The sequence below is a fragment of the Lithobates pipiens genome, unplaced genomic scaffold (assembly GCF_037356315.1).
Source record: "Lithobates pipiens isolate NorthernLeopardFrog02 unplaced genomic scaffold, aLitPip1_a1.2 Scaffold_28, whole genome shotgun sequence".
In the NCBI taxonomy this organism is placed as follows: Eukaryota; Metazoa; Chordata; class Amphibia; order Anura; family Ranidae; genus Lithobates; species Lithobates pipiens.
In genome coordinates, this window is record NW_027507789.1 from 10,541,159 (window position 1) to 10,613,247 (window position 72,089).

The following is a 72,089-nucleotide window of genomic DNA, read 5'->3' on the forward strand; positions in this document are numbered from 1 at the left end:
TGTATCATAAATCCCCGGATTCAATGCTAAACATTCAAGATTTGGCCTGATTTAGAAAACTGGAACAAAGAAAACCTAAACGGATCAGATACCTTGGAAAAATCGAAACTGAGCCTACGACAAACGAAAAAAAAAAAATGCTATTGTTACCTGCCGTGAAGACCTCACAACAAATCCATAGATTTGGGCAGCTGAAGTTACAGGCAAATCTTGACTTTCTTTGTAAAAGTCAAACTCGGCTCCGCCCCCTCGAGCCTCCAGGGTGTATCTACTGATCCTTGAAATTGACTCCTTTTTTTACATAAAATGATAAATACTGTTTTTCTTCTAATTAGCCTATTGACATCATAGCAGGGGAGGACTGACCATTCGGGCACTCGGGCACTGCCCATCAGGGTTTACTTCCTCTTTGTTTCTCTGCAAAGGTAAAGCATAATGGGCTACTATGCATCGCATAGTAGCCCATTATGTGTCACTTACCTGACACATGAGCCAGCGATGTCACCGCTGTCCCCTCTTCCACGGAGCGTCCATCTTCTTTCTGGGTATCGTGGCTCCGGCGCTGTGATTGGCCGGAGCCGCGGTGGCGTCATGCCCGCGCATGCGCGCGGGAGCCACCACTAACGGCATATCGCCATTAGCAGCGGAATGCTCAGTGCGCCTGCGCCGTAGACAGCGGTGCCTGTCTTTTTGCAAATATCTCCTAAACCGTGAAGGTTTAGGAGATATTTCTTGGACCTACAGGTAAGCCTTAATCTAGGCTTACCTGTAGGTGTAAGTGGTCTGTAAGGGTTTACAACCACTTTAAATAACAAACATATTATACTTACCTCCACTGCGCAGCTCGTTTTGCACAGAGTGGCCCCCGAGCCTCGTTTTCTGGGGTCCTCCGACGGCTTTCGCGGCTCCTCCCCACATCAGATAACCCCCCTAGGAGAAGCGTGCTCCCGAGGGGTTTACTTTGCGGGTAGGCTTGTGCAATTCATTTCGTAACGAATCGAAATTCGGCCGAATTTTGCATCATTTTTTTATTCGGACATTCGGATGCATCCGAATGTCCGAATAAAAAAATAACAAATTACAACGAATACGAAAGAAATATAACGAATGAATTCGAATTAATTCGACATGATTCGAAATTATTTCAACAGCATTCGAAATTATTTCAACTGCATTCAAAATGATTTCAACATGATTCAACATTATTTCAACCACATTCGAAAATATTTTGTGACCCGACTTTAGGGCCATGTATCTCGGGGTCACTTGGTGCTAGACACTTCAAATTTAGACATGTTGTAGTGGTAGTATTATTGTGTTTGCATACCAAATTTGGGGTTTCTAGCTATAATTAACCCCGAGATATGTGGCCCCAAAATTGGGTCGCAAAATGTTATTAGTTATTAAAGCAGAGAATGACATTTTGCGACCCGATTTTGGGGCCACATATCTCGGGGTCACTTATAGCTAGAAACCCCAAATTTGGTATGCAAACACAATAGTACTAGCACTACAACATATCCAAATTTGGAGTTTCTAGCACCAAGTGACTCCGAGATACATGGCCCTAAATTCGGGTCACAAAATATTTTCGAATGTGGTTGAAATAATGTCGAATCATGTTGAAATCATTTCGAATCCGGTAGAAATATTTTCGAATTTGGTTGAAATATTTTCGAATGTGGCCGATTTTTCGAATTCGGTAGAAAACTAAACGAAATCCGAAAACGAATTTAAGGAAGTTAACGAATATAACTAAACGAAATTAATGAATTAACGAATTAAAACGAAACAAAACAAAACTAATTTTTTCCTTTTGCACATGTCTACTTGCGGGCGCACTCCCAAGTCCGGCATTTGCGTCCGTAGACACGAATGCCGGACTCGCCCCTGGCACCTGCGTCATTGGATTTAATTGACAGCAGTGGGAGCCAATGACGGCGCTGCTATAAATCTATCCAATCAGGACATGAGACACTGGTCGGAGCTGGTGTGCTCGTTCCGGGGCTCAGGTAAGTATAAAGGGGGCTTAGAGGTGCTGCTGCATTAAAAAATGCATTAAGGTGAAAAACGGCGAGGGTTTACGACCCCATTAAGATGGTCACAGCTAGAAATCCTGGGGGGAGGGGTTGGTCTTTTTTCAAATGATTTCTCAACAAAATAAAGCATGGGGGAAATGAATGAATGGGTGAGTTTATTTTGCATAAAACAAATGAATTAATGTTTTTGGATTGCGGTGCTCAGTTTAGTTCCACTTTAATCTATTATATGGCAGTTGACGTGCATTGGAAGTAGAGAAGGGGCTTTAAAGGTAGGCCTACTGTACCTTCAAATATAGAGGGAAGTTGGATGATGGATCACTCCATCAGGATGAGCTGATAGGGTAAGGCTTTCCGGGGAGTTAACCAAACAAGGAATGCCAGTTTCCAAAAAGCACAATGCTCCTCGAGTTGGTTTGATAAATTATGCTTTAGCCAACATGTTGTGTCCTCTGAATCAAACATGAGGAAGCTTGTGCCATCGTCTGAACATAAGGGTCTGTGGTTTTAAAGTAGGTCCAGGGTCCTCATGTCATTCTGAATTTCTCATTTCTGTTGTGTATTGTAGAGGTATGGTCTTGCATTTGGGTGAGGTCTTCCATTTCTGAGTCCCCTTTGGGTCACGCAAGCCAGAACGTTCACCTAAGGTGTTCCCGTATTTGACTTATTTTGACAAATTCATCTACATGGAATGGGGTCGCCCGCAACTGTACTTTTCGGTCCCCAACTGGCGGTGCATTACCACTTTGAGGCAAGCCTTCTCAAAAAGACTCCTCCGATCGTGGACCCCCCAGTGTGTCATTCTGAATTTCTCATTTCTGTTGTGTATTGTAGAGGTATGGTCTTGCATTTGGGTGAGGTCTTCCATTTCTGAGTACCACAGTTCTATGGGAACTAAAGTTACTAAAGGGGAATGCAATCTCTTTCGTCACTTGAAAGGTGGACTGTCGGGGATGCCTTATATTTAGAAAGGTGTCTTGTAGGCAGGCTGCTGGGTTTTGATTGAAGTCTACAATGGTCAACCTGATTAATTGTATCTGTTACCTTATTCCAGAATGGTTGCAGCTTAGGGTAGTGCCAAAAGTTGTGGGACATCGTAACCTAGGATGAGGGAATTTGTTGAATATCAAGGGTACATTATGAAGTCAAATTCTGTCAAAATGGAGACCTCGTGTTGTGCATTATTGTTGGGTGTTCCCAAGGCTCGGTCCCATGGGAACTGCATAAGTGACCATGCGAGGAGTGTTCTCCAGTTGGCATGGTGGGGCCCTTTGTGGTTTCAGTTATCTTGCGTCTCATCTGATTTACCTCTGTTAACTGTAAATCAGTTGATTTTTTAGGAATATGGTTTTTGTTTTTTACATAAATATTATTTTAAGGTAACATGTAGGTAGGTTGTAGAGCAGGTCCCCTTTAAGATGTCTCCTCCACCTGGGAGAAGGTTGGGAGTTTGGGCAGGAAGGGAGGTGGGTCAGTCTAGAGAGCAAGAGAAAGAAGTAACATTTAGAGCTCCTGCTCTTTCCCCTCTGAGGAAGGGAGGGCAGGGTGCTTCAGAGTTCCCCATTATAGCCCCACAAGAGAAGGAGAGCTCCAGTCTAGATTTAGAGGAAGATCTCGAGAGTTGGTTTACTCCCTCAGTTCCTTCCCTCCCTATCCCAGGCCAGCAAGAGAAGAGTACTAGCACTACAGAGTGTGAGCATCCTTTGGCAGAAGACATGAGCAGCCTCTGGCATGGCCTGATATCAAATGTTCCTTACATACTGCCTACAGAACTGTGTTGGGGGCTGCATCCCGAAAGAACCATATGATTTTTCGAGGTTCTACAGTAAAAGAACTTAAACTAAATCCACCCTTGGTGTTTCTTATTTGATCACAATGCCGATCTGAAGGGAGTGAGACAGTTCTACTGATGTTACCTGGCTGTGGAGTTGGGAGGTGGGTGGGGGGCAAAACCGTACAATCAGGAGGGTGGAGAGAGGGTTCAGTCACTGACCACCACCCACACATTGAGGTAAGTCATCGAGCAAAAGTGTTTTATTGCCCCTAAGATCAGTTTACGTTGGGGTTCGGCTCAACTGCTCACTATGGCATGGCCAAGCACAAGGCAGCCTGCCACCTGCCAACCAACATGATATGTAAACCATGTCAAATGGTCTTCTTGTTGTTTCAAAGTGGACTATTTTGCCTAATAGTGGGAAGTCGAAACAAGAGGCTTGCAGGGAAATCTCAGTTATTTACTTACCCTCAGAAATTTAGCTGAGTAGACGTTTCTTGTCACCAAATCTGACTCCATTCTGGCAGGAGGGACTGAGTGTCAGGTCACCTTGAGGGCAGGTGACAGATGCACCCCGTAGGGATTAGGAGTGCACCGCAAGGTTGTGGACCCTACGGCTGACTGCTGCGGACGGGGGTGAAGGTGATAGGAAGGCAGGGCCACCAGAACACCAAGATGGATCCCACCAGGGTTAGAGCGTAAGATTCCCTGGGGCACGGAGTCTAAGAGCCAGCAGGTGTTCACCAGAGCCTTGAGTGGTGAGGATGGACTTGGCTGCAACTGGCTCCAGGTCGTGACCCCCAGGGTCCCCCAGCTCACACCCACAGTAGGCAACAGGAGGATAGGGATGGTGAGGCACAAAGCCAAGGTCAGGGCCACAAGCAGACAGGAATAGTCAGGGACACGCCAAAAGGTCAGGATCACAGGCAAACAGGGATCGTCAAGGACACGCCAAAGTCGGTAACGGAATAACAGCAGAGCACACGGCAGGTAACAGGAAGCTAAACACACAAAGGTTGATCAGTAGGATTGGCTTGCAGTGCACGGGTTAATATAGAGTTCTCTGATAGGAGCTAGGGTGGAGCCATGCCAGAGGATGGATTATAAAAGCAGTCAGGTGAGGGTCGGCTGGTCTCTAGAAATGAACACATGGAGACAGGTAAGCAGACCAACTCTATTGCATAACCATGACACTGAGATGATCCTATCTGCCCTATAGTGATACTTTGGTTTACTTGCTACAGTAGCATAATGACTAAGCTGACTGAATCACCAGTGCCTCCAAAACATTCTGGCACTTAGCTGGTGGCCTACTGGAGGGGACTGTTTAGGTTTATTCTGCAGTGACATAACTTCTTCTCCATGTGGGCCAGTGACTCAATCTCCCCCTGTAGACCACACATGAGGCTTCTGCCTCTTAAATCTTGAGCAAGAGAAAGGTTTATCCTGAAAAATGCACCAGACCATGACACGGGACCATCCAAATAATAATTAAGTCTCACCATATGTCTAAACTAGGCATCTCCCAATGGCAGCTGTCTTGGGGCTGCAGTGAGTGACTGCCTAGGTGTCTGCTCCATGCTTGGACCATAATTTATTAACTGGGAATCCACCAAAAAAAGAAAGAAAAAAAGATGGATGGAATTTTAAAGACTCCGCCGCCTTGGAGTTTTGTATCTCGTTACTGTAGTTCCTCCTTGTCATCAGTGTTTAGGGGCCAGGCTTTGTTTTTGTTTACACGACTCGCCGGCGGTATGTATCAGTTGGTCGCGATGATATCATAAACATATGGAAGTCATTGGAGGTGATATGGTAGAGAAAACACACAATCATTCTGAAATCTGATACATTGTCCCTGGGTTTTAAAAGGGATTTAAAGAGCAATTCCAGTTAGCAAAGCGATATAATTCAGTGAGCTGCTAAGGTGATCCAGGAAACTTCGCAGCTGTGCTAAAAACAGTACATTAGGTCCAGCTGCCCCCCGATTTTGAAATGTTCCTTACGTGTTGGGCGGTGTCTGATTTCTGAACCCTGGACTATTTTTTATTTTTTTTTTCTATTGAAGGTCTTTGTTGAAGGTTTAGGTTCGCATCCAAGTATATGTATAGATATAATATATTTTTTTAAATCTACTTTTATGCCCCGTACACACGAGCGGACTTTTCAACATCCAAAGTCCGACGGACTGATTCCGGCAGACTACTCGATCGTGTGTGGGCTGCAACGGACTTTTGATTCACCAAAGTCTGACGGACTTTAGAATATGGAACATGCTTCAAATTTTTCAGACGGAACTCCGCCGGACCCGGTCCCTTCGAAAAATTCGCTCGTGTGTATGCTACTCCGACGGACTAAAACCGACACTAGGGCAGCTATTGGCTACTGGCTATGAACTTCCTTATTCGAGTCCAGTCGTACGTCATCACGTTCGAATCCTTCGAAGTTTAGTGTGATTGTGTGTGGCCAAGTCCGCTCAGCCGAAAAGTCCGTCAGAACTCTGTCGGAACTCCGGCAGAACTCCTTCGGAAGTCTGTCGGACATAAGTCCTCTCGTGTGTACGGGGCTTTAGAAAGATTAGGTTGGACCCTCTATGTTTTTTGCCTTGGTTGGCTTGGGGAGATTTCCCCCCACTTCCTCTGCTTCCGAAGTCAGAACTAGGAAATGTAAAAAAAAAATCTCTTTAAACGTTTCATAGTTTCATAGTTAGTAAGGTTGAATAAAGACACCAGTCCATCCAGTTCAACCTGAGTGAGTGTCTACAATTGTCCCTATCCCTGTACATTGCACACGCACATTGGTCCCTACCCTCAAGAAGCCCACAATCCAAGGTCCCCATTCATATACTGGGGCTAATTTTGGACAGAAGCCAATTTACCTACCTGCATGTCTTTGGAGTGTGGGAGGAAACCGGAGTACCCGGAGGAAACCCACGCAGGCACAGGGAGAACATGCAAACTCCAGGCAGGTAGTGTCGTGGTTGGGATTCGAACCAGCGACATGGAGTGGAATCTTCTCTTAGCCAGCTGTCACTGGAATTGGTATTCTTATTGGACATTCCCCCCCCCCCCCCCCCCATTTCCTGTTCCGGTTATAAGAGGGACCAGATTAAAGTCTCACTCCTTTACATTGTAGCAAAGTGTCATTTCTTCAGTGTTGTCACATGAAGAGATATAACAAAATATTTACAAAAATGTGAGGGGTGTACGGGTGTGCCGGGACAAAGGGTGGGCAGGAGGGGGCGGCTGCCCCTGGCGCAATGGTTTATTGCAGGGGTAGGGGGCACCCTGACCCTAACCCTAAGGGAAAAGGGGGCGCAGTTTGGCATCTTTGCCCTGGGCGCTGGATGACCTTGTCCTGGCACTGACTACGCCACTACTACTATGTATATACCATACCTGGCCAAGGCCCCCAGAAGCTGTAAATCACTGAAGTAGACACCGCTAGTAGACTGCTACTACACCTGGCCGATGCCCCTGGAAATCACTGAAGTGGATGCCATTATTACACCACTACTACATTGATCTCCACTAGCGTCCCATGCTAAGCAGCTGCCCAGCTGCATTGTGAACACAGGGGGTTGGTTGCTTGGCCCCATTCAGAGAATGCTTTGCATTTTCTGTTTGGACAAGCTGGAGAGTATGATGTCACTGCCCCCTGCAGTATGATGTCACCGCCCCCTGCCTCTCCACCTCATCCAATCAAAAAAATGCTTTGCATTCATTCAGGAAATGCAAAGCAATCTCTGAATGGTGTCTGTGTAGAGCAGCCAACTTCTTGGAGATGACTGGAGTAGCTGCGTAGTAACGGTGTAGTAGCTGTGTAGTAACTGTGTAGTAGCGGTGTAGTAGTTGTGTAGTAAAGGTGTAGTAGTAGTCTCTACTTCAGTAATTTCTAGCTTCCAGGGGGATCACAGGTATAGTGGATACATAGTTATGTTGGCCCAATGTACTTATGTATCAAATATCCATACCTGGAGTTCTTCCTTAAAAAAAAAAATAATAAAGGCCAGCAGCTGAAGAGTACCTTTTTTTTTTTTTTCAAACAAGCTGTTGAATCACTAATTCCCCCAGTAAAGACCCTGAAATAAAACAGTCCGGATCATCCTTTAATACCTTTAATATTACAAAATTCTCCTCTGAAGCGGGTGGTTTTCCTAAAAGACATTATGCGGTAGGCACATTCCTCCGACACCTGCGCACCACATGTGTTGACTTGTCTACCATCAACACAGTTCCGAGGACTAAAACATGACAAAGTTCAGCCGCAGGTTATAGACTCGTATCCAGGCTGCGAACAGCGAAAACAGCTGAAGTGTAGAGAGAGACAATACAAAAAATAAATCTCAATTTCGGGGGGGGGGGGGGGTTAATGCCAGGAGTGTAGACCATACAGGTGCCCATCTCAGCATCTTCTTTGGTCACAAAGATCTTCTGGAGGACTCCCTGAAAAAGAGGAGCGTTTTTAAAGCCCAAGTGCACTTTTAGTTTAAGTCAAATACATTTTAGGGGCATCAGAACAAAAGGTGTGCAAAGTATTACATCTTTTGTTATAGAAAAAGCAGCCACAGCCTGAGTAGAAGCACCTGTCCCCTTCCAGCAAGCTGCTAATTGGGACCCTTGCTCTCTGTGTAGGAGCAGTGGTCTCTTGGCAGAGGTTTCGACTCCACCTGCTGGGTCAACAAAAGAGCACGTTGGCAGGGAATGGGCTTTTCTACTGTTGCTGTGGCTGTTTTCTAAAGTAGACAAATGCCCCGTACACACGATCAGAATTTCGGCAAGCAAAAGACCGATGAGAGCATTTGGTCGGAAAATGCGATCGTGTGTACGTTCCATCGGACTTTTGCTGGCGGAATTTCGGCCAGCAAAAGAGGGTGTTCTAAATTTTTCGGGTTGGAAAAAGTTCCTATCTGAAAAAATGCGTTTGTGTGTAAGCAATTCCGACACGCTCAGATTCAACTACGAGAAGCTATTGGCTACTGGGTATTGAACTTTCTTTCTCTAGTCCCGTCGTACGTGTTGTATGTCACTGCATTCATGACGGTCAGAATTTGGTGTAACCGTGCGTATGCAAGACAGCTTGAGCGAAAAACCCCATCAGAATTCCATTGGGAAAACCATCAGAGCTTTTTCTGACCAAAATTACGTAAACTGTAATGCCACGTACAAGCGGTCGGATTTTCAGACAGAAAATGTTCAATGTGAGGTTTTTGTCGGAAATTCCGACCATGTGTAGGCTCCATCGGACATTTTCCATCGGAATTTCTAACACACAAAAATTTAGATCTGGATCTCAAATTTTGCGTGTGTACACAATTCCGACGCACAAAGTTCCACGCATGCTCAGAATCAAAAAGAAGAGCCGCACTGGCTATTGAACTTCAATCTTCTCGGCTTGTCGCACGTCACCGTGTTCTTGACGTTTGGAATTTCCGACAACATTGTTTGACCGTGTGTATGCAAGTTTGAGCCAACATCCGTCGGAAAAAATCCCATGGATTTTGTTGTCAGAATATCCGATCGTGTGTACGACTTTGCACACTCTGATTTAAGTGGGCAATCAGAAAAGGTGACACATTTGATAAATCACAGTCCAGCTAAATGCACATTTACCAGAACCCAGGCTGGCCAAGAAAAGATGCAGCAGGGTCATACACCTCTCATAGCAAAAGACTCCTAATTAGGTCCTGCTGTAAATGGCCTGCCGTAAACAGTTGTCAGGAACCGTAAGCCAGGCGGAGACAGAAAATGCAGTTAAAATCACACCTTTCATGAAACAGCAAAAATAACACAGTTCGGGAAACGTAGGCAAATACAGAGGGTTGGATGCCAGAGAGGGTAATCAGACGAGGAAGCCCGAAGTCAGCAACGTGAGGAGCAAAATCAGGAACAGGCTGGCTGTAGGCTGGACTAATGAGGCAGGTAATGGTATCCAGGAGAGTCACTGTGGAAATAAAGAGTGACTGGTAATTAACCAACAGCTAGGCAGCTCTGTGCACTGAAAGAAAAAAGCTGCTAGTAAATAGCTGGAGCCCAGCCCTGACAACAGTCTAGAAGCAACACACACCTGCAAGTATGTTACCTGCAATTTAATGACCAGAGCCGAACTTTATACATAATACATAATTCCTTCTGTGATGAAGTTACCTTCATGAAAAGCAGTTAGACACCAAACACACCTATTTTACAGGTCAAAGCTAATAAGACACATTAGATTTAATGGGGTAAAGATACATCAGGGATATACCATGTTTGGTATCTAGTAAATTGTAATTTCGCTCTCCTGAATAATATGCTGTTTGTTGGATTGTGAAACCTTGTTGGACGGAAATATAGATGCTGTACATAGCTTCCTGAAACCATCACAGCACCCTGTCTCAGTGCTCCTCCCAAGAGCCCTCAGTCCTGACGCAAGCAGTGGGCTGGCTTGTGTGAGGGGTTATGGAAAAATCAAAATGTCTTGAGGGGCGGGTGTCAGTCTGGAGGAGTGGGCATTCCTAAGCAGGGTGCAATTGTACAGTGGCATCAGTAGGGTTGGTGCCGACTGGTGCGGTAAAACATGGCGTCACCTAACCCCCCATCTGATCTCTCCTGTTTAGCCTGTCAACCCCCCCATCAGGCTCCCTCCTGTCTAGCCTGTCAACCCCCACCAGGCTCTCTTCTGTCTAGTCTATCAACCCCCCCTTCATCTGTCTCTCTCCTGACTAGCCTGTTTTGGGCACCCCCATAGCCCATAGCGACGTTACTGTATTTTCATAGGTGACCCCCACATGGGAGTCTCCCTGATTTAAAAAAAATTTAATCCAATGAATGAAAGGGGCAGGCTAAGGACATAATGGTTTTGGAGGGAGGCTCCCATGAATGCAAATACTGACTTTTCTCAAAAGTCAACAGCTAAGACCTAGTCTCCAGACATTCTCTCTGGCCACTGATATATATAGTTAACATATGCAGATGATGCTGAGCATCTTCCAGCCAAGAACTGAGGCGGGGCTCTACCTGACTTGCTGCAGCTTCTAATGCACATGGTGAGAAGCTCACAGTGTGCGGTGAAATCAGGGTAAGCCATTTCAGTCCAGGAGGGGAGCCGGTACAACTGTGCAAGACTGAAGGAAAGGCTGGAGTTCCTCTTTAATCCTGACATGTAGATGTGAGGGATACAGACACATTCCTTGACTTTATGAGATTCTTACATCACCTCGTGGAGAGCTTTGATCGGGGAGAGGCTTCGGCAGAGGAAGTGCAGTTGATAAGTACACAGACTTGCTGGGACAGGTTGGGAAACGCTCTTTGATGGCACTTGGCACTTAATAAGTTAACCTGTTACTCATATTACTACTCCCTCTATAAATAGATTAAATCCAGACACCGTCCACCCCCGGTCTAACGTATCTTTGTGGTTTCCAAATTAATTTGTGATTTTTATTTCTCCTCTGGGTCCCAATAATATCACATGCATTTCAGCCTGCAGATATTTTATCCCAGACTGACTTCTGCAATTTCCCGTCTGTAAGATTGCGATTTTATCTTTTTTTTTTTTTCCAGAAATATTCATAAATATGAACACAATATTAAAGAAACACGACAAATACCTTTTAAAGCAGAAATGTCTCAATTGGAATAGCGTGTAAAATATAACCGGCCATGTGCCCGGGGAGTCTCCCTATCCAGAGTACTGATTATTCTCCCCGTACTGATTATTCATTTATGATAAAATGTTATGATATATCATAATATACGGCATTGGTACGAGTTTATTTCTTCTACTATTATGTCTTTATGTCTGTTCTGCAGCCCTGATGAAGGGACTGTTGTTGCCCCCGAAATGTGTAGGAGGTTCCTATGTTATCAAATAAAAGCATCTCAGACTCTTTGACCTGTTGGATTAATAACTGGGTTCTGGAGTCCAGAGACTTCAAAAAGTCTTGGAAGGGACAAAGCCTCTAATCCTGTGCTCAGATTGTCAGTGCTGGACCAGACCACTGTATAAAAAGAGGTAAATCGCACTCGGGGGTTCCCTAAGAGGCAGATTGGGGAGCTCTGGAATGGCTATTATGAGTTGGGAAAATTGTTTTTCCGATTTTCTCCAGGATTGGTATCTCCCGGATTAGGTTCTGGAGTCCAGAGACTTTGAAGAGTACTGGGAAGGACAAAGCCTCTAACCTTGTGTCCAGATTGACAGTGCTGTGTCTTGCCACTATTTAAAATGAGGTAAATGGCACAATAATAATAATAAATGACTATTATGAGTGGATAAAATTGTGTTTTCAGTTTTCTCCAGGACTGGTAACTCCCGAATTGGGTTCTGGAGTCCAGAGGGTTCGAAGAATCCTGGGAGGGCCAAAGCCTCTAACCATTTCCGGGTCTAATTCCTATGTCTAATCATTTTTGCTTTGCTTTGTGCCTGTGGTATATGAATACCCCACAGGCAGGGGGTATTCATATACCACAGGCACAAAGCAAAGCAAAAATAATTAGACATAGGAATTAGACCCAGAAATGGTTAGAGGCTTTGGCCCTCCCAGGATTCTTCGAACCCTCTGGACTCCAGAACCCAATCTAATCATTTTTGCTTTGCTTTGTGCCTGTGGTATATGAACACCCCCAACTGTTGCCATCATTGAAGAAACACAACAAATACCATTAAAGCAGGAATTTCCTAACTGGGAGAGAGTGTTAAAGAGAACTGGTCATATTCACGGGGCGTCTACCAACCCAGATGTACTGATTATTCATTTATGACAAAATGTTATAATATGTCTGACAATCATACGGCATTGATATAAGTTTATGTTCATTTATTATTATGTCTATCTGTTTATTCCGCAGAGCTCTGATGAAGAAAATGTTGCTGCCCCCGAAATCTGTTGGAGAATCCTATGTCTTCAATTAAAAGCATCTCATACTCTTTGACCTTTTATATTGATAACTGGGTTCTGGAGTTCTGAGACTTCAAAGAGTCTTGGGAGGGACAAACACTTTATCCATGTGTTCAGATTGTCAGTGCTGGATCATGCCACTGTGTAAAAAGAGGTAAATGGCACACAGGGTTCCCAAAGAGGCTGATTAAGGGGCTCCAGAATCACTATTATCAGTGGAGAAAATTGTTTTTTTTTTTGTTTTCTCCAGGATTGGTAACTCCCGGATTGGGTTCTGGAGTTCAGAGAGTTCGAAGAATCCTGGGAGGGTCAAAGCCTCTAACCATTTCCGGGTCTAATTCCTATGTTGAATAATTTTTGCTTTGCTTTGTGCCTGTGGTATATGAACACCCCCAACTGTTGCCATCATTGAAGAAACACAACAAATACCATTAAAGCAGGAATGTCCTAACTAGGATAGAGTGTTAAAGAGAACTGGTCATGTTCCCGGGGCATCTACCAACCCAGATGTACTGATTATTCATTTATGACAAAATGTTATAATACGTCTGACAATCATACGGCATTCATATAAGTTTATGTTCATTTATTATTATTTCTACATGTTTGTTCCGCAGAGCTCTGATGAAGAAAATGTTGCTGCCCCCGAAATGTGTTGGAGAGTCCTATGTCTTCAATTAAATGGATTGGTAACTCCTGGATTGAGTTCTGGAGACCAGAGGCTTTGAAGAGTCCTAGGAGGGACAAAGCCTCTAACCCTGTTTCCAGATTGGCAGTGCTTGACCATGCCCCTGTGTAAAAAGAGGTAAATGGCACACAGGGTTCCCAAAGAGGCTGATTGAGGGGCTCCAAAATTGCTATTATGAGTGGAGAAAATAGTTTTTTCGGTTTTCTCCAGGATTGGTAACTCCTGGATTGGGTTCTGGAGACCAGAGGCTTCGAAGAGTCCTAAGAGGGACAAAGCCTCTAACCCTGTTTCCAGATTGGCAGTGCTTGACCATGCCCCTTTGTAAAAAGAAGTAAATGGCACACAGGATTCTCAAGGAGGCTAGGAACTCCAGAATGGCTATTATGAGCAGAAGAAAAATGTTCTTCGGTTTTCGCCACGATTGGCAACTCCCAGATTGGGTCTGGGCATCTTGGGAGGAACAAAGCCACTAAACCCGTGTCCATGACTTACAGGAGAGCACAGTATCAAATAACTGTTTTGTTAGATAATTTTTGCTTTGCTTTGTTCCCCTTGGCATGTGAACACCACTGCCTGCTGCCATTGCAACCTAAGGGGCAGCGGCTGGGGGCTTGCTAAAAAGCAGCTCGACCATGTGTTTTTTAATACCCCCAAACTGTGACTGAATAAATATGATATTTTTTATAATTTCCTGGGTTCTGTTGCTGTGAAAGTCCAAATCTGGGCCAAGCTGACCCAGGAGGAGGTTGGCAAAAGTGGCCAGCCAGGATTTTGAGGGAGTTGGCAAGATCTTTGAAAAAGTCCCAAGGAAGAATCCAAATCCAGGCTAAGCTGACCAGGGAGGAATGAAGTGAGGTTGGCAAAAGTGGCACACTGGGGCTCCGAGGGGGTCGACCTGGACTTTGGAAAAGTCCCGGGGAACTCTAAGTCCGGGCCAAGCTGACTGGGGAGATATAGGGTGAGATTGGCCAAAGTGGCCAACCAGGGCTCTGAGGGGGTTGACTTGGACTTTGGTAAAATCCCAGGGAATCGTCCAAGTCTGGGCCAATCTGACTTGATGGGAAAACAAATTCAGGGGTAGCAGTTGGGTCTGGAAGCAAGTGAGCAGAAGAGGTTGCCTCTGAGGAGGGTCACCCTGGACTTCAGAAAAATGTCTCAGGGCACCGTCCGGGTCTCCAGGCAAAGCTGCCACATTGATGCTCCAGGAGACTGGGTAGGCTTGGCGAGGCATCCCGGTCCAAGGCCCCAAAGTTACCAGAGGGTACAACTTTGCTTTGAAACCCTGCTGTGTATCTATGAAAGGGTGGCTTTGGAACTCGGCATCCCACTTGATGACCCCACAGCCTACTGGGTGATGGACAATGAAGGCCCCCCCATAGGGAGGGGAAAGTCAGCCCAGGCTGGCTTCCCCTCATAGCCGCCTGGGGATGACACCCCACATCCCACCCTGGTAGCAGGAACCCTTTTCTTCGGGGATGGGCCCCTGCCCTACTTCCAAACAGGATCAGTAGGTGACGCAGGTCAGACAGGAGACCCTGCCAGCATTCTGTTTTTTTAGTCATAAATTCTATTGAATTATGGATGTGTCACTGTGACCTACAATGTATCCTTGTTGTTAATCATTAACTCTGCAGCAAGTCACAAGGTGAGAAGCTGCAACAGGGGCTGATCTGACATTTGTGAACACATCGGCATCTCAGTCCAGGAAGTAGATGGTGATCATCCAGGAAGTAGATGGTGACCCTGGATGATGCCTAAACAAAGATGGCGCCATCCTTTGGAGAGGAGATCATAGGAAGGCATTGACAGGGGGAGTCCTGTGGTCACGGTGAGAAGGAATATATACCTAGAAGGGCTGCACTGACACATTACTGAACATGTTGCCTTTAATATAACATCTGATGCTAGGTCCACTTTAAGAAGTATGTCAAGAATTAGGAGATTCCTGGCTGCACTCAAGGATTTGCTGAGCACTCCAGGTACTTTCAGGTACCTTTTAAGAAAAATGTACACATGACAGGTTCACTTTAGCAGTCATTACTGCAAAGTACCTGTGTGAGAAACCTCCGATGGAAGCTGTTCATCTCTAACTGAACTTGTCGCCTCCCTGCCACTGAAGTCAGATCTGTGGAAATTAAAGGGCGTGTTGCTGGTGTACAGAGGTTCTTGTACAGGTAGTTTGCTCTGTGACAGGTTCCCTTTTGGGATGAAGAAATAAAATTGACCCCGAATGCCGCCCTCTCCCCTCCCCCACCTTCCCAGGGAGATAACTCGCAATGTGGAACTCATCGACTCCTGTAAATGTTTACACCGGCGGTATCTCCCCAGATGGGCTGAGCTCCCTCTACATGTGCAGTTTATTATGTCTGGAATTAGAACAGCAGGACGAGCTGAGTTCCTGGCGGAATGCGATAAAAGCCACGTTTATGGAGAGTTTGGGTTTTAACAAACATGGACACAGGTGAGATGTGCGGACCGCGTTGTCCTCATTGTACTTGCGGGGGAAACGACCGATCTTTGACCTTAAAAAGAGATGTCTAGATATAAAGGCACGCTAACAATGCGAAGACCAACTAAAAAATAAGAGTCTATATGCCTGCCAAAGAATTTGACTTGTTTTTCCAGCACATCCAATATTCGATTGGATTAAGATCTGGAGAATTTGGAGGCCAAGTCAACACCTCCAACTTGTTGTGTTCCTCAAACCATTCTTATATTCATCAGACCAGGGCACCTTCTTCCATTGCCCTGTGGTCCAGTTATGATGCTCACGTGTTCTTTGTAGGTGCTTTTGGATGTGGACACGGGTCAGTATGGACACCTTGACCGGTCTGTGGCTACACAGCCCCATACACAACAAACTGCATTGCTCTGTATGTTCTGTCACCGTTCACTCAGAACAAGCATTCACTACTAGAGCAATTTGAGTTCCAGTAGCACTCCTATTGGATCAGACTACACAGGCCAGCCTTCCCTCCCCACATCCATCACTGAGCCTTTGATCCACACCTCCATCAATGAGCCTTCATCCACATGCCCCCACCTCCATCAATGAGCCTTCATCCACATGCCCCCACCTCCATCAATGAGCCTTCCCTCCCCACCTCCATCAATGAGCCTTCCCTCCCCACCTCCATTAATAAGCCTTTCCTTCTCACCTCCATAAATAATCCTTCACTTCCCACCTCCATCAATGAGACTTCCCTCCCTACCGCCATCAATGTGCCTTCCCACCAAACTCCATCAATGAGCCCCCCCCCCCACCTCGTTCAATGCGCTTTCCCTCCCCACCTCCATCACTGAGCCCCCCCCCACCTCGTTCAATGCGCCTTCCCTCCCCACCTTCATCAATGAGCCTTTCCTCCCCACCTCCATCAACGAGCAATCCCTCCCCTCCTACATCAATGAGCTCCCCCACCTCCATCAATGAGCCTCCCTACTCCACCTCCATCAACGAGCAATCCCTTCCCACCTACATCAATGAGCTCCCCCACCTCCATCAATGAGCCTTCCTACCCCACCTCCATCAATGAGCCTTCTCTCCCAGCCTCCATCAATGAGCCTTCCCTCTACACCTCCGTAAATGAGCCCCCCCACATCCCTCAATGAGCCTTCCCTCCCTGCCTCCATTAATGAGCCTTCTCTCCCTACCTCCATCAATGAGCAATCCCTCCCCACCTCCATCAATGAGCCTTCCCACCCCACCTCCATCAATGAGCCTTCCCTCCCCACCTCCATCAATGAGCCTTCCCACCCCACCTCCATCAATGAGCATTCCCTCCCCAATTCCATAAATGAACCTTCCCCCTCCCACCTCCATCAATGAGCCTTCCCACCCCGCCTTTAGCAATGAACCTTCCCCCCTCCTACCTCAATCAATGAGCCTTCCCTCCCCACCTTCATCAATGAACCTCCCCCCCCCCACCTCCATCAATGAGCCTTCCCTTCCCACCTCCATCAATGAGCCTCGGTTGCCCATGACCCTGTTGGTGGGTGGAATAGTGCCTCATCATATTTGTCAGTTTGAGGAATAGTGCCTTATCGTTGGTGTCAGTGGGAGGGAAAATATCCTAACGTTGGTGTCAGTGGGAGGAATAGAGCCCCATCATTGCTGTCAGTGGGAGGAATAGTGCCCCATCATTGGTGTCAGTGGGAGGAATAGTGCCCCATCATTGCTGTCAGTGGGAGGAATAGTGCCCCATCATTGGTGTCAGTGGGAGAAATAGTACACCATCATTGCTGTCAGTGGGAGGAATAGTGCCCCATCAATGGTGTCAGTGGGAGGAATAGAGAGAAAGGAACCATGTCCCGCTGTTGCTGACAGTGGGGGGAATAATGCCCCAAGAGCCAGATAAAAGCAAGCAAAGGACTACATTAGACATGTGCGCCGTCAATAAATTTGTTTAGTTTCATTCCGTTTCATATTAGCCATTAATTCGTATTTCGCAATTCGTGTCTGAAATCCTATTTGGATTTGTACGACATATGAATTTTTGTTAGGTTTGTTAACTTTTCGTAACAATTGCGAACCTTCGTTATGATGAATTTATCATTATGAGGGGATCCCAACATCCCTGTGCTGTGATGACTTCCTGGGTTTTTAACTTCATCATAACGAATAATCGTAATTAACGGACATTCTTATTTTGTCCGATTCAGTCTCCCTCTCCCATTATACATTATAAAAAGGTCAAATTCCCAACCCTCAATCAGCAGAAGAAGAAAACCTCTGACTGGTCAACAAAACACCAGTCGTGTTTCCGTTGTAGCGGAATTTGGATCCGAAATTTCATAAATGAAATTTTCGTATTTCCCGAAATTCGTAAACAAAATTTCGTACAAAATTCGGAAGCATAGAAATTCGTATTTCGGATCCTCCCGAATGTACAAATTTACGGAAATTTGTACGACTTTTTGATTCGTACGAAACTAATCACGCATGTCTAGACTACATCTGGCCCCCCGGGCTGCAGTTTGGGGACCACCTCTTCATATAATAACGGGGGGGGGGGGCATCATAATCATAAGCTGCACTCGGTAGAAACTTCCATAAGGTTATAAAACAAATCCAGAGATAAAGCAGAAAATCCCTTTCATTTATCAGCCCTAAATAAAACACTTTATTGCCGTCTTTAATTACAGCATCTCAAAAAAACAAAACAAAAAAAAACCCCAACGAGACATGAAAGAGCGCCGATTTACCTTATTTACAAAGCCAACATTGCATGAATGCTGGCCCGTTGCCACGGCAAACAGTCTTAAGGCTCGGCAGTGGGTGTTGCTTATCACGGAGGAATCTCTCCATCTCTTCAGCTTGCTGAGTCTCAGGAGGAAGATGAAGGGTTCGCGGTATTTCCGCCATACATGGCTCCGAGCGATCCGTGTACCGAGCCGCGCAGGGAAGTGGCGCTCGTATGTGTATCAGCCACAGCCTTGGCATAAATAAGCATTTTTCCTGGAGCCGATATCTCCACGGTGATGACAAAGTTGAGGCTTTCCATCAATTTTTCGTATTGTGGCCGAGCGTTGTACTTTGTAGTCATTGATTAACGGCGATAAAATAATCACTCCTCATTGGCCAACCAATGATTTGCAGATTTCAAACATGTTTTATAGACTCTGTTGAGCCTGAAGTAAAAATCTGTATTTTTTGCTAGAAAATTATTTAGAACCCGCAAGCATTATATATATATATATATATATATATATATATATATATATATATATATATATATATATATATATATACCCTGTTTCCCCTAAAATAAGACCTAGCGTGATTGTCGGTGTTGCCTGCAATATAAGCCCTACCACCCAAATAAGCCCTACTCTGTTTCCTCAAAAATAAGCCCTACCCTGAAAAGAAGACCTACAAGGACTTTAACTAGGGCTTATTTGGGGGTTAGGGCTTTTATTGCAGCTATCACCGACAATCACACTAGGTCTTATTTTAGGGGAAACAGGGTATATATATATATATATATATATATATATATATATATATATATATATATATATATATAATGTTTGCGGGGTCTAAGTAATTTTCTAGCAAAAAATACAGATTTTTACTTTTACTTTTACATATAGAATAAAATATTGTTTTTTTTTTTTTTTAGTTTTGTTTTTATTCATAAAGGTGTATTTTTTTCCCAAAAAATTGCATTTGTAAGACCACTGTGCAAATACAGTGTGACCTAAAATATTGCAACGATTGCCATATTTTTCTCTAGGGTCTCTTCTAAAAAAAAAAAAAAAAAAAAAAAAAAAAAAATATATATATATATATATATATATATATATATATATATATATATATTTATTATGTTTGCAGGTTCTAAGTAATTAATTTTCTAGCATAAAATACAGATTTTTACTTTTACTTATATTATGTGTATATATATATATATATATATATATATATATATATATATATATATATATATTTTTTTTTAGAAAAGGCCCTAGAGAAAAATATGGCGATCGTTGCAATATTTTATGTCACACTGTATTTGCACAGTGGTCTTACAAACGCAATTTTTTGGGAAACAAATACACCTTGATGAATAAAAACAAAACTAAAAAAAAAAAAAAAAACAGTAAAAGTTAGCCCAATTTTTTTTTTGTATAATGTGAAAGATGATGTTACGCCAAGTAAATAGATACCTAACACGTCACGCTTTCAAATTATGGAATGGCAACAAACTACGGTACTTAAAAATCTCCATACGCAATGCTGTAAAAAAAAAATTTGCCTGTTTAGAGTTACAGAGGAGCTCTTGTGTTAGAATTATTGCTCTCGCTCTAACGATCGCAGCGATACCTCACATGTGTGGTTTGAACACCGTTTACATATGCGGGCGCGACTTACGTATGCGTTCACTTCTGCGCACGAGCACGGAGGGATGGGGGTGCATTACATTTTTTTTTTTTTTTTGTGTGTGTAATTTATTTTACTTTTTATTTTTACACTGTCCCTATAATTATTATTATAATTTTTTTATTATTATTTGTATTCCTATTACAAGGAATCCCCTTAGAAATAAGGACGACAGGTCCTCTTTATGGAGAGATCTGGGGGTCAAAAAGACCCCAAATCTCTTCTTTACCTTTAAAAGCAAAAAAAGCAAAAAAAAAGAAAAATCCTTTCTGTCTGCCCGAGAACAGAAGGTGACATCAAACGTCGCTCCGGTCCTCCAAGGGCATAGAGCCCAAGTGGTGGCTAACTATCTTGCCTTCATTCGGCTTCCTGCCTAGCTATTAGCCGCACAGGATCGGTTCCGGGCTCACCGACTAGACATGTGCAGAACGAAACAATTGTTTCATTTCGGATAGATTCGTTATGTTACTCATTTCGTTTCGTTATGGAATTCGTTTAGTTTGGTTTCGTTCAGGGGCGGACTGACAACTCATGGGGCCCCCGGGTAATAGAAGATTATGGGGCCCCCAGGCAATCAGAGATTATGGGGCCACACAGTATACACAAACACACACACATATACAGTATACACAGACATGTTTCTATTGGCTGAGAAGGTACTGGAGAGGTGGGGCAGCTATAATCTCAGGATTTTTAGACCAAAAGGATGTCGGTAAGGGACATTTCAGAGACAGGTGTTAATAAAACACAGATTTTTACATACTGTCCCTGGTTTTACTGAGGCTGGCAACCCTGATGGTGCCCCCTAGTGGCCCGGGGGCCCTTGAGCCGGGCCCGAGTGGCCGAATGGTCAGTCCGCCCCTGGTTTCGCTTTAATTCAAATTAGCTTCCTGTATTAATTTTCTTAGAAATTCCAACTTTTCAGAACAGTTGACATTCGGATCGGTCGAAAAACGGTCGACCGATTCGAATTCCGTGTGAAGAAATAGCTGGTTGTTAAGCAGCGGTTCGGGAAGCCGGCCACCCCGCTGACAGATGAATGTAAAGAATGCCAGCAATTGCCCAGCAATAGAAACATTTTTTTTAAACGGCGTAGGTCCCCTCCCCCCCCCCCCCCCCCCTCGCCTCCAGATCCATACCAGGCTCTCCAGGTCTGGTATAGATTTGGAGGGGAACCCCATGCCAAATTCATTAAAAAAAACTGTTTGGGCCCCCCCCCCAAAACCCGACAGGTCAGGAAAAGGGGGGGGGGCGAGCGCCCCTCCTTCTGAACCATACCAGATGCCCTGACATAGGGGGGTGGGTGCTTTGGGGCAGGGGGTGCTCTGACCCCCCCGTGCCCCAAAGCACCTTGTCCCCATATTGATGGGGACAAGGGCCTTTTCCTGACAACCCTGAGCTGTGGTTGTCGGGGTCTGCGGGCAGGGGGCTTATTGGAATATGAAAGCCCCCTTTAATAAAATAGTGTCCCTCAATGTAAATCCATCATTAATCGCATCGCCTGCCGACTCAAACATTAAAAAATAATAATATATATATATATATATATATATATATATATATATATATATATATATATATATATCAAAAACACTCCACCTCCTGGGAGGCCTCCCGCTGATGCCTCCTCTGTGATTTTAACATTTCCTATATGGGTAAGGGGCGGGGCCACCTGGGCAAATCACTCGGTGGCCCCGCTCCTTCTGTCGTCACAGACCTAGCACGCACCAGTCCGTGACGTCAGAAGGGCGAGGTGCCCCCCAGGCGATGACCAGGAATGGGGTAAAAAGTGTCTTCCTGCTTCTCCTCCCGGCCAATCAGGAAGCATGTCCGCAGACCTGATTGGCCGCGAGCCCTAAGTCCTGATTGGCTGGGAGGAGAAGCTGCTACCGGGGACTTGGGAGAAGATACAGGGGGGGAAGCTGCCAAAGCCGAGACCTGGAAGGGGTAAGTGCGGGGCTGGCAGGAAGCCTGATGGGGCAATCGATTGATCAAGCGGCGGGGGGGTGGGGAGCGTCAATCGATCGTTTGAGAGACAGAGGAAATTCTTCCTCCTCCTTCTACAAATTTACAATGTATAGTCTGATCACTGGGGGAAGGGAGCTTGAGGAAATGTTGTTCTCTGGGGCCTATATATACATTTATAATATTTGGGGCTTCTAAGTCATTTTTTTTAGCAAAAAAAAAATTCTAATTTGTACACATATGTGAGGAGTGTCAGAATTGGCCCAGTGCTGAAGTGGTTAAAATGTATACCAGATCCTCATCAATGATAAGGGTTTAGTATTTATCTTTACCGGGAACCCTGTGTCATTTTTCTTCTTTTTTCTGTAACCCTCTAGCGGTTGTGGAACTACATGTCCCAGGAGGCAGTGCAAGACTGACAGTTACAAGCATGACTCCCAGAGGCAGAGGCATGATGGGAATTGTAGTTCAGCAACAGTTGGAGGTCTGTAAAACAACAAAATGTATTTTTGCACAAAGCAAGGTTCATAAAGACACGGATGAGCGAGTTTGGGGTGGAGGAACTTCACTGGCCTGCACAGACTCCTGACCTCAACCCTTTGGGATGAATTAGAGCGGAGACTGCGAGCCAGGCCTTCTCGTCCAACATCGGTGGCTGACCTCACAAATGCGCTTCTGGAAGAATGGTCAAACATTCCCATAGACACATCTCCTAAACCTTGTGGACGGCCTTCCCAGAAGAGTTGGATCTGTTATAGCTGCCAAGGGTGAGGCTAGGGTTGCCACCTTTTCTTCAAGCCAAACCCGAACACTTTATGGGCATTCTTTTTTTTGTAGAATAAACTATACATATATTTCGCTATTAAATAACATTTCTAATCATATGAAGTTACATCAGAGTCCACAGAGTTCCCCCTTTTATATTTGAACTTGTAGAGTTTCCTTTCACTGTAAGGGGGGACTCTGCAGACTCTGATGTAAGGGATAACTCTGGGGAATCTGACATAAGGGATCCTCTGGGAACCCTGATTTAAGGGGGGACACTGAGAACTCTGATGTATGCAGAGGACTCTGATTGAAGGGGGAACACTGTGGCCTCTGGTGTAAAGGGGAGCTCTGATATAAGGGGTGCTCTGAGAACCCTGATTTACCTTAGTGTACCCACTCAGAGGCAGGAGATAGAAGGAGGAGACTTCAGTCACAGACAGGGATGGATGGTGAGCTCACTCACCCCTTGGCAGTCAGCACCTCTCATCCAGGTGTATCTGAGGCTGCTGAACTTCAAATTTCCAGCCCACACTTTCCTTTTCTAAGGAGTGTGGGCAGACCCAGAGGGGTAGGGCCGGGACAAAGAGGTGCAGATCAAGCCCTCTCTCCTCTCTCATCTGTATGTGGGGGGATTGTTAGTTCTGGCTTTGGGCAGCATGAAAGAGAGTGTAACAGACACTCTCAGCTTAGACAACTGCAGCCAGCAACCCTGCTGGGAAGCCATAGTCCAGTCTAAATAATGTGTCCGGGTTTCAGGCAGTCTGAAACCCGGACACATGATTCCAAACCCGAACTGTCCGGGTGAATCCTGGACAGGTGGCAACCCTAGGTGAGGCCAACTCAGTATTGAACCCTACAGACTAAGACTGGGATGCCATCAAAGTTCATGCGTGTGTAAAGGCAGGCGTCCCAATACTTATGGTAATATAGTGTATCTACACCATTATATGTACACTGCTACTTTAAAGGCGACGTCCCTGAAATGACCCCTGGTGGGTGTCCCCTCCATGTTGGCCAGCAATCACTCCCATAGAAGACCCGGCGGTATGCACGCTGTAATTGGCATTTTACGAATGTATAAAGCAGAGAACATTACATGACTTGTGGTTTGGCACCGCCGGGTGCTGAAATGGTAATGCCTCATCTTATCATGTAAATGAATTAAATGAAGCATGTGAAGTGTGAAATTCAGATTCTCCTGCACACTGTAACCTCAGATCCAATCTATCACTCATCTCCTCATCCTTCCCTGGAAGGCTCCTCGCCGCTTTTCATATCATTCCTGATGTACACACAGCTCCTATCTCTTCCACAATCTTAATAGGCATCCAACACGGAGGCACGTACCACGCTGGATTGCAATTACATTAATTGCCTGATTCATGAGCTTGTGGGCTACACGTAGGCAGGCTTGTAACTTGTTTATATCCATGTTTTTTTTAGCTGTGAATAGGATCAGCCCAAAGACCAACTCCGGGCTCAGTTGGTCTTGAAGCTGAGCTTCGGCCGTCCCTTCAGTCTTGTACCGGCCCCTCTCCTGGACTTAAATGGCTCCCTCTGATTTCACTACACACTGGGAGCTTCTCACAATGTGTGCATTTTGTGCAACAATTGTGATAATATTTAACCGCTTGGTTGGTGTCACCTGGAGTGGTAAAACATGGTGTCACCCCCCCCCCGCATCAGTACGGCTCCCTGAATACCCCCCCCCCCCCCCCGCAGCCTGCCACATTACTTTGTGGCAGGGTGCAGGACTTAGGATTGTGCTATGTACAGGGTGCAGGACTTAGGAGTGCGCTATGTACAGGATGCAGGACTCAGGAGTGTGCTATGTACAGGGTGCAGGACTTAGGAGTGCGCTATGTACAGGATGCAGGACTCAGGAGTGTGCTATGTACAGGGTGCAGGAATCAGGATTGTGCTATGTACAGGCTGCAGGTCTCAGGAGTGTGCTATGTACAGGGTGCAGGACTTAGGAGTGCACTATGTACAGGGTGCAGTACTCAGGATTATGCTATCTATGGGGTGCAATACTTAGGATTGTGCTATGTACAGGGTGCAGGACTTAGGATTGTGCTATGTACAGGGTGCAGGACTTAGGAGTGCGCTATGTACAGGATGCAGGACTCAGGAGTGTGCTATGTACAGGGTGCAGGACTTAGGAGTGCGCTATGTACAGGGTGCAGTACTCAGGATTGTGCTATGTATGGGGTGCAAGACTTAGGATTGTGCTATGTACAGGGTGCAGGACTTAGGAGTGCGCTATGTACAGGGTGCAGTACTCAGGATTGTGCTATGTACAGGGTGCAGGACTTAGGAGTGCGCTATGTACAGGATGCAGGATTTAGGATTGCGCCATGTACAGGGTGCATCACTTAGGCTTGTGCTATGTACAGGGTGCAGGACTTAGGATTGCGCTTTGTACAGGGTGCAGAACTTAGGCTTGTGCTATGTACAGGGTTCAGGACTTAGGAGTGCGCTATGTACAGGGTGTAGTACTCAGGATTGTGCTATATACAGGCTGCAGGACTCAGGAGTGTGCTATGTACAGGGTGCAGGACTTAGGAGTGTGCTATGTACAGGGTGCAGGACTCAGGAGTGTGCTATGTACAGGGTGCAGGAATCAGGATTGTGCTATGTACAGGCTGCAGGACTCAGGAGTGTGCTATGTACAGGGTGCAGGACTTAGGAGTGCGCTATGTACAGGGTGCAGTACTCAGGATTGTGCTATGTATGGGGTGCAAGACTTAGGATTGTGCTATGTACAGGGTGCAGGACTTAGGAGTGCGCTATGTACAGGATGCAGGACTTAGGATTGCGCTATGTACAGGGTGCATCACTTAGGCTTGTGCTATGTACAGGGTGCAGGACTTAGGATTGCGCTTTGTACAGGGTGCAGAACTTAGGCTTGTGCTATGTACAGGGTTCAGGACTTAGGAGTGCGCTATGTACAGGGTGTAGTACTCAGGATTGTGCTATATACAGGCTGCAGGACTCAGGAGTGTGCTATGTACAGGGTGCAGGACTTAGTAGTGTGCTATGTACAGGGTGCAGGACTTAGGAGTGTGCTATGTACAGGGTGCAGGACTCAGGAGTGTGCTATGTACAGGGTGCAGGAATCAGGATTGTGCTATGTACAGGCTGCAGGACTCAGGAGTGTGCTATGTACAGGGTGCAGGACTTAGGAGTGCGCTATGTACAGGGTGCAGTACTGAGGATTGTGCTATGTATGGGGTGCAAGACTTAGGATTGCGCTATGTATGGGGTGCAAGACTTAGGATTGTGCTATCTACAGGGTGCAGGACTTAGGAGTACGCTATGTACAGGGTGCAGGACTCAGGATTGTGCTATGTATGGGGTGCAGGACTCATGATTACACTATGTGTAAGTCTGCCTATGCAGGGGCTCATGCGCACGTGCATTGGACAGAGAGTATGCATACTTATGCACACGCACATTAGCCTGGCGGTTGGCATGATGTTCCTTTCAGAAAGCGGGAAGAGAGTCGACTAGTTCAGGCAAGCGTTAAAAAGTGTTAAACTCCGAAGCGCAGGTATCGTATTCTAGGTGACCTTTACATTAGCTTCTCACTTCAAAACACAAAGTTCATCCATGATAAGAGGATAAGAGCAGGAAAGGAGTCTCAGAAATTCACTTTCATCCACTCTGCTAAAATAATATCAAAAATGTTCTGCATGGAGCAACTTGAATAGGGCTTATTACTGTCCGGAATTTTCAGTTTACACCCCATTACCCTTAAACAATCCTCCCATTTCCTCATTAACCTGATGGGACTCCGAGGTGTCAGAAGTGCCAGAGAAGGCAGATGATGACGGTCCCAGCATGCTCTTAAGGGGGAAAAGTATTTTCAGCGGTTGCCTATCGGCTGCATTATTAGGGTGGAAGAGAAGATGGATTTTTGTTCTAGTTTTGAGAAGAAAAGATTCCTTTGCTTCCCTTACCCTTCTTCTAAGTGCCACAAGTAACTATTGATCCTGCCAGGAAGTATAAAACAGTGGGAGGCAAGGTAGCCATTAGTGATGGACGAACTTCCGACGGGGGTTTCAGGAACGTGGCCAAAAGTTTGCGAACGGCAAAGTTCGCGGCGGACCCTATTGACTTTAATGGCAGGCGAACCTTAAAAACCTCCAGGTCATATTTTTAGCCACAAAATACTTAGTAGCTGTGCACACATAGTCCCACCACATGGACACTGACATGACAAAAGTATGAAGTGAATCTGGGATCGACAACGACAAGCATTCTTTTTTTATCTGTGAAATTTTGACAATTCAGGAGCGCATGAAGGCCATGGAGGAGAGGCAAGGTCAGGCCAGGCTATGAAGAGGGTGCAGGAGATGATCAGTGCCACAGTGAGGGCAGCGCAGTCCTGTGCCAGTGTCCCAGTGTGCCAACCTGTGCTTGAGCCCCTCCCTCTGCTCGGCCCTTAGCCCCACCTATGCAGGGCTCCACTGCGGTGGTCCGGAGGTGCCAGTCCAGTTCTGATCCTCAGCCATGGTGCTGGCAGTGCCTGCTGATTGGCTTCTCCGCTGCTATCTCCCTCACTGTCTGAAACCAGCACCGTGATAGAGAGCACTGACACCAGCACCGAGATAGAGAGCACTGACACCAGCACCGTGATAGAGAGCACTGACACCAGCACTGAGATAGAGAGCACTGACACCAGCACCGTGATAGAGAGCACTGACACCAGCACCGTGATAGAGAGCACTGACACCAGCACCGAGATAGAGAGCACTGACACCAGCACCGAGATAGAGAGCACTGACACCAGCACCGAGATAGAGAGCACTGACACCAGCAACGAGATAGAGAGCACTGACACCAGCACCGTGATAGAGAGCACTGACATCAGCACCGAGATAGAGAGCACTGACACCAGCACCGTGATAGAGAGCACTGACACCAGCACCGAGATAGAGAGCACTGACACCAGCACCGTGATAGAGAGCACTGACACCAGCACCAAGATCGAGAGTATACAGAATATAAAAGGTAAAAAGGTAGTGGTGCGCGGTACTATGGTGAAGAATCTAGTTAAAACAGGTTTAATATATTCAATAGGTACTCAAAAGATTAGAAGATAAATGTAATATCGTCCCGGAAGTGGGTGCAGTTACCTGGATTATCCAGGTAACTGCACCCCCCTCCCCCCTGAAAGGTGCCGATTGTGGCACCGGAGGGGGGGAGGGTTCCGATGAGTGGAAGGTCCACTTTAGGGTGGACCTCCGCTTTAAAGCCTTAAAGTGGTTGTAAAGGCAGAAGGTGCATTCTATGCATGAAGGTAAAAAACCTTCTGTGTGCAGCAGCCCCCCTAATGCTGCGTACACACGACCGGACTTTTCCATGGACTTGGTCCGGCGGACAATTCGATGGACTTTGCAGCTGAGGTCCGCCGGACTTTCAAACAAATGGACTTGGCCACACACGATCACTCCAAAGGTCCGGCGGGATTGAACGTGATGACGTAGAACAGGGATGTGCAATTAGCGGACCTCCAGCTGTTGCAGAACTACAACTCCCATGAGGCATAGCAAGACTCTGACAGCCACATACTTGATACCCAGAAGCAGAGCATGATGGGACTTGTAGTTTTGCAACAGCTGGAGGTCCGCTAATTGCATATCCCTGACGTAGAATAAGGAAGTTCATAGCCAGTAGCCAATAGCTGCCCTAGCGTCGGCTTTAGTCCGTCGGGCCAGCAGACAGACGACCAGATTTTTCGACCGGACTCGAGTCCTTCGGAAAGATTTGAAGCAAGTTTTTTTTCTAGGTCCGCCGGACTTTTGGGAAGAAAAAGTCAGCTGGAGCCCCACACACGATCGAATTGTCTGACGGATTCCGGTCCGTCGAAAAAAGTCCGGTCGTGTGTACGCGGCATAATACTTACCTGAGCCCCCTTGTGTCGCAGCGATGTGAAAGAGAGCCGGGGACTCTCCCTCCTCATCAGGGTTACCAACCATCAGTAAATTTACTGCCAGTTTGTAAAAATCTGTGACTTTTACAACTTTCTGTAATTATCAAGGGCTGATGATTCGTCATGCTGTGGTAACTTTTTTTGTAAGTGTAAACCAAGCAAATGGCTTGTTAAAGCGGGAGTTCGGCGTTTTTTTTTTTTTTTTTTTAAATCAGCGGCTACAAATACTGCAGCTGCTGACTTTTAAAAATAAGGACACTTACCCGCCCATCGTGCCCGCGATGTCGGCACCTGAAGCCGATCTCTCGATCGTCTCTCGGGTGCTGCCACCGCCATCTTGGGTATGGGAATCAGAAAGTGGAGCCTTGCGGCTTCACTTCCCGGTTCCCTACTGCGCATGCGCGAGTCGTGCTGTGCAATAAGGATGGTCCCTGCTGTCCCTGGGATCCGTGTGTTTCCCAGCGGACAGCGGGGGACCCGCAGGAAGTGGCGTAAATATCTGCAGATTCTGCAGATATCTATGCCGGAAGTGGGTGCAAATACCTGTACTGTACAGGTATCTGCACCCCCCTCCCCCCTGAATGGTGCCAATTGTGGCGCCGGAGCGGAAGGTCCACTTTAGGGTGGAGCTCCGCTTTAAGTTTATTGCTGGTGTTCCCATATCATGTTCATACTGTTTAACCCTTTTGAGTCGGTGCCTTCCGCTCCTTTAAGGGGTTTAGGATTCCCGGGAGGCACAGTGCAAAAATAAAAGGTAAAATAAATAGGAAAAAAAAAGAAATTTAAACGTGCCCCGTCCCGCCAAGCTTGCGCGCAGAAGTGAACGCATATGAAAACGGTGTTCAAACCACACATGTGAGGTATCGCCGCGATCGGTAGAGCGAGGGCAATAATTCGCACCCTAGACCTCCTCTGTAACTCAAAACACGCAACCTGCAGAATTTTTGAAGCGTCTCCTATGGAGATTTTTAAAGGTAAAAGTTTGTCGCCGTTCCACCAGCGGGCGCAATTTTGAAGCGTGACATGTTGGGTATCAAGTTACTTGGCGTAACGTTATCTTTCACAATATAAAAAAAAAAAAAATTGGGCTAATTTTACTGTTGTCTTATTTTTTAAATCAAAAAAGTGTATTTTTCCAACAAGAAAAAAAGTGCGCTTGTAAAATCGCTGCGCAAATATGGCGTGACAGGAAGTATTGCAACGACCGCCATTTCATTCTCTAGGGTGTTAGAAAAATATATATGTAATGTTTGGGGGTTCTAAGTAATTTTCTAGCAAAAAAACCCCCCAAAAAACTGTTTTTAACTTGTAAACAACAAATCTCAAAAAGAGGCTCGGTCCTTAAAGAGGAGTTTCCCTTAAAAAAATAAAATTTAATTAAAAGTCAGCAGCTACAAATACTGCAGCTGCTGACTTTAAGACCCCTTTCACACCACACCGCCGATAGCGTGGGCGGTAAAACGCCGCTATTTTTACCGCTGGATTTGCGGCTGATTTGCAGCGCATTTCGGACGTTAGCGGGGCACTTTTACCCCCGCTAGCGGCCGAGAAAGAGTTAAAACCGCTGGCAATACGCGTTTTGCCGGCAGTATTATGGCGCTGCCCCATTGATTTCAATGGGGAACAGCAGTGGAGGAGCGGTAAACACACCGCTCCTTCACCGCTCCAAAGAAGCTGCTGGCAGGACTTTTCCCTGACGTCCTACCAGCGCACCGCTGCAGTGTAAAAGCCATCGGGGCTGTCACACTATAGACAATGGTGCAGCTTTTTTAGGGCGGATTGCAGGCGCATGCGCAAGCGGTGGCGCACGCTCTGATTGGCCGCGCAGTCCCAGATGATTGACAGGAGGGAGGGGGTGTAGCTGAGCCCCTCCTGCGCCAAGGGGAAGTGACGTCAGGAGCCCAGGCACTGAAGGAGGCAGACTACAAGGGACCCCCTAGCAACAGCCATTTAGAGGTGAGTTAAAAAAAAATTCCAAATGTTTTATTTTTTATTTTTTTTAGGAATTTTGAACATTTTTTTTTTTTTTTGTGTGTGGAACGCCACTTTAAGTGGATAGTATTCATTTAGTGAACTAAAATGTTTTAGTCGTTTTAGTCGTTTTAGTCAACAAAATCAACACTGTCTCAGTGCACATCCCTGGCGCACAGCGTTGGGCGGGCACCGCGGCGACCGTTTCCTCAATGCAAGTAACGTATAAATAACAATAAATAAACACATTTCTAATTAGATATCGTAACCCGCTCCACATTTCATCAACTTCATTCTCTATTCGCCTTAAATCCCCAAAATAAATACATCTGCTAATCTCATCAACGGCGCCCTGTCATCCCATGGCGAATCCTCGCTGGTCCGGACGCGGCGCGGTATTTATGTATTTCGTTAAGCAGTTGTAGGATAATAGATTTGTTTCCATTGGACGGCGATGGCGGTTTATTGTATCAACATGCAAAGCTACATTTCCAAAACAGGAGCAGGGCGGTGAGAACGGGGGAAGGTTGGACGGGGACCAGAACATCGGAGGATTAGGAGGACACATTGTTGCGATTTGCGACACGGGATTTATAGGAAGGAGGCAAGCGGCAGCTTTGTATCACCTTTTATAACAGCGATAAGCCGGACCTTGAACTGGGGGGGGGGGGGGGGGGCGTACGGAACACAAAGCTATAGTCAGCGCATCGCCCTGATTAACGGCTTGCGATATCGGACACGCCGGATGCAAGATGTCCTATCAGCCTTGAGTGTAGCATTGCCCCGAGGGGTTTGGATAACTACAGCAATGTGTACTTTTTTTTTTTTTTTTTAGCAAAGTTTTCATGTGGAAATGGCTCATGCACACGGGATGTTTGAAAAATGGCAGCGCTGCTGTCAGGAAAAAGCAGCGTTAGAAACTCGCTGTTGAGTAGCGATTATGCTGCCCGTTTTTTCCGCATTAGCGTTTTTGCATTGAAAACATTTCCTAAAATGGGAAATAAAACCTCAGGGCTCGGGTCCTGCAGGAAGGCATGGGAACGGCGTTCCTGTGCTTTTTTCACAGCAGGAAAGCCGTTCCCGTTAGCAGTCGCGCCCTGCAGGGTCGAGAGCGCAAACCGTGCATGCGCCATTCTGAAGCATGCAGCGCTCATACATGATCGCCCATTTTCGACCAGACGGGCACATGCGCAGCGGTGTAATGGCGCCACCTGGCGCCATTTTTGAATGGAAGGCAGTAACGCTCAGGTCTCGGCAGCAGAGAAGGACATTACTGGGGGAGTGAAGGGGGCAGCAGAGGACATTGCTGGGGGGGGGGGAGTGAAGGGGGCAGAAGAGGACATTACTGTTGGGGGGAGGAGAAGAGGGCCGGAGGACGATATTGCTGAGGGGGGTGAAGGGGTCAGAGGAGGACATTATTGTGGGGGGGGGGGGGGGGAGTGAAGGGGGCAGAGGATGTTACTTGGGTGGTGAAGGGGACAGAGGTGCACATTACTGGGGGGAGGGTGAAGGGGCAGAGGTGGACATTACTGGGGGGAGTGAATGGGGCAGCAGAGGACATTGTGGAGGGGGCAGAGGAGGACATTACCGTTGTGGGGAGGAGAAGGGGGGTGGAGGAGGATATTGCTGGGGGGGGGGTGAAGAGGCAGAGGTGGACATTACATGGGGGGTGAAGGGGGCAGAGGAGGACAATACTGGGGGGGTGAAGGGGGCAGGGAGGACATTGCTGGGGGGTGAAGGGGGCAGAGGTGTACATTACTGGGGGGGGGTGAAGGGAGCAGAGGAGGACATTACTATGAGGGGGGTGATGGGACAGAGGACGTTACTTGGGGGGGTGAAGGGGGCAGAGGAGGACAGTACTAGGGGGTGAAGGGGGCAGGGGAGGACATTGCTGTGGAGGTGAAGGGGCAGAGGTGGACAGTACTGGGGGGTGAAAGGGACAGAAGAGGACATTGCTGGGGGGGAGTGAAGGGACAGAGGACGTTACTTGGGGGGGGGTGAAGGGGGCAGAGGAGGACATTACTATGGGTCGGGATGATGGGATAGAGGACGTTACTTGGGGGGTGAAGGGGGCAGAAGAGGACAGTACTGGGGGGTGAAGGGGGCAGGGGAGGACATTGCTGGGGAGGTGAAGGGGCAGAGTTGGACATTACTAGGGGAGGTGAAGGGGGCAGAGGAGGACAGTACTGGGTGGGTGAAAGGGACAGAGGAGGACATTGCTGGGGGGGGGGAGGGAAGGGACCAGAGGTGTACATTACTGGGGGGGTGAAGGGGGCAGAGGTGGACATTACTATGGGGGTGGCGGGACAGAGAGCATTACTGGGAGGGTTGAAGGGGGCAGAGGAGGACATTACTGGTTGGGGGGGGGCGGGGGGGTTGAAGGGGACAGACAGGGCCGGTGCAAGGATTGTTGACACCCTAGGCGAAACCTAATTTTGCCACCCTCCCCCATTGGGTCCACTCCTGAATCCACCCCCTTTGCCCTGCCCTTGTGTACCCCACCTTTTTAATGAAGTGCCCATCAAATGCAGCCTACCAGTGCCCATCAATAAATGTTTGCTTGCTTCCATTCATTCGGCATCATGAAGGCCAAGGAACACACCAGACAGGTCGGGGATAACGTTGTGGAGAAGTATAAAGCAGGGTTAGGGACGGAGACTGTTCAATCCATCATCGGAAAATGGAAAGAGTATGGCACAACTGCAAACCTACCAAGACATGGCCGTCCACCTAAACTGACCGGGCCGGGCAAGGAGAGCATTCATCAGAGAAGAGCCAAGAGGTCCATGGTAACTCTGGAGGAGCTGCAGAGATCCACAGCTCAGGGGGGAGAATCTGTCCACAGGACAACTATTAGTCGTCTCTCCACAAATCTGCCCTTTATGGAAGAGTGACAAGAAGAAAGACATTGGTGAAAGAAAGTCATAAGAAGTCCTGTTTGTAGTTTGTGAGAAGCCATGTGGGGGAGGGGGCAGCAAACATGTGGAAGAAGGTGATCTGGTCAGAGGAGACCAAAATTCAACTTTTTGGCCTAAAAGCAAAACGCTATGTGTGGGGGAAAACTAACACTGCACATCACCCTGAACACACCATCCCTACTGTGAAACATGGTGGTGGCAGCATCATGTGGTGGGGATGCTTTTCTTCAGCAGGAACCTGGATGTTGGTCAGAGTTGATGGGAAGATGGATGGAGACAAATACAGGACAATCTTGGAAGAAAACCTGTTAGAGTCTGCAAAAGACTTGAGACCGGGGCGGAAGTTCACCTTCCAGCAGGACAACGACCCGAAACATCCAGCCAGAGCTATAATGGAATGGTTTACATCAAAGCATATTCATGTGTTAGAATGGCCCAGTCACAGTCCAGACCTAAATCACATTGAGAATCTGTGGCAAGACTTGAAAATTGCTGATCACAGACGCTCTCCATCCAATCTGACAGAGCTTGAGATATTTTACAAAGAAGAAGAATGGGCAGAAATGTCCTCTCTAGATGGGCAAAGCTGGTAGAGACATCCCCAAAAAGACTTGTAGAGAAAGTGGGTTCTACAAAGTATTGACTCCGGGGGGCGCCACACAAATCTCCCCCCCCCCCCCCCACACTTTTCACATATTTATTTGTATCATTTATCATTTTCCTTCCACTTCACAAATTATGTGCCACTTTGTGTTCACATAAAATCCCAATAAAATACATTTATGTTTTTGGTTGTAACATGAGAAAATGTGGAGAATTTCAAGGGGTATGAATACTTTTTCGAGGCGCTGTATATATATATTATATTTATAAATTATGTTAATAATAAAAAAGGGGGCGGATTCGATGGACCGATTGGTCGTTTTTTCTGCCATCACTCTTCTGTGTTTCTTAAAAACATATTCAAAGAGCACCGAATAGAACAAACAGAACCGCCCCAAATCCATCCAAAAAATGACCTGATAAACAAAAACAAAGCGGGTTGCGTCGGGTGAGGAGAGACGATCGATCTTGGTCGGGTCAGGCGGTCCCGCGCCGCGCACCTCGTAGGTGATGAATTCTAGTTGCAGCCTCTGTGCGTTGGGGGGGGGGGGGGAAGGGAAGCAAGCGCGTCGAACGTTATTATTCTACTTCTATGTTTGACTTCCCAGCAGGCCTCTCTGTGCCGACCGCCTGCGCCGGCTTCCCACCTCCCCCAAATCTTCACCGCCCGGCCCCATAAATCAGGCGGCTCAGACTGGAAGCCGATGACGATTTTGCAACACGCTGGGTTAGATATGAACCGCGTTTCTGCCAGACGTCCCGGAGTCCCGGGGTCCGCCCATCACCGTGATGAACGGTCACACCGCGGCGACGCGTCCGGAGAGAGGGACGCACTTCAGACGTTTTCAACTTTAGTTTCTTTTTCAAGAAAATTTTAGGGAAAGTGAAGATTCTTGGATTTGTTTAACTCATTGTAATAATTTGTAATTAATTTTACTTTTAATTAAATTAAATAAAATGTAATTAATTTTAATTAATTAAAGAAGAATTCCAGGCGTAGTATATTTTTACATACATTATTCCAGCTTGGACCAATGTAACTACTGTATGTGTATACCATACCTGTAGGATCCTCCTGGAAGCTGGAAATCACTGAAGCAGACACCACTACTACATCACTACTACACCCCTACTGCATCACTACTACATCACTCCTACACCCCTACTACATCACTGATACACCCCTACTACATCACTGATACACCCCTACTACATCCCTACTACATGACTGCTACACCCCTACTACATCCCTGCTACACCCCTACTACACCCCTACTGCATCACTACTACATCACTCCTACACCCCTACTACATCACTGATACACCCCTACTACATCACTGATACACCCCTACTACATCACTACTACACGACTGCTACACCCCTACTACATCCCTGCTACCCCCCTACTACATCACTACTACACCACTGCTACATCCCTACTACATCACTACTACACCACTGCTACACCCCTACTACATCGCTACTACACCACTGCTACACCCCTACTACATCACTACTACACCACTGCTACACCCCTACTACATCGCTACTACACCACTGCTACACCCCTACTACATCACTACTGCACCACTGCTACATCACTACTACATCACTGTTACACCCTTACTACATCACTACTACACCACTGCTACATCACTACTACACCACTGCTACATCACTACTACACCACTGCTACATCCCTACTACATCACTACTGCACCACTACTACATCACTGCTATACCCCTACTACATCACTACTGCACCACTACTACATCACTGCTATACCCCTACTACATCACTACTACACCACTCCTACACCACTACTACACCTCTGCTACATCCCTACTACATTACTACTACACCACTCCTACACCACTGCTACACACCTTCTACACCACTACTACACCACTGCTACACCCCTACTACACCACTACTACACCACTGCTACACCCCTACTACATCACTACTGCATAACTACTACACCACTTCTACACCCCTACTACATCACTATTGCACCACTACTAGATTGTAAGCTCCAAACAGCAGAGCCCTCTGATTCCTCTTGTATTGAATTGTAACTGTAATGTCTGCCCTCATGTTGTAAAGCGCTGAGGAAACCGTATTAGTGCCATCTGTCATCAGTGCCACATCAGTGTCATGTTTCATCAGTGCCACATATCAGTGCCATCTGTCATCAGTGCCACGTATCAGTGCGTGTCATGTGTCATCAGTGCCACACATCAGTGCCATCTGTCATCAGTGCCACGTCAGTGTCACGTGTCATTGTCCTGGTGCTCCAGGGCCTTCAAAAGTGTAATGGGTAGTCAACAAGTTAGATGTGTAATTTATGCTCCTAGAACACGTGAAGGTGCTCCCTGCATGTTGGGCCTCTCTATGTGGCCAGGCTGTGGAAAAGTCCCACACATGTGGTATTGTAATACTCAGGAGGAGTAGCAGAATGTATTTTGGGGCATCATTTGTGGTATACACATGCAATGTGAGAGAAATAACCTATTACAATGACAATTTTGTGGGGAAAAAAATCTTAATTTTGCAAAGAATTGTGGAAAAAAATTACATCAAAAACCTCACTATGCCTCTTACTAAATACCTTGGAATGTCTACTTCATTTGGGGGGTATTTGTACTTTCCTGACTTGTTCGGGTCGCAAGAAATGAGATCGGCCACCAGTACATCAGATGTGATCAATTGTTTTATGATTTGCACCACAGCTTGTAGACTCTCTAACTTTCACAAAGACCAAATAATATCCACTAATTTGGGTTATTTTTACCAAAGATATGTAGCAGTATAAATTGTGGCCAAAATTTATGAAGAAAAATTAATAATTTGCAAAATTTTATCACAGAAACAATTTTTTTTTTTCTAAATTTTCGGTCTTTTTCCATTTATAGCGCAAAAAAAAAAAAAAAAAACCCAGAGGTGATCAAATACCATCAAAAGAAAGCTCTGTGTGTATGAAAGAAAGGGCAAAAAATTCATTTGGGTACAGTGTTGCATGACTGAGTAATTGTCATTCAAAGTGTGAGAGCGCTGAAAGCTGAAAATTGGTCTGGTCACGAGGAGGGTTTAAGTGCCCGGTTGTTAAGTGGTTAATGACTTATTTTATTTTAAAAATTTGATTATGAGAGTTATTTTTTAAAGCTACTTCCCAGGCAGAACTACAGAACGATGCCTGATGGACTACGGAACCCTGTCTGCAACATTACGGAACTATGCCTGGCGGACTATGAAACTCTGACTGCGGGACTACATAACTTAGCCTGATGGACTACCGAACCCTGTCTGTAGGACTGCGTAACTCTGCCTGGTGGACTACGGAACCCTGCCTGCAGGACTTCAGAAATCTGGTGGACTACGGAACCCTGGCTGGTGGACTATGGAACTCTGCCTGGTGGACTATGGAACCCTGCCTGGTGGACTACGGAACCCTGCCTGCAGGACTACGGAACTCTGCCTGGTGGACTACGGAACACTGTCTGGTGGACTATGGAACTCTGCCTGGTGGACTACGGAACCCTGCCTGCAGGACTTCAGAATTCTGGTGGACTACGGAACCCTGGCTGGTGGACTACAGAACACTGTCTGGTGGACTACGAAACCCTGCCTGCAGGACTACGGAACTCTGCCTGATGGACTATGGAACCCTGTCTGTAGGACTACGGAACTCTGCCTGATGGACTACGGAACCTTGTCTGTAGGACTACGGAACTCTGCCTGGTGGACTACGGGACCCTGCCTGCAGGAAGGCAGAATGATGCCTGATGGACTACGGAACCCTGTCTGCAAGATTATGGAACTCTGTCTGGCGGACTATGAAACTCTGCCTTCAGGACTACATAACTTAGCCTGGTGGACTACAGAACCCTGTCTGTAGGACTGTGGAGCTCTGTCTGGTGGACTACGGAACCCTGCCTGGTGGACTACAGCCCTCTGCCTGGTGGACTACGGAACCCTATCTGTAGGACTACAGAACTCTGCCTGGTGGACTACGGAACCCTGCCTGCAGGGCTGCGGAACTCTGCCTGATGGACTACGGAACCCTGTCTGTAGGACTACCGAACTCTGCCTGGTGGACTATGGAACCCCTATCTGGTGGACTACAGAACCCTGCCTGCAGGACTACGGAACCCGTTCTGTAGGACTACGGAACTCTGCCTGGGTGGACTACGGAACCCTTCCTGCAGGACTTTGGAACTCTGCCTGCAGGACTTCGGAACTCTGCCTGGTGGGCTACAGAAATGTGCCTGCTGGACTACAGAAATTCACCTATTCCCCACCCCTCCTTTTCCCACTCCACATGCCTGAAATTATTTCTTCCCCAGCTATATATAGATGTATAAATGGAAAGGGCTCTTGGGAGATGTAGTTCTGGGGGGGCTAAAAACCAAAACAAAACCAAAAAATACCTGACTTTCCAGCAACTGTCCCTGCAAGAGTTTTATGAGCCTGGTGATGACATCACAGAGAGTAATACAAGCCAACTCTCAGGACGGGAACAAGGTGAAAGAAAACAAAGCATGCTGGGCCATGCTCTATAGGGGACGGGGGAACATTTTGGGTAATGCCTGGAAATATTCTTTAGGACCCCCAGATTAAATAAAGACCATTTATTTTTATTATTGAGATGTTGAATTCCCTGGACCCCCGTAGGAATCACAGTCAGAGAATCTCAGTACAATCCAAGTATGATTGCCACCCACCGCTCCCGTCTATGACAAGATACGCCCAACTTCTCCTTTCCTAAACACCAACAAAGCCGAAATCAGGAACATATGTTGGCGCCGGGGGCGTTCGGCTGTTACATGGATGATCGCTTTCTCTCTCTTTGGGGAACCATTAAAGATCTCATCTATATGACTGCTGTAAATTTTTAGGAGATCATTGTTGCTTGGATTCGAAAATAAACACCCGAAAATCGCTGACTTCTTCAGAGACCTCCGAGTGCTGCTGACCATCAGACTTTTCCTAGATGGCGCGCGCGGGGTTCAGCCCACTTCTCTCCTCTCTCCCCGGGTTTGCTACACTTAAAGAATGAAGAGATCTCCAAAGAGTAGAGGGTACAGGGTACAGGCAGTGCTGCCTTTAAAAAAAATCACGGGACCCCATACAGTCTACCTGACGGGGTCCCTCAAAATACTAAAATTAAAACATTTTAAAATGATATTTTCCAATTTTTTCTTTTTTTTTTTTGCAAATCCCCCCAATTTTTTATCTTTTTTTAAGGATTTTTTTTCTTTTTACAACGCTGTTGTGTAAGTGCGTGTGTGTCTTTGAGTGGGGGGATGGGGGTTGAATGAAATATCAGGGGTCTAGACCCTTGACATATCACTTTTGAGACAAAGAAAGGAATAGAGGACACAGATTCTTCAATTCCTTTCTCTGTTGCCTCAGCTACACTGCAGATGAATGAACAGGAGACAAAGGCCCATTCATAAACTGAACCATAGTAATCACAGTTTACTATGCTCAGTTATGATTGGACACAGGAATGATCCATTACCAATCGCATACTGTCTCCAATTCAGAACAGGAAGGGGCCTGTAAATAGATATTTACTGCCCCTTTCCCACTCTCCATCCGCCTGTATACCCGCAGCAGGAGAGGGAAGTTGGCAGCGATGCAGGGGGTGAGGGGGAGGGGGGGAGGGGCCCGGCCACACAGAGGGGAATTAGATTGGGACAGCACAGGGAGGGGGATCGGTGCGGTGGGACGGGAGGACAGTTACAGAAAGATGTACTGTGTCTGTGTCTCTCCCTCCAGCAGCTGAAAGCCATTGAGAGGAATGGGGGAGTAACTGGCTTTCAGCTGCTGGAGGGAGAGACATAGACACAGTGCATCGTTCTGTCCTCCTGTCCCTCCACACCGATACCCCTGTTGGCCAGGCCCCCCTGTGTGCCAGAGCCCCCTACAGGAGCCCCGGTGGTACCCCCCATATCAGCGGCCCTGGGTACAGGAACAGGAGAAAGAGGGTAGAGAATCAGTATCAGTGTGACATGTCCAGATATAGGCTGATTGGCCAAGAAATTGTTAGGTATACAGAAAATTATATCTGTAAGGTGGCATAATGGCAGAGCTGGGATCAAGAAACCGGTAGATGTCTCCACAAAGAGGGTAGGTCCCGATTATTTGCTCGTCCGGGTTCTTCCCAAGAGTCCTGTGCTGGAAGGCAGTGAGATTCCGGTGTTTGTAGTGATTTGGGATTTGAATCCACAAAAATAAAAAGGACGGTGAAGATGTGCAGAGAGCCCCATTATGGGAGAAAGGGTTTGAATTAATCTTGTATGGTAAAACGTGGGTTTTTGTTGATCATAGGACACACATATGTCACCATAAATGTATTTTGTGGCTTATTCTGGCCACTTCACCAGGAAGGTCTTGAGTATGCAGTTCAGTCACCAGTCCGCAGGGAAGGCATTGTTGGGTTAGGAAGAGTTCAGTGTAGGGTAACAGAATTACCGTTATAAGAAGGATGGATTTCAGCTAAGGGGGATGAAGGTTGCTCAGCTATGGAGGAGGTCAGCTATGGGAGATAGGTGAGTGCAGCTATGGGATTAATGAGGTCAGCTATGGGGAATGAAGGAGCTCAGCTATGGTGGATGGAGATACTCAGTTATGGGGGATGGAGATGCTCAGCTATGGGGAATAGAGGAGCTCAGCTATGGGGAATAGAGGAGCTCAGCTATGGGGAATAGAGGAGCTCAGCTATGGGGAATAGAGGAGCTCAGCTATGGGGAATAGAGGAGCTCAGCTATGGGGAATAGAGGAGCTCAGCTATGGGGGATAGAGGTGACTCAACTATAGGGGATGGAGGAGCTCAGCTATGGGGGATGGAGGAGCTTAGCTACAGGTAATTGAGGAGCTCAGCTATGGGGGATGTGGGGGCTCAGCTATGGAAGATGGAGGAGCTTAGCTACAGGAGATGCAGGAGTTTAGCTACAGGTAATTGAGGAGCTTAGCTAGGGGGGATAGAGGAGCTCAGTTATGGGTATCGGAGGAGCTCAGCTATGGGGAATAGAGGAGCTCAGCTATGGGGAATAGAGGAGCTCAGCTATGGGGAATAGAGGAACTCAGCTTTGGGGGTAAGAGGAGCTGAGCTATGGGGGATGGAGGAGCTGAGCTATGTAGGAGCTCAGCTATTGTATGGGGGATAGAGGAACTCTATCTAGATACCCGTGGAGAGCAGGAGAAGGGGAAGCCACCGATGAGCAGGGGAAGCTGCCAGCGAAGCCCGGGAGAAGCGCTGCCCACCATAGATGGGGTAAGTGCTCCAGACCCGACTGACTGACTGGGGGGGTAATGTTTGCTGCTCCCCTAGAAAAAAATTACCACCAGCCGCCACTGAATGGTACAATGATTTCCGCAACCACAGTCAATAGTAGGGACTCCTCTGTGTCCCATCAAACTGCAGACCTTCCCAAAATTGCCACTGAAGCCTACAAATATGGACAATTTCTCTCCACATTCCAACTCTCGGTCTTTACTGCTAGCGAAGATCCAAATGAAAATCTCACAACCACTGTCAACAGTAGGGACAAGGGTACCATGGTTTCCACAGCCACAGTCAATAGCAGGGACTCCTTTGTGTCCCATTGAACTGCAGGCCCTCCCAAGATGGCCACCGGAGCCTTCAAATATGGCCAACTTACTCTCACCCCTTACCTCTAGTAATGATCATAAAGAAAATCCCAAGACACATTGGCAGCAAGGATGGCTAAGATCACATGACCCCCTATGCCACCCCATAGGTACCACTGTGTGTGTGAAGCCCATGTCTTCGCTCATTGGGGAGAGTAGCCCAGCACCCAGAGAGGGCATATAAGGACAAGAAGACTACAGACATTTTGCTTGGTGACAGATCCTCTTGACGCTGTAGCGAGGCTGATGTCTTTGGATCTTTCCGCCCATCCCACCCTCATCTTCCAACAGTAATCTTTGGCTGTGGAACAATGGGGTGCCCGCCAGCTGCAATTTGCTGTAGAAACATTCAGTGACATTTAGCGAAAACCTCAGGCTCGGTTCACCGGCCGAAGCTCTCCTGCTTTCAATCCGCTCTCACACAGACATGCGAGCGCTCTGATTTTAGGTTTTAATAACCAGGAGAAACTGTAACTTGGCTCCAGCTTGCTTATCTTGGCTGCTTTGGCCCATGCAGTAGACAGGCGGTCGGGGCTAATTACATTAAATGGTGAGAACATTTTTTGACCCCCGCAGCCTGCGATTGGGTCGATGGAACACCGTGGGCTCAGAGCACAGAATGGAATTGTAAGGTTTTTTTTGATATCCCGGGGATTTCAGTGAAAGATTCATTTCCCCTGGCCTGAAAATTATTAAAGCTGGGGGGCTGCCAAGGTGTCAGCATTGTCATTTTCCTTAATTACCTTGTATACTCCCAACAGAACGTTTACCATTTTCGGGTTACATTGATACATCCAAGAGCAGCAGAACTGGATCCCTCTCTAGGGGGGGTCACCAGGAGCCTGTTGCAGTCACACCTCCCACGCTCCCGCCATTACCCCCCAGTTAAGAAGATCACAAAGAATTAATGCACATAAAATATGATTGGTTAAAGTAAAAGGAAACCTTTTTATCCAAAATGTGTGAGCATGTAGGCAGGTGCCAACTGTATTATTTGTGTCTTGTATTTGAAATTACTGTTTGGTGATGATGGGTTTAACTTGCTGTGGTGTGTCCGCCACTTGGCCTGTGGAGCGCCCCCTAGCTGGGATACTGAAGTGGGAGGGGGTTGGTCCAGAGAAGAGTAAGAGATTGGTCATGGGACAGGCTGTGGTGCATCTGCCATTTGGCCTGTGGAGCGCCCCCCTAGCTGGGATATTGCAGTAGGAGGAGGCTGGTTGTGAGAAAGGAGGAGATTGGTCATGTGAAAGGCTGGGGTGCATCTACCATTTGGCCTCTGGAGCGCCCCCTAGCTGGGATATTGCAGTGGGAGGAGATTGGTAAAGAGAAGGGGAAGAGATTTATCATGGGATGGGCTGTGGTGAATCTTCCATTTGGCCTGCGGAGGGCCCCCTAGCTGGGATACTGAAGTGGTAGGGAGTTGGTCCAGAGAAGAGGAAGAGATTGGCCATGGGAGAGGCTGTGGTGCATCTGCCATTTGGCCTGTGGAGCGCCCCCTAGCTGGGATATTGCAGTGGGAGGAGGTTGGTAAAGAGAAGGGGAAGAGATTTATCATGGGATGGGCTGTGGTGAATCTTCCATTTGGCCTGCGGAGGGTCCCCTAGCTGGGATACTGAAGTGATAGGGGGTTGGTCCAGAGAAGAGGAAGAGATTGGCCATGGAAGAGGCTGTGGCTCATCAGCCAATTGGCCTGTGGAGCGCCCCCTAGCTGGGATATTGCAGTGGGAGGAGGTTGGTTCTGAGAAGAGGAAGAGATTGGTCATGGGAGATTCTGTGGTGCATCTGCCATTTGGCCTGTGGAGCGCCCCCTAGATGGGATGTTGCAGTGAGAGGAGGTTGGTTCTGAGAAGAGGAAGAGATTGGCCATGGGAGAGGCTGTGGCTCATCAGCCAATTGACCTGTGGAGCGCCCCCTAGCTGGGATACTGAAGCGGGAGGGGGCTGGCTCATAGAGGTGGAAGAGATTGGTCATGGGAAAGGCTGGGGAGCATCTGCCATTTTGCCTGTGGAGCGCCCCCTAGCTGGGATACTGAAGTAGGAAGGGGTTGGTTCGGAGAAGAGGAAGAGATTGGTCATGGGACAGGCTGGGGTGTGTCTGCCATTTGGCCTATGGAGCGCCCCCTGAAGTGGGAGAGGTTTGGCTAACAGAGGAGGAAGAGATTGGTCATGGGACAGGCTGGGGTGTGCCCCAAATTTAGTGAAAATAATAGCATAGAATAGAAAAAAAAAACAATAGAATAGAATTTCAAGTAGAATAAATTTGATTTTGAATGGAATTTAAATTAAAATCGAATTCTTATGAACAAAACAAATTCCGAAAATGAATTAAACGAATTTAACTAAATGAATTTATGTAAATGATGAATCGAAGTAAAATGAAATGAAAAACAATGAAAAAAATGAAAAAAACGCAAAATGAAATGAAAAACATAAAAATGTACATAAGCGGGAGTACTTAGTACTTTTATCTGAATGAGCCCTTAAATATAATTCAATTCTTTTTTATTTATTTTTTATGTGTTTCATTTTTCTCAGCATGGTGCGGAAGGAAATCTCCCAAACAAAAGAAATGTGAGAAGGGCGGCAATAGATGCTGAGTCTCTATGCGTCTCTATAGTGCCTATGAAGTGCCACCAATAACAATGCAAATGAATCCGGAATTCTGGAATACTCGGAATGGGTGGAATGATGTAACCGGGATGGAAACTTCCATCAGAATAATTATCTTCTGCCCCGATAATAAACAAATCCTCCCAGGCATGAATATTTATGTCATTAGCGGTCAGCCTTTGTTGAGACGACAGCCATTGCTTTTGGATGAATGTGTTCAACGAAACGTGACCCTCTTCTTTATTATTGGTCCAATCAAAATTCCTCGAACTACTAATAATTAAGAGAATCCCTCAAATAAAAACAATGTATCGGCAATCAGTAATCTCTCTGAAGAATGGCTCCCTATTTACTTTTTTTGGATTCTGCGTGTGAATGTGATGTTGAGGAAAGTTGTGTTTTCCCTTCAGAAGAAATAGAAGTCTGTCTATGAAATGAATCTACACTATATCACCAAAAGTATTGGGACCCCTGCCTTTACACGCACATTAAAGCGGAGGTCCACCCTAAAATGGACCTTCCGCTCATTGGAATCCTCCCCCCCTCCAGCGCCACAATTGGCACCTTTCAGGGGGGAGGGGGGTGCAGGTACCTGTACAGTACAGGTATCTGCACCCACTTCTGGCGTAGATTCTGCAGAAGGTACGCCCCTTTCCGCAGAATCTACGCCCCTTTCCGAAAGTCCCCCCACTGCCTGCTGGGAAACACACGGATCCCAGAGACAGCGGGGACCATCCTTATTGCGCAGCGCGACTCGCGCATGCGCAGTAGGGAACCGGGAAATGAAGCCGAAAGGCTCCACTTCCTGATTCCCATACCCAAGATGGCGGCGGCAGCACCCGAGAGACGATCGAGAGATCGGCTTCGGGTGACGACATCGTGGGCGCGCTGGGCGGGTAAGTGTCCTTATTTTAAAAGTCAGCAGCTGCAGTATTTGTAGCTGCTGGCTTTTAAAAAAAAAAAAAAAAACAGCGGACTCCCGCTTTAACTTTAACGGCATCCCAGTCTTAGCCCTTGTACACACGATCGGAGATTCCGACGGAATGTGTCCGATCGGAGCGTTTTGTCGGATATTCCGACTGTGTGTGGTCTCCATCGGACTGTTTCCGTCGGACCAAATTTTCCAACTTGCCGGAAATATTTTCCGACAAAATGCTCCGATCGGACATACTCCGATCATGTGTAGAGAATTCCGATCGGACAAAGTGCCACGCATGCTCAGATCAAATTCCTAGACCAAAGCTATTGGCTACTGGCCTGAACGTAGTCCCGTCGTAACGAAATAACGTCATCACATTCTGAGCAATCGGAATTTCCGACAACTTTGTCCGACCGTGTGTATGCAACAGTTTCAGACAAAATCCGTCAGACAAAATCCGATGGATTTGGTTGACGGAATCTCCGACCGTGTGTACAAGGGCTTAGTCCGTAGGGTTCAATATTGGGTTGGCCCCGCCCTTTGTTGCTATAACAGCTTCAACTCTTCTGGGAAGGCCGTCCACAAGGTTTAGTAGTGTGTCTATGGGAATGTTTGACCATTCTTCCAAAAGCGCATTTGTGAGGTCAGGCACCGATGTTGGATGAGAAGGCCTGGCTCGCAGTCTCTGCTCTCATTTATCCAAAAGGTGTTCTATTGGGTTGAGGTCAGGACTCTTTGCAGGCCAGTCTACCCCAAACTCGCTCATCCATGTCTTTATGGACCTTGCTTTGTGCACTGGTCCTAATCATTTGGTGGAGGGGGGATTATGGTGTGGGGGGTTGTTTTTCAGGGGTTGGGCATGGCCCCTTAGTTTCAGTGAAGGGAACTCGAATGCCGCATACACACGAGCGGATTTTCCTTCGGAAAAAACATGGATGGCTTTTCCGACTTAATTCCGCTCAAGCTTGGCTTGCACACACACGTACACACAAAAGTTCTCAGAACTTTCGACCGCCAAGAACGCGGTGACCTATAACACTACAACGAGCCGAGAAAATGAAGTTTAATGCTTCCGAGCATGCATCGAATTGTTTCCGAGCATGCGTAGGAATTTTGTGCGTCGGAAAAATTTGTACAGACGATCGGAATTTCTGATCGGAACTTTTTCCGACCGAAAAATAGACAACCTGCTCTCAATCTTTTGCTGGCTGAAATTCAGCAAAAGTCAGATGGAGCGTATACACGGTCGGAAATTTCTGACCAAAAGCTCACATCCGACTTTTGCCTTTTGGGATTTCTGGTCGTGTGTATGGGGCTTTAAGGCATCAGCAAACCAAGACATTTTGGACAATTTCATGCTTCCAACTTTGTGGGAACAGTTTGGGGGACGGCCCCTTCCTGTTCCAACATGACTGCACACCAGTGCACAAAGCAAGGTCCATAAAGACATGGATGAGCGAGTTTGGGGTGGAGGAACTTGACTGGACTGCACATCAACCCAAAAAAACGCCTTTGGGGTGAACTAGAGTGGAGACTGCGAGCCAGGCCTTCTCGTCCAACATCAGCGTCTGACCTCACAAATGCACTTGTGGAAGAATGGCCAAACATTCCCATAGACACATCTCCTAAACCTTGTGGACGTCCTTCTCAGAAGAGTTGAAACTGTTATAGCTGCCAAGGGTGCACCAACTCAATATTGAAACCCTACGGACTAAGTTTATGTGTGTGTAAAAGCAGGTGTCCCAATACTTTTGGTGATATAGTGTATCTGTGACTATGTTGGACACCGATAGTCATTGCAGACAATGAAGTGTGAACCAGTGGCAGTGGCTTCCATGGTCAACTGTGAACTGTGAATTCAGAATTTACCATCATCTGAAAATCAGAATCAGATATGGGTGACAATTAGGGATGAGCTTCGTGTTCGAGTCGAACGCACGTTCGACTCGAACATTGGCCGTTCGGCCGTTCGGCGAATTCCGAACGTTTTGGCCGTTCGCGTCAAAATTCGAGTGACGCGCGCGCGGACCACAATGCACTGCGTTGGCGCAGTGCATTGCTGCCCGATGATTGGCCAAGCATGCACTGTGACCCCGCATGCTTGGCCAATCGCAGCGCCGGCAGCGAGGAGAGCCATGATTGGCCACAGGCATCCTGCCTGTGGCCAATCATAGCTCAGGCTGTGTAGTGCACGCCCCACACTATATAAGGCCGCCTTTAAGGCGGCCTCGTGTAGTGTGTTACTTTGCATCTGAAGCAGTGGGTGTTCTGTGTACCTTCAACACAGTACACACCAATCGTTTTTGGCTGATTTCCTATCTTGCTGCTGTGTAGTGGTTGTTGTCTGTGCCCTGACTGCAGTATACACCACTATATTCACCTCACCTATATAGCTAGTGATCTAGCTTTAACCACTTAACAACTGCCCATTGCCGATTAACGGCTTCAGGGCGGTTGTTTAACTCAGAGAGGCCGTTAATTAACGGCCTCCCAGAATTCTGCTCTCGCGTGCCCCGAGGTGTGCGCACTCGAGAGCATCCGTGACCGCCGGGTCCATAGGACCCGGCGCATCACGGTAAACGGCCGCTCATAGCGGCCGTTTACCACGTGATTGCTCCGTCAAATGACGGAGTGATCACTTGGAAACAAACCGGCGTCATGTTATGACGCCTGTTCCTACCTCCCCTTTCTGTACCGATCGGTACAGCGGAGGGGAAAGAGATCGGTGTCAGCAGCGATGTGGGCTGCATCTGCAGTGCCCACATCGCTGCTCACCGAATTTAACCCCTCAATTCCCTGCCAATACTCTGCAATACCAGTGCATACTCTGCAGTACCCTGCCATTACTCTGCAGTACCCCGCCATTACTCTGCAGTACCCCGCCATTACTCTGCAGTGCAGTACCCCGCCATTACTCTGCAGTGCAGTACCCTGCCATTACTCTGCAGTGCAGTACCCTGCCATTACTCTGTAGTACCCCGCCATTACTCTGCAGTGCAGTACCCTGCCATTACTCTGTAGTACCCCGCCATTACTCTGCAGTGCAGTACCCCGCCATTACTCTGCAGTGCAGTACCCCGCCATTACTCTGCAGTGCAGTACCCTGCCATTACTCTGCAGTGCAGTACCCCGCCATTACTCTGCAGTACCCCGCCATTACTCTGCAGTGCAGTACCCCGCCATTACTCTGCAGTGCAGTACCCCGCCATTACTCTGCAGTGCAGTACCCCGCCATTACTCTGCAGTGTAGTACCCCGCCATTACTCTGCAGTGCAGTACCCTGCCATTACTCTGTAGTACCCCGCCATTACTCTGCAGTGCAGTACCCTGCCATTACTCTGCAGTGCAGTACCCTGCCATTACTCTGTAGTACCCCGCCATTACTCTGCAGTGCAGTACCCTGCCATTACTCTGTAGTACCCCGCCATTACTCTGCAGTGCAGTACCCCGCCATTACTCTGCAGTGCAGTACCCCGCCATTACTCTGCAGTGCAGTACCCTGCCATTACTCTGCAGTGCAGTACCCCGCCATTACTCTGCAGTACCCCGCCATTACTCTGCAGTGCAGTACCCCGCCATTACTCTGCAGTGCAGTACCCCGCCATTACTCTGCAGTGCAGTACCCTGCCATTACTCTGCAGTGCAGTACCCTGCCATTACTCTGCAGTGCAGTACCCCGCCATTACTCTGCAGTACCCCGCCAATACCCCGCCAATACTCTGTAATACCCTGCCATAAATTGCCATACCCAGCCATACTCAGAGATACCCAGCCATAGACGCCCCCCACCCCTCACCGCCCTCCGGTGCTTCTACCAACTCGCCAGTACGATCAAAGCCAGAATCTTTTTTTTATTTTTTATTTCAGGCTTCCCAGCCTAGAGGTGAGATGTGGGGTCATATTGACCCCCCAGATTTCACTGTAAAGAGGACCTGTCACCCCATATTCCTATTACAAGGGATGTTTACATTTCTTGTAATAGGAATAAAAGTGATCAAAAATATATTTTTGGGAAAAAAAAAATGTCAAACTAAAATAAATAAAGTAAAATGAACAATAAAAAAATAAAATAAAAATTAAAGCGCCCATGTCCCCATGTGCTCGCATGTGCCACACATGTGAGGTATCGCCGAGAATGTTAGAGCGAGAGCAATAATTCTAGTCCTAGACCTCCTCTTCAACTCAAAACATGTAACCAGTAAAAAAATATTTAAAGCGTCGCCTATGGGGATTTTTTAAGTAGCGACGTTTGGCGCCATTCCACGGGCATGTGCAATTTTGAAGAGTGACATGTTTGATATCTATTTACTCAGCATAACTTCATCTTTCACTTTATGCAAACATTGGGCTAACAAGTGGTTAATAATAGAGCTTGCAGTCAGTAGTGTTAGGAGTGCGTGCTGTCTGCGTGCTCTGTACCCAGTACATACCGCTATAATATAGGGCAGGCCCCTACTTTCAAACATCCAACTTACAAACATCTCCTACTTGCAAACGCAAGGAGACAGCAGCAAGTGAGATGAAAAAAGATGGACGACAAAACAAATTATACAGGGGTGATAACCCTTCACTATGTTTTCCAAAAAGCTTAAAGATAGTTTTTTTGACTGGAGCTACACTTTAAAAATGTACCGGTTGAAAATGACAAACAGATTCAACTTAACACAACAAACCTACACAGTCCCTGTTTTGTTTGCACCGCCTGTATACTGCTGTTCTGAGTATATAGGGCCTGGGGGCCACACGCATTTCCTTTTTTTAATATGGGTACGGGGTTCCCCTTAATATGCGTACAAGACCCAAATAGGCTGGTAATGGGCAGGGAGGGCTACCCATGCCATGTTTCTCAATGATTTTCAACCATATTGCAGGAACCAGATATAACATTAAAACCGCAAGCAGTTTTAAATGGTGTTATTTCCGTTTAATGTCATTTTGTGCAGGGACTGTTCTAAACACGGGAAACACGTGGCACTTCACAGGCATACTACAGACACCCCGCAGGCACCATATTTAAAGGAATATTTCACTTTTTTTTTTTCACTTTAATCGTCATTAAAATCAGTGCTCCCGCCAAAACGGTAGTTTTTAAAACTTTTTTTTGCAGTGACCCATGTCCCCTGAGGCAGGAGGCAGGTCGCCAAACCCTTTTTAGGACACTATCTTGCATATTAGCCGTTAAAATGAGCACTTTCCAATTCGAACGTTCGAGTCCCATAGACTTCAATGGGGTTCTAACGTTCGTACCGAACGCAGGGGTCGTTCGCAAGTTCTGGTGCGAACCGAACCGGGGGGTGTTCGGCTCATCCCTAGTGACAATGTATGAGAAAAGTTGAGGGACAGAAGATGTGCCGAAACAAGAACCTTCACTGTAGGATCATCGGAGATTATTCTGATGAAAGCTGCAGAGGAATGCGTGGCACTTCTCAGAGTGGGTTTTCCTTTTAACGTCAACAGCGGTCCCCATTCCTCCGGCTCCTAGGATGCCCCTGTGATAAGATTGTCACCCTATAGTGCCTAAACATGGACCGTCATTGTAGGATCACCAGATATTATTCTAATGAAGGCTGCATGACATTTCCCAGCAGGGTTGTACTGGCCATTGGGACTACCGGGAGTTTCCCGGTGGGCCGATGGCTCAGTGGGCCAGTCAGGTGAAGTCCTGGAGCCGCTCCTCACTTATAGGAATGATCGCTATTTCATTCCTATCACCAAGGAGCGACTGCCGACACTTACTGGAGTGAGGATTAGGCTTTCTGCTCCCTTCAACCTGGGGAGATAGACAGCTGTCAGGCTTTCCTTCCTCTCTCCCCTCTTCACTCGTCACTTATCACATGACTGGAGAGAGGAAGAGAAGCTGCCTTCATTCTGAAGAGCTGTAAGTACACGTGGGATGGGAAGAAGAGGGGTGATGCCTGATGTAGGAGGACACTGATGGGGACCACTCTGATGTAAGGGGGTGCTGATGGGGACCACTCTGATGTAAGCGGGTGCTGATGGGGGCCACTCTGATGTAAGGGGGTGCTGATGGGGACCACTTTGATGTAAGGGGGTGCTGATGGGGACCACTCTGATGTAAGGCGGTGCTGATGGGGGCCACTCTGATGTAAGGGGGTGCTGATGGGGACCACTCTGATGTAAACGGGTGCTGATGGGGACCACTCTGATGTAAGGCGGTGCTGATGGGGGCCACTCTGATGTAAGGGGGTGCTGATGGGGACCACTCTGATATAAGGGGGTGCTGAGGGGCACCACTCTGATGTAAGGGGCTGCTGATGGGGACCACTCTGATGTGAAGGGGGTGCTGATGGGGACCACTCTGATGTAAGGGGATGCTGATGGGGACCACTCTGATGTGAAGGGGGTGCTGATGGGGACCACTCTGATGTGAAGGGTGTGCTGATGGGGACCACTCTGATGTGAAGGGGGTGCTGATGGGGACCACTCTGATGTGAAGGGGGTGCTGATGGGGACCACTCTGATGTGAAGGGGGTGCTGATGGGGACCACTCTGATGTAAGGGGGGGTGCTGATGGGGACCACTCTGATGTAAGGGGATGCTGATGGGGACCACTCTGATGTGAAGGGTGTGCTGATGGGGACCACTCTGATGTGAAGGGTGTGCTGATGGGGACCACTCTGATGTGAAGGGGGTGCTGATGGGGACCACTCTGATGTGAAGGGGGTGCTGATGGGGACCAGTCTGATGTAAGGGGGGGTGCTGATGGGGACCACTCTGATGTGAAGGGGGTGCTGATGGGGACCACTCTGATGTGAAGGGGGTGCTGATGGGGACCACTCTGATGTGAAGGGGGTGCTGATGGGGACCACTCTGATGTGAAGGGGGTGCTGATAGGGCCACTCTGATGTAAGGGGGTGCTGATGGGGACCACTCTGATGTGAAGGGTGTGCTGATGGGGACCACTCTGATGTGAAGGGGGTGCTGATGGGGACCACTCTGATGTGAAGGGGGTGCTGATGGGGACCACTCTGATGTAAGGGGGTGCTAAAGGGGACCACTCTGATGTGAAGGGGGTGCTGATGGGGACCACTCTGATGTAAGGGGGTGCTGATGGGGACCACTCTGATGTGAAGGGGGTGCTGATGGGGACCACTCTGATGTGAAGGGGGTGCTGATGAGGATCACTCTGATGTGAAGGGGGTGCTGATGGGGACCACTCTGATGTGAAGGGGGTGCTGATGGGGACCACTCTGATGTGAATGGGGTGCTGATGGGGACCACTCTGATGTGAAGGGTGTGCTGATGGGGACCACTCTGATGTGAAGGGGGTGCTGATGGGGACCACTCTGATGTGAAGGGGTGCTGACAGGGCCACTCTGATGTAAGGGGGTGCTAAAGGGGACCACTCTGATGTAAGGGGGTGCTGATGGGGACCACTCTGATGTAAGGGGGTGCTGATGGGGACCACTCTGATGTGAAGGGGGTGCTGATGGGGACCACTCTGATGTGAAGGGGGTGCTGATGGGGACCACTCTGATGTGAAGGGGGTGCTGATGGGGACCACTCTGATGTGAAGGGGGTGCTGATGGGGACCACTCTGATGTGAATGGGGTGCTGATGGGGACCACTCTGATGTGAAGGGTGTGCTGATGGGGACCACTCTGATGTGAAGGGGGTGCTGATAGGGCCACTCTGATGTAAGGGGGTGCTGATGGGGACCACTCTGATGTGAAGGGGGTGCTGATAGGGCCACTCAGATGTAAGGGGGTGCTAATGGGGACCACTCTGATGTAAGGGGGTGCTAAAGGGGACCATTCTGATGTAAGGGGGTGCTGATGGGGACCACTCTGATGTAAGGGGGTGCTGATAGGGCCACTCTGATGTAAGGGGGTGCTGATGGGGACCACTCTGATGTAAGGGGGTGCTGATGGGGACCACTCTGATGTAAGGGGGTGCTGATGGGGACCACTCTTATGTAAGGGTGTGCTTATGGGGACCACTCTGATGTGAAGGGGGTGCTGATAGGGCCACTCTGATGTAAGGGGGTGCTGATAGGGCCACTCTGATGTAAGGGGGTTCTGATAGGGCCACTCTGATGTAAGGGGGTTCTGATGGGGACCACTCTGATGTAAGGGTGTGCTGATGGGGACCACTCTTATGTAAGGGTGTGCTGATGGGGACCACTCTGATGTAAGAGGACACTGATAGGGCCACTCTGATGTAAGGGGGTTCTGATGGGGACCACTCTGATGTAAGGGGGTGCTGATGGGGACCACTCTTATGTAAGGGTGTGCTGATGGGGACCACTCTGATGTAAGAGGACACTGATAGGGCCACTCTGATGTAAAGGTGTGCTGATGGGGACCACTCTGATGTGAAGGGGGTGCTGATGGGGACCACTCTGATGTAAGGGGGTGCTGATGGGGACCACTCTGATGTGAAGGGGGTGCTGATGGGGACCACTCTGATGTGAAGGGGGTGCTGATGGGGACCACTCTGATGTGAAGGGGGTGCTGATGGGGACCACTCTGATGTGAAGGGTGTGCTGATGGGGACCACTCTGATGTGAAGGGGGTGCTGATGGGGACCACTCTGATGTGAAGGGGGTGCTGATGGGGACCACTCTGATGTGAAGGGTGTGCTGATGGGGACCACTCTGATGTGAAGGGGGTGCTGATGGGGACCACTCTGATGTGAAGGGGGTGCTGATGGGGACCAATCTGATGTGAAGGGGGTGCTGATGGGGACCACTCTGATGTGAAGGGGGTGCTGATAGGGCCACTCTGATGTAAGGGGGTGCTGATGGGGACCACTCTGATGTGAAGGGGTGCTGACAGGGCCACTCTGATGTAAGGGGGTGCTGATGGGGACCACTCTGATGTAAGGGGGTGCTAAAGGGGACCACTCTGATGTAAGGAGGTGCTGATGGGGACCACTCTGATGTGAAGGGGGTGCTGATGGGGACCACTCTGATGTGAAGGGGGTGCTGATGGGGACCACTCTGATGTGAAGGGGGTGCTGATGGGGACCACTCTGATGTGAAGGGGGTGCTGATGGGGACCACTCTGATGTGAATGGGGTGCTGATGGGGACCACTCTGATGTGAAGGGGGTGCCTATTAGGGCCACTCTGATGTAAGGGGGTGCTGATAGGGCCACTCTGATGTAAGAGGGTTCTGATAGGGCCACTCTGATGTAAGGGGGATCTGATGGGGACCACTCTGATGTAAGGGTGTGCTGATGGGGACCACTCTTATGTAAGGGTGTGCTGATGGGGACCACTCTGATGTAAGAGGACACTGATAGGGCCACTCTGATGTAAGCGGGTTCTGATGGGGACCACTCTGATGTAAGGGTGTGCTGATGGGGACCACTCTGATGTAAGAGGACACTGATAGGGCCACTCTGATGTAAAGGTGTGCTGATGGGGACCACTCTGATGTGAAGGGGGTGCTGATGGGGACCACTCTGATGTAAGGGGGTGCTGATGGGGACCACTCTGATGTAAGGTGATGCTGATGGGCCACTCTGATGTAAAGGTGTGCTGATGGGGCCACTCTGATGTAAGGGGTTGCTGATGGGGACCACTCTAAAGTAAAGGTGTGCTGATGGGGCCACTCTGATGTAAGGGAGTGCTGATGGGGACCACTCTGATGTAAAGGGGTGCTGATGGGGACCACTCTGATGTAAGGGGGTGCTGATGGGGACCACTCTGATGTAAGGGAGACACTGTTGGGGACCACTCTGATGTAAGTTGGGTGCTGATGGGGACACTCGATTTGGATGAAGTCCAGGGCCAAATTTTTGTCCCAGTCCAGCCCTGTTTCCCAGAGTAGCTTTCCTGGTAATGACAACAGTGGACCATGCCTGTGGCTACTTGTAGTCTTTGTTGGAAGCCCATGTGATGAGGTTGTCACAGACACTATACGATTGTCACCCTATAGTGCCTAAACATGGACCTCCATTGTAGGATCACCAGGTATCATTCTAATGAAAGCTATATGGCACTTTACAAAGAGCAGGAATCTCCAAACTTTCTAAACAAAGGGCCAGTTTTTTGTCCTTGAGACTTTAGAGGGGCTGGACTGTGGCCAGCAGGAGTTGAGATTTTCCTGGCATTAGTGGGATTAACCATCACATTTGGTAATAGGAACAGTGCCCCATCATTGGTATCATTGGGAGGAACAGTGCCCCATCATTGGTATCATTGGGAGGAACAGTGCCCCATCATTGGTATCATTGGGAGGAACAGTGCCCCATCATTGGTATCATTGGGAGGAACAGTGCCCCATCATTGATTGGTATCATTGGAAGGAAAAGTGCCCCATCATTGGTATCATTGGAAGGAAAAGTGCCCCATCATTGGTATCATTGGAAGGAAAAGTGCCCCGTCATTCCCCATCATTGGTATCATTGGAAGGAAAAGTGCCCCGTCATTGGTATCATTGGAAGGAAAAGTGCCCCGTCATTGGTATCATTGGAAGGAAAAGTGCCCCATCATTGGTATCATTGGAAGGAAAAGTGCCCCATCATTGGTATCATTGGGAGGAAAAGTACACCATCATTGGTGTCAATGGGAGAAATTGTGCCCCATTGTTGATGTCAATGGGAGAATTGGTGCCCCATCATTGGTATCATTGGAAGGAAAAGTGCCCCATCATTGGTGTCAGTGGGAGAAATTGTGCCTCATTGTTGGTGTCAATGGGAGAAATGGTGCCCCATTGTTGATGTCAATGGGAGATTTGGTGCCCCATTGTTGTGTCAATGGGGAAAATGGCGCCCCATTTTTGGTGTCAATAGCAGATTTGATGCCCTGTGTTTGTGTCAATGGGAGGAATGGTGCCCCATTGTTGGTGTCAATGGTAGAAATGGTGCCCCATTGTTGGTGTCAATGGGAGTAATGGTGCCCTATTGTTGGTGTCAATGGGAGAAAGTGTGCCCCATTGTTAGTGTCAAAGGGAGTAATGGTGCCCCGTTGTTGGTGTCAATAGGAGAAATGGTGTCCATTGTTGGTGTCGATGGGAAAATTGGTGACCCATTGTTGGTGTCAGTGGGAGAAATGGTGCCCCATTGTTGATGTCAGCTGGCAGAATAGTGTCTCGTATCAGTGGGAGGAATAGTACCCAAAGGGCCAGATTAAGGCAAGCAAAGGGCCGCAGTTTGTAGACATCCCTTGTAATAGAAATAAGAGTTGACAGGTCCTCTTTATGAAGAGATCTGGGGTCAATAAGACCCCAAATCTCTCCTCTACACTTAAAAGCAAAATATACAAAAAAAATAAAATAATTTTTAACTTCTGCCCTGGACTGGATGTGAGGTTTCTCCGGTCCTCCAAGATCATAGAGATGATGTGGTCTCTGTTCATCTTTGTGCCCAGCCCTGCGAACCGCCAGGTCGTTTCTCAGACTCCCCGGTTCAAACGGTACTCCAGGAAAACACCGGCAATCGGCAGGAGGGGAGGGGTGACACTTCTGAAAGCGATCCAGCAGCTTATTAGCCACTTAGGCAGCTTTCATGAGAGAGAGAATTAGCGGATAAAAAAAAAATACCAGGGTTATGGCTAACCCTGGTAAATCACTTGCAAGCCGCAACGTATACATACGTATTGCAGTCGGCAAGTGGCTGGAATTGTTACATTGTATCTTTTGTTACAAACACATGTTTTTATTTCCTATGTTCATACTTCCTGCCTACTAAAGTATTTAAAGTAGGTTCATAACTTCTTTTTCTACTGCCTATAATAATAGAACATTCGTTCAGGAGAGGAAATAGTCTAAAGAGCGTTTGCTTTTGCCCAGTTTATATGCAAGCAGATGAAGGAATGACTGAGTCTTTTGCTGGTGCTGGCGGAGCGGGGTTGTGCCGCGCCGATAAGGCGGACTGGGATATTATCCTCGGCACGTGTTCGCAGTTGTCACCATCCCCACATCTTTGAGTCTTTCACGGTTCACGAGATTAAACGGAGTGAATAAGGTCTCTGTCTCATTCACTTTATTAAACACACACCCAAAAAAATAGATTAAAGCAACTTTCCAAAACAGACAAAAGTCCGGGATCTCTTATTATCCTCCCATACACAAAGAATTCTGTTTACTACAAATGTTCCCGCAGGTGACACCATGTCTACATGGCAAACGTTCCATGAATGAGAATGAGAAGGATGTCATTAAAGTTCATGTGCGTGTAAAGGTAGGTGTCCCAATACTTTTGGTAATATAATGTAGCTCCTCATTTTTTATTTATTTTTTATTATCAAATGAAAGCTGAACCAGAATATATAAAAATATATATATATATATATATATATATATATATATATATATATATATATATATATATATATATATATTAATTTTTTTTTATTACATTTAGCTGAATATTTCTTGTTGCTACAATAACTTACTACCAAAGAAAACAACCCAAATTTAATTTTCCTGCTTTTGCTTTTGTATTTTAACTAAAACACTGACTGACACTAACTATAAAAAATCCTAAAAAAAAAAAGGAATAATCCTGTAAAAAAAAAAAAAAATACTGACCCTGACCTTGCCCCAAACACTAACCCTGGCACTGACCTAGATCAAACCTTGATCTAGGTATTTATAAATTTTTATTATTATTATTATTATTATTATTATTATTATATTTTTTTGTTTATTACATACACTTTTTTTTCTGCAAGTAGAGAGAGAGATACTAAACATCTTTCTCCATTACAAAGAAAGAAAACATGGCGGGGCGGGATTCCCAGTGGTTGATCATAGTGATAGTCAATCACAGTGATCAGGTGACCCGAAATCGGGAGATCCTGATCGCTAGTATGGGGCCCATTGACATGGGGTGGTGTACATTGCGATGCATTGATATGGGGTGGTGTACGTTGCGGTAAATTGACATGGGGTGGCGCACATTGCGGAAAATTTACATGGGGTGGCGTACATTGCGGTAAATTGACATGGGGTGGTGTACATTGCGGAGCATTGACATGGGGGGGTGTACATTGCGATGCAGTGACATGGGGTGGTGTACATTGCGGAGCATTGACATGGGGTGGTGTACATTGCGGAGTATTGACATGGGGTGGTGTACATTGCGGAGCATTGACATGGGGTGATGTACATTGCGATGCATTAACATGGGGTAATGTACATTGTGGTGCATTGACATGGGGTGGTGTACATTGGTGGTGCATTGACATGGGGTGGTTTATATTGCGGTGCATTGACATGGGGTGGTGTACATTGCGTTGCATTGACATGGGGTGGTGTACATTGCGGTAAATTGACATGGGGTGGTGCACATTGGTAGTGCATTGACATGGGGTGGTGTACATTGCGGAGCATTGACATGGGGTGGTGTACATTGGTGGTGCATTGACATGGGGTGATGTACATTGCGGTGCATTGACATGGGGGGTGATGTGCATTGCGGAGCATTGACATGAGGTGGTGTACATTGCGATGCAGTGACATGGGGTGGTGTACATTGCGGAGCATTGACATGGGGTGGTGTACATTGCGGAGCATTGACATGGGGTGATGTACATTGCGATGCAGTAACATGGGGTAATGTACATTGTGGTGCATTGACATGGGGTGGTGTACATTGGTGGTGCATTGACATGGGGTGGTGTATATTGTGGTGCATTGACATGGGGTGGTGTACATTGCGTTGCATTGACATGGGGTGGTGTACATTGCGGTAAATTGACATGGGGTGGTGCACATTGGTAGTGCATTGACATGGGGTGGTGTACATTGCGGAGCATTGACATGGGGTGGTGTACATTGCGGAGCATTGACATGGGGTGGTGTACATTGCGGAGCATTGACATGGGGTGGTGTACATTGGTGGTGCATTGACATGGGGTGATGTACATTGCGGTGCATTGACATGGGGTGGTGTACATTGCGGAGCATTGACATGGGGTGGTGTACATTGCGGTGCATTGACATGGGGTGGTGTACATTGTGGTGCATTGACATGGGGTGGTGTACATTGCGGTGCATTGACATGGGGTGGTGTACATTGTGGTGCATTGACATGGGGTGATGTACATTGCGGTGCATTGACATGGGGTGGTGTACATTGTGGTACATTGACATGGGGTGATGTACATTGCGGTGCATTGACATGGGGTGGTGTACATTGCGGAGCATTGACATGGGGTGGTGTACATTGCGGTGCATTGACATGGGGTGATGTACATTGTGGTGCATTGACATGGGGTGGTGTACATTGCGGTGCATTGACATGGGGTGGTGTACATTGCGATGCATTGACATGGGGTGGTGTACATTGCGAGCATTGACATGGGGTGGTGTACATTGCGGTGCATTGACATGGGGTGGTGTACATTGCGATGCATTGACATGGGGGGGTGTACATTGGTGGTGCATTGACATGGGGTGGTGTACATTGCAGTGCATTGACATGGGGTGGTGTACATTGCGGTGCATTGACATGGGGTGGTGTACATTGGTGGTGCATTGACATGGGGGGGGTGTACATTGGTGGTGCATTGACATGGGGTGGTGTACATTGGTGATGCATTGACAGACATGGGGGGTGTACATTGGTGGTGCATTGACATGGGGGTGGTGTACATTGTGGTGCATTGACATGGGGGGTGTACATTGCGGTGCATTGACATGGGGTGGTGTACATTGTGGTGCATTGACATGGGGGGGGTGTACATTGGTGGTGCATTGACATGGGGTGGTGTACATTGCGATGCATTGACATGGGGTGGTGTACATTGGTGGTGCATTGACATGGGGGGGTGTACATTGGTGGTGCATTGACATGGGGGGTGTACATTGGTGGTGCATTGACATGGGGGGGTGTACATTGGTGGTGCATTGACATGGGGGGGTGTACATTGGTGGTGCATTGACATGGGGGGGGTGTACATTGGTGGTGCATTGACATGGGGGGGTGTACATTGGTGGTGCATTGACATGGGGTGGTGTACATTGGTGGTGCATTGACATGGGGGGTGTACATTGGTGGTGCATTGACATGGGGGGGGTGTACATTGGTGGTGCATTGACATGGGGGGTGTACATTGGTGGTGCATTGACATGGGGGGTGTACATTGGTGGTGCATTGACATGGGGTGGTGTACATTGCGGTACATTGACATGGGGGGGTGTACATTGGTGGTGCATTGACATGGGGGGGGATGTACATTGGTGGTACATTGACATGGGGTGGTGTACATTGCGGTGCATTGACATGGGGGGTGTACATTGGTGGTGCATTGACATGGGGGGGTGTACATTGGTGGTGCATTGACATGGGGGGGTGTACATTGGTGGTGCATTGACATGGGGGGTGTACATTGGTGGTGCATTGACATGGGGGGGTGTACATTGGTGGTGCATTGACATGGGGGGGTGTACATTGGTGGTGCATTGACATGGGGGGTGTACATTGGTGGTGCATTGACATGGGGGGGTGTACATTGGTGGTGCATTGACATGGGGTGGTGTACATTGTGGTGCATTGACATGGGGTGGTGTACATTGTGGTGCATTGACATGGGGGGGGTGTACATTGTGGTGCATTGACATGGGGGGGTGTACATTGGTGGTGCATTGACATGGGGTGGTGTACATTGCGGTGCATTGACATGGGGGGGGTGTACATTGGTGGTGCATTGACATGGGGGGGTGTACATTGGTGGTGCATTGACATGGGGAGGTGTACATTGGTGGTGCATTGACATGGGGGGGGGTGTACATTGGTGGTGCATTGACATGGGGGGGGGTGTACATTGGTGGTGCATTGACATGGGGGGGTGTACATTGGTGGTGCATTGACATGGGGGGGTGTACATTGGTGGTGCATTGACATGGGGGGGTGTACATTGGTGGTGCATTGACATGGGGGGTGTACATTGGTGGTGCATTGACATGGGGGGTGTACATTGGTGGTGCATTGACATGGGGGGGTGTACATTGGTGGTGCATTGACATGGGGGGTGTACATTGGTGGTGCATTGACATGGGGGGGTGTACATTGGTGGTGCATTGACATGGGGGGGTGTACATTGGTGGTGCATTGACATGGGGGGGTGTACATTGGTGGTGCATTGACATGGGGGGGTGTACATTGGTGGTGCATTGACATGGGGGGTGTACATTGGTGGTGCATTGACATGGGGGGTGTACATTGGTGGTGCGCTCTTCATATTAAACAAGTTTAAGATTTAACTTTCCCGTCTTCTATGCTGCAGTGTGAAGTTGTAATCCCCCCCCCCCCCCCCGGACGATGGTACTTCTCCAGGTGAATGCGGGGGAGGGGGGGGGGCTGCGGGGAAATTCTTTTGCGAGAAGATGGTGAGATGCCAGGGGGTACATGAGACAAGTCACGTACAGATAAGTCCCTGTGCCAAGGCCAAATTCATCTCCAATTTATACTCTTCAATCTCCAAACACAAAAAGACAACACAAGGCGCCCTGCGGCAAGACAGATCCAGAGGAAAGCCATTAGAGCTGCATTCTAATTCTGACCCTGACCCAAACCCTGACCCTGACCCAAACCCTGACCCTGACCCAAACCCTGACTCTGACCCAAAACCTGACCCTGACCCCCCAAACCCTGACCCTGAACCAAACCCTGACTCTGACCCAAAACCTGACCCTGACCCAAACACTGACCCTGACCCCCCAAACCCTGACCCAAACCCTGACCCTGAACCAAACCCTGACCCTGACTCAAACACTGACCCTGACCCATACCCTGACCCTGACCCAAACACTGACCCTGACCCCCCAAACCCTGACCCTGAACCAAACCCTGACTCTGACCCAAAACCTGACCCTGACCCAAACACTGACCCTGACCCCCCAAACCCTGACCCTGAACCAAACCCTGACCCTGACTCAAACACTGACCCTGACCCATACCCTGACCCTGACCCAAACACTGACCCTGACCCAAACACTGACCCTGACCCCCCAAAACCTGACCCTGACCCAAAGACTGACCCTGACCCAAACCCTGATCCTGACCCAAACCCTGACCCCCCAAACCCTGACCCTGAACCAAACCCTGACTCTGACCCAAAACCTGACCCTGACCCAAACACTGACCCTGACCCCCCAAACTCTGACCCAAACCCTGACCCTGAACCAAACCCTGACCCTGACTCAAACACTGACTCTGACCCAAACCCTGACCCAAACACTGTCCCAAACACTGACCCTGACCCAAACACTGACCCCCAAAACCTGACCCTGACCCAAAGACTGACCCTGACCCAAACCCTGATCCTGACCCAAACCCTGACCCCAAACCCTGACCCTGACCCTGACCCTGACCCAAACCCTGACCCCAAACCCTGACCCAAACCCAGACCCTGAACCAAACCCTGACCCTGACTCCCCAAACCCTGACCCTGAACCAAACCCTGACCCTGACCCAAACACTGACCCTGACCCAAACCCTGACCCTGAACCAAACCCTGACCCTGACCCAAACACTGACCCTGACCCAAACACTGACCCTGACCCAAACCCTGACCCTGACACAAACACTGACCCTGAACCAAACCCTGACTCTGACCCAAAACCTGACCCTGACCCAAACACTGAACCTGACCCCCCAAACCCTGACCCAAACCCTGACCCTGAACCAAACCCTGACCCTGACTCAAACACTGACCCTGACCCATACCCTGACCCTGACCCAAACACTGACCCTGACCCAAACACTGACCCTGACCCCCCAAAACCTGACCCTGACCCAAAGACTGACCCTGACCCAAACCCTGATCCTGACCCAAACCCTGACCCCCCAAACCCTGACCCTGAACCAAACCCTGACTCTGACCCAAAACCTGACCCTGACCCAAACACTGACCCTGACCCTGAACCAAACCCTGACCCTGACTCAAACACTGACTCTGACCCAAACCCTGACCCAAACACTGTCCCAAACACTGACCCTGACCCAAACACTGACCCCCAAAACCTGACCCTGACCCAAAGACTGACCCTGACCCAAACCCTGATCCTGACCCAAACCCTGACCCCAAACCCTGACCCCAAACCCTGACCCTGACCCAAACCCTGACCCCAAACCCTGACCCTGACCCAAACCCTGACCCTGAACCAAACCCTGACCCTGACTCCCCAAACCCTGACCCTGAACCAAACCCTGATCCTGACCCAAACACTGACCCTGACCCAAACCCTGACCCTGAACCAAACCCTGACCCTGACCCAAACACTGACCCTGACCCAAACACTGACCCTGACCCAAACCCTGACCCTGACACAAACACTGACCCTGAACCAAACCCTGACTCTGACCCAAAACCTGACCCTGACCCAAACACTGACCCTGACCCCCCAAACCCTGACCCTGAACCAAACCCTGACTCTGACCCAAAACCTAACCCTGACCCAAACACTGACCCTGACCCCCCAAACCCTGACCCAAACCCTGACCCTGAACCAAACCCTGACCCTGACTCAAACACTGACCCTGACCCATACCCTGACCCTGACCCAAACACTGACCCTGACCCAAACACTGACCCCCCAAAACCTGACCCTGACCCAAAGACTGACCCTGACCCAAACCCATCCTGACCCAAACCCTGACCCTGAACCAAACCCTGACTCTGACCCAAAACCTGACCCTGATCCAAACACTGACCCTGACCCCCCAAACCCTGACCCTGAACCAAACCCTGACCCTGACTCAAACACTGACTCTGACCCAAACCCTGACCCAAACACTGTCCCAAACACTGACCCTGACCCAAACACTGACCCCCAAAACCTGACCCTGACCCAAAGACTGACCCTGACCCAAACCCTGATCCTGACCCAAACCCTGACCCCAAACCCTGACCCTGACCCAAACCCTGACCCCAAACCCTGACCCTGACCCAAACCCTGACCCTGAACCAAACCCTGACCCTGACCCAAACACTGACCCAAACCCTGACCCTGAACCAAACCCTGACCCTGACCCAAACACTGACCCTGACCCAAACACTGACCCTGACCCAAACCCTGACCCTGACACAAACACTGACCCTGACTCAGTCTGATCACTGGGGGAGGGAGACTGAAGAAATGCTTCCTCCTCCTACAAAGTTACAATGTACAGTCTGATCACTGGGGGAGGGGAGGGGAGGCTAAGGAAATGCTTCCTCCTCCTTCTATAACGTTACAAGGAGCCCAGTAGAACCCCGGGTTAGCAGTACCACTGTTCAGCAGATCCCCCACTCAGTAGTACTCCCAGCTTTACTGGTTACCTGCTCAGTATTAACCCCCAGCTCTGCTGATCCTCTGCTTTGCTGATCCTCCTCTCTCTCTGCTCTCCACTCATCTCTCACTGTATTTCTCCCATGCTGCACACCACGTGGGACATCTGCTAGTTTCTCCTGCTCTGATCCCCCAGCTCTGCTGATCCTCTGCTGCTCAGTCCTCTCTCTCTGGTCCCCGCTTACCTTCCATTATAGTGTTCTTGTGTTGCACACCACATGCACCGTCTGCCAGTTACTCTGCTCCAGTCTGGATCGCCTCACATTCTTGCTGCTCCGCGCTGCACGCCAGATGCGACGTCCGCACCACACACACTCCCAGAATATATTCACATGAACCAGAAGTGACTGCTGGTCCTTCTGGTTCACTTCTAGGTATCCCAGTGCATCCTGGGATATCTCATACCTGCACTATCTCCTAAACAAAGCAACGCTAAAAGATTTTTATGAACACAAACACATCAATCATTTTTTCTAGCACCACATCCCAAAAGTAGATAGTAAAAGAGTGGAAGAATGGGGACTTTATAGGTCAATCAATTGAGAAGATATCAAATATAATATATATATATATATATATATATATATATATATATATATATATATATATATATATATATATAATATATATAAATATATATATTATTTTGAGGAGCAAAATAAGAATTCATACATTAAAAAGACAGGAAAAAGGGGGGAGATATAACAATAGCAAGTGCAATCAGTTACAACATTAGCAACACAGCAATAGGTGATGGAGTTCCCAACATGTTTCGCCCATATGTCAGGCTTCCTCAGGGGATGCTGGTCACTTGCAAGGTACAATGTCTTCTATAGGTCCTAAAGAGGGGGGGGGGGGGCAAGAACTGCCGGGATGACTAGCTGTTTTAGCTGCATCAAAGGAAAGCATGCACTACATGTAACTATAGATGGTAAAAAAAGACCAAAAGGGCAGGCTCAGAAGCTAGCTTGATACCAAGGGCCACACACCTCCATATGTTCTGATCCCTTATAGGGTATCTGAATGCAAAAAGCTGCGTGTATGTGTCCCTCGGTTCAAGCAGCTATTTTCCTGTCTTTTTAACCACTTAAGGACCGCCTCACGCCGATATACTTCGGCAGAATGGCACAGTTAGGCACAATCACGTACCGGTACGTGGCTCTTTAAGTGCCCAGCCGTGGGTCGGGAGTAGGGTTGCCACCTTTTTTTCAAGCCAAACCCGAACACTTTAGTGACACAGGGCACATTTTTATTCGTAGTATACACTATACCTATGTCCCAAGGAGAGTGGTAATGCAGCATGCTGTGGCAAACAGTGGGTGTGGCCAAACTGCTTTTGATGACATCATGCCCCCCCCCCAGTGATGCCAAACCTGCCCTAGACAGCGCCCCGCAGCTCACGAATGGCAACAGATTTTTGTGTGACTATCTCAGTTACTTGAGGAGCCACAGCTCAGTCTAAATAATGTGTCTGGGTTTCAGGCAGACTGAAACCCGGACACAAGATTCCAAACCCGAACTGTCCGGGTGAATCCTGGACAGGTGGCAACCCTAGTTGGGAGCACGCCGACGGTCCTAAGCTCCGTGACCGTGGCCGCGCGACCAGCGGACCCGATTGCCACTGGTGTCCCGCGATCGGGTCACAGAGCTGAAGAACGAGGAGAGGTCAGTGTAAACAAACCCCTCTCCGTGCTTCCTATGCCGCGTATACACGCGATTGAATTGTCCGGTGTACTTAGTCCGCTGAAACGCATTTCACCGGACAATTCGATCGTGTGTACGCGGCATTAGTGTGGCTGTCACCGATCGTCTGTTCCCTTTTATAGGGAAGGACGATCAGTGACGTCACATGCCAGGCCACGCCCCCCTACAATAAAAAAAAAAACACATAACGTCATACATAACCCCTACACTGCCCCCTAGTGGTTAACTCCTTCACTGCCAGTGTCATTTACACAGGAATCAGTGCATTTAAATAGCACTGATTGCTGTATAAATGACAATGGTCCCAAAAATGTGTCAAAAATGTCCGATGCGTCCGCCATAATGTCGCAGTCACAATAAAAATCGCTGATCGCCGCCATTACTAGTAAAAAAAAAACATATTAATTAAAATGCTATAAAACTATCCCCTATTTTATAAACGCTATAACTTTTGCGCAAACCAATCAATAATCACGATTTTTTTTTTACCAAAAATATGTAGAAGAATACGTATCGGCCTAAACTGAGGGGAAAAAAATTTTTTTTTATATATTTTTTGGGGATATTTATTATAGCAAAAAGTAAAAAATATAGAATTTTTTTCAAAATTGTCACTCTATTTTTGTTTATAGCGCAAAAAATAAAAACTGCAGAGGTGATCAAATACCACCAAATGAAAGCTCTATTTGTGGGGAAAAAAGGACACCAATTTTGTTTGGGAGCCACGTTGCACGACTGCCCAATTGTCAGTTAAACCGACGCAGTGCCGCATTGCAAAAAGGGGCCTGGTCCTTTGGCTGCAAATTGGCCCGGGGCTTAAAGTGGTTGTAAACCCTTACAACACATTTTGACCTACAGGTAAGCCTAGATTAAGGCTTACCTGTAGGTCTAAGAAATATCTCCTAAGCCTATACGGTTTAGGAGATATTTGCCCGAAGACAGCCACCGCTGTCTACGGCGCATGCGCCGTAGACAGCGGCACGCAGGCGCACTGAGCGCGGCATCGTCAACGACGAAGATGCCGCGCGTGTCGGCTCCCGTGCGCATGCGTGGGAGTGACGTCATTGCGGCTTCGTCGAATGACAGCGGCGAAGCTGTGAGACCCCACCGAGAAGATGGATGCGCCGGACTACAGGGGACAGCGGTGACTTTGCTGGCTCCTGTGTCAGGTAAGTGACACATAATGGACTACTATGCGATGCGATGCGATGCGATGCATAGTAGTCCATTATGCTTTGCCTTTGCAGGGAATGAAAGAGGAAGTAAACCCATCAGGGTTTACTTCCTCTTTAAGTGGTTAATGTATGAATTCTTATTTTGCTCCTCAAAATAACTTTTTTTTTTTTTTAAATATTATATCTGATATCTTCTCAATTGATTTGCACCTATAAAGTCCCCATTCTTCCACTCTTTTACAAAGCAAAGCTAAAGCTGAATAAAAGCCCCTCAAAACCTGCAAGGGCTCTTAGTGAGTGTTGTCAAAGACTTCTATGGAGGCTTTGGAGATCCTTGGAAGCACCAAGAAAGCAACACCGAGGATCATTATTGAAGGCGAAGCAAACAACGTGTGACCAGGACTCTAAGGTAACCGATTTTATTTAATAACAGGCGCTTTAATTGGCATTCAGAGCACTTTAAAAAAAAAAAACGTCCAATGCCACATTTTGAAGCAAGTGTAAATGAGCCGTTTACTGCCCATCAGCCCCCGTGAAGCAGGACTGGATTCTGCGATTGATCAGTACCTGAAACCACCAAGCTCCTCATCCACTCCCTCGTTATCTGATTATTGCGACTCCCTTCTCATTGCCTCTCCATAGGCTCCTCCCCTCTACAGTCTATCATGAATGCTGCTGCCAGACTTATCCACCTTGCCAACCACTCAGTGTCTGCCAACCCTCTCCTCCAATCCCTACACTGGCTCCCAATCACCAAAGCCATCCACCCCGAGCTACAGCACCAATCTTGTCTCCAAATATCACCTAAATCGTCCTCTCCGCTCTTCTCATGCCGCGTACACACGACCGTTTTTTCCGTCAGAATAAACTCTGACGGCCTTTCCGACAGAGTTCCGCTGAAACAGATTTGCCCACACACAATCACACCAAAGTCCGCTCGTTTAGAACACGATGACGTACGATGGGACTAGAAAGGGAAGTTCAATAGCCAGTAGCCAATAGCTGCCCTTGCGTCGTTTTTGGTCCATCGGAACAGCACACAGACGAACGGTTTTCCCGATAGGAATTGATTCCGTCGGAAAGATTTGAAACTTGTTCTATTTCTAGGTCCGTCAGAATTAAAAAAAAAAAAAGTCAGATGAAGCCCCACACACGATCGGAATATCCGATGAAATGATTCCGTCTGACCTTTTCTGCCAGAAAGTCTGACCGTGTGTACGCGGCATTATTCTCAAGCTCTCTTGTCTCCTCCTCCCAATGCTCGTCTCCAGGAATTTCTCCAGAGCCTCTCCCATCCTCTGGAACTCGCTACCTCCACCTGTCCGGCTATCCCCTACTCTTGCTATTTTCAGGCGAACCCTGAAAACTCATCTCTTCAGGGAAGTCTATCACGTCTCCAACTAATCTCCTACCACTTCCATCAGCTCATTCCCCTACAGTTACAACCTTTTGTACCACCTGCCCCGCCCTATTAGATTGTAAGCTCTTCTGAGCAGGGCCCTCTTAATCCTCTTGTATTTTATTGTATTGTAACTGTATTGTTTCCCTTTTATATTGTAAAGCGCTGCTTAACCACTTGCAGACCGGACCATTTTGCTGGTCAAAGACCAGACCACTTTTTGCGATTCAGCACTGCGTCGTTTTAACCGACAATTGCACGGTCGTGCGACGTGGCTCCCAAACAAAATTGACGTCCTTTTTTTCCCACAAATAGAGCTTTCTTTTGGTGGTATTTGATCACCCCTGCGGTTTTTATTTTTTGCGCTATAAACAAAAATAGAGCGACAATTTTGAAAAAAAAACGCATTATTTTTTACTTTTTGTTATAATAAATATCCCCCAAAAATATATAAAAAAAACATTTTTTTACCTCAGTTTAGGCCGATACGTATTCTTCTACATATTTTTGGTAAAAAAAATCGCAATAAGCGATTATTGATTGGTTTGCGCAAAAGTTATAGCGTTTACAAAATAGGGGAAAATTTTATAGCATTTTTATTAATAATTTTTTATCCTTTTTTTTTTTACTAGTAATGGCGGCGATCAGCGATTTTTATTGTGACTGCGACATTGTGGTGGACCCATCGGACATTTTTGACACATTTTTTGGACCATTGTCATTTATACATTAATCACTGCTATATAAATGCAGTGATTCCTGTGTAAATGACACTGGCAGTGAAGGGGTTAACCAGGGGGTGGCAGTGTAGGGGTTAAGTGTTCCTAGGGGTGTGTTACTAACTGTGGGGGGGTTGGGATTTCATTTAGTGAACACTGATCTCTGCTCCAATCACATCGAGCAGAGATCAGCGTCACTAGTTGCTAGGCAGAATGGAGAAATGCTGTTTACACGGCATTTCCTCCATTCGGCCGCTCCGTGAGACGATCGCGGGGATGCCCGTGGCGATCGAGTCCGCGGGTCCCGCGACCGGACTCACGGGGGTCCCGACCAGCGCGGGAGCGCGCCGCCGGCGGCGCGCTCCCGATGGCGCGCTCCCGATGGCAGGGCGGCATTGAATATTGGACGTACCTGTACGCCAATATGCCTGCCTGTGCCATTCTGTCGATGTACATCGTTGTCGGGAAGTGGTTAAACTGTTGGAGCTATATAAATCCTGTATAATAATAATAATACTAATAAAAATAATACCTCAACCCTATTGGTCCAGCGCTATCACACCTACACATCAACTTCAAAAACACAGGAAAACCATCATAAATGAAACTATAAGCACTTACAAGGATTACACTTCTCCGCCCGACGCGTTGTGGCAATTAGCCTACTAGGAAGTGACAAGTCTTCTTCAGTGACACCTACTTGTTGCACAGATGTGTTCCAGCTTACCTATCACACTCGGTTGTTTCCCGGTACCATTAACGTCAACAAGCCGAGAGCCGGGCCTGCTGTGAGGTGAAGCGGATCTGGCTCAGATGTGAACCAGCATGACCTGTCCGCATCTGGCAGAGACGAGACGTGAGTTTGACTGGTGGCCAATGAAGGCTTTCACTCTAGCTTGGAGTTCCATGCATGACCTAGCAAAGTAAAGGCTTGGCACTGCTCTACGGTAATATAGTAACCCGAGAAGCTGACTGTGTAAGGAGGAATATGTCTGCAAGTCATCAGGGCGATAACAACATCATTGCATATGGATCATTGGGTGTTTCCAGGGAATGAGGCTATGGCTAGATGACCATCCCTGGCACAGCGGCTGATACGTATAATTAAGTTACTCTACGAGTACTGTCAGTGCCAGGGGTTCACATGGCCGTAAGCAGATTTTGTATACCAACGGTAACGAGTATATTAACTTATGAAAAATATCCAACACCTTGTGTAAACAATTTCGATTTTCAAAAAAATTATCTGTCAGTCAAACATCAACATTTGGTATTCAAATAGACACAAGAAACACAATTTACCTGCATAGTGTCTCTGATTTTCATCTTGGCTTTGGCTTTGCATGGTTTGGTGGCTATGTAGTTCTAATTCCGTTTCCTTGACCATTGGGTTTGACTTCCACTTGTTAAACGAATAAGGGGGTAAATAAAGGGTTGTTCTTACCCACCCTTAAGGAGGTCTCTATCTGTCTTTTTTTTTCTGTGATTAATGGACGTCCTCGGTCAAGGTCATGTTGGTGCTCATGTTTTATCATATTACCTAGAAGACCTGGAGGTTGGAAGATTGTGTCTTACTGTATAAGCAAAAATGAAGGAGGGTGGCACCGATGGCTGTTCTCCCATAGGGGTGGTTGAGGATACCTTCTCAAAAGATTAAGGAGGCCCTATAGTCATGTGGAAAAAGTGCCATCATTGGTTGTTCTCTCAATATGGATGGTTGAGCATACCTACCCAGTGGAACTGAAGTGAAGAGGAAGCGTTATTGTTTCTCAAAGCAGTCTAGAAGAAGTTCTTTGTTTGGCTTTTTCTCTGTGATTAATGGACATCATCGGCCTAGAGGGAGCATGTTGGTGCTCATTGTGTGTCATAATATTAAGAAGACCTAGAGGGTAGAAGATTGTGTATTTATTGTATGATCAAAGATTAAGGAGGTCATATAGTCAGGTGGGAAGGGTGGCACTGTGACCGTTGGCTGTTCTCCCAGTAGGAATATTTGAGGATTCCTCCCTACGTGGAAATGAGTTGAGGAGGAAGCATGGTCAAAGATTAAGGAGGTCATATAGTCAGGTGGGAAGGGTGGCACTGGGACCATTGGCTGTTCTCCCAGTAGGAATATTTGAGGATTCCTCCCTACGTGAAAATGAGTTGAGGAGGAAGCATGGTCAAAGATTAAGGAGGTCATATAGTCAGGTGGGAAGGGTGGCACTGGGACCATTGGCTGTTCTCCCAGTAGTGATA

The 72,089-nt window shown here is 47.7% G+C and overlaps 1 long non-coding RNA gene across 1 annotated transcript; it reads left to right on the plus strand.

The window, feature by feature from the left end:
• Positions 1–15,229: 15,229 nt before the first annotated feature.
• On the plus strand, positions 15,230–45,027 carry LOC143934829 (uncharacterized). Its single transcript, XR_013263375.1, has 2 exons — positions 15,230–15,837; positions 44,615–45,027. It is a non-coding gene; the product is annotated as an uncharacterized LOC143934829 (long non-coding RNA).
• The last annotated feature ends 27,062 nt before the right edge of the window (positions 45,028–72,089 follow it).